This window comes from Triticum urartu, chromosome 4A (genome assembly GCF_056163025.1).
Source record: "Triticum urartu cultivar PI428250 chromosome 4A, HENAU_Tu73, whole genome shotgun sequence".
NCBI classification, from domain to species: Eukaryota; Viridiplantae; Streptophyta; class Magnoliopsida; order Poales; family Poaceae; genus Triticum; species Triticum urartu.
In genome coordinates this window covers 64,140,782-64,212,870 of record NC_141876.1, presented here as the reverse complement: position 1 = coordinate 64,212,870, position 72,089 = coordinate 64,140,782, and positions in this window count along the sequence as shown.

Below are 72,089 nucleotides of genomic sequence, written 5' to 3'. Positions count from 1 at the left end.
GAGAGATTAACTCTCCCCAAGTCACCCATCACGTTGCCGTGGTAGAGGGACAGTGCGACGACCCTTCATCTATCTTAAGGACTCACTACGTTCGGATTCCCGATCCCTCCAAGCCGGATACCCGTGGAGGGGAGGATATCACTCAAGACCTGAACTTAGAGTCAGGCGACGGGCTGGATTCATTGGACAACATCCAGGAATCCAAATTTTCGAGTTCGGAAATTCCTCGGCCTCTGAGCCTCAGATGGGGTGAGGCTTCGGATTTAATTCCACCCACCCACCCCAACATAAGCGATCTATCCAAAATCAGGCAAGAGCCCGATGAAACAGTACATCATTACTGGGCCAGATTCCTCCTGGTTAAGAACAGGCTAAGGGACTGCCGCGAGGAAGATGCAATCTCAATCTTCTGCAATAATTGCACGGACAAGGGAATACTCAACACCATAAGTTGTCGTGATATTACACACTTCGCTGACTTGGCGTCCATTGTACGAAAGTACTGTGCGATGGAAAGCGCCTGGAAAACCAAAATCAAATTTTGGGACAATCCGGCCCTGAATACAAACCCAGTCTGAAATAAAAGGGGGCATCATCACCAGACACCCGGGTCAAGCACTAAAAAGCAAAAACCCTCTATAGGGCATGGAACCGTACTGGAAGGATGGCTCAATGGACCCTGTAAAATTCACAGTACAGAGGACGCCACACTAACTCACAGCCTCAGAGCATGTTGGATACTCCGGCAGGTGGCCAAAATTGGCGAAAATCTCCTAATTCCGGAGGCCACAGAAAGCCACTCCAGAGACACCAATACGGTATTAAAAGTCTTCGAGACTTTCGCATCAAATAATATGCGAAAAAGGACATTCCGCAGCCTTGCCGAAGTCTACCAAGTAGCAACAATAAACCCATGGAGTGACACGGCTATTACCTTTAACGCCAGTGATGAACCTAAATTCCGAACAGCCCGAGCACCAGCCGCATTGGTCCTCAGTCCAATAGTGGACGGCTTTCGTCTTACCAAGGTACTCATGGACGGCGGCAGCGGATTGAACCTCATTTATGAGGAAACCCTTCAAAAAATGGAAATAGACTGGAACCGCATTGAGCGAAGCAGCACAACCTTTAGAGGAATAATCCCCAGTCGGGAAGCGCGCTGTACAGGAAAAATCACACTAGATGTGGTGTTCGACACGCCGGATAATTACAGGTCCGAAAAGGTCACGTTCCATGTGGCTCCGTTCAGCAGCGGTTATCACGCTCTGCTAGGGCGGGAAGCGTTTACAATCTTCCAAGCAATACCCCATTACGGGTACATGAAGCTCAAGATGCCCGGGCCTAACGGGATCATCACTCTCGCTAGTGATCCGGACATAGCACTCCGCGCCGAAAACAAGACAGCCGCACTGGCCCTCGAGGCACTATCCGAAGCCCTAGCGGCTGAGGAACTGACTGCGCTGCGCTCTACGGTGAATAGGGACGACGTGGTACTCGACAAAAGATCCAAGTCCACCTCCTTTAAACCGGCGGATGAAATAGTCAAATTCCAAGTCCATCCAACGGACCCCAATAAAACAACTTCCATCGGGGCACAGTTAAACCCTGATGTAGACGCCGCACTGCGAGAGTTCCTACGAGAGAACTGGGACATTTTCGCCTGGCACCCTTCAGACATGCCAGGAAATCCCACGCAGGCTGGCCGAGCACAGCTTAAATATCCAAACAGGATTCAAACCTGTCAAACAGGCTCTTCGGCGTTTTTCCAAACCTAAGAGACAGGCCATGGGAGAGGAGCTAGCAAAGCTATTGGAGGCCGGATTCATCAGAGATATAAAACATCCGGACTGGCTAGCAAACCTGGTGATGGTACCAAAGAAGGACAAATCCTGGCGCCTGTGTGTTGATTTTAAAGACCTTAACAAGGCTTGCCCAAAGGATCCCTTCCCCCTCCCCCGCATCGATCAAATTATCGATGCTACCGCAGGACACGATTCGTTGTGTTTCCTCGACGCATATTCTGGCTACCATCAAATCAAGATGGCAGAACCAGACCAAGCCGCAACGGCATTTATCACACCATATGGCCCATTCTGCTTCAACACGATGCCCTTTGGGCTCAAAAACGCCGGCGCAACATATCAGCGCATGATTCAGACATGTCTGGCAAGCCAGATCGGCAAAACAGTGGAGGCATATGTAGATGATGTGGTCGTCAAAACAAGACATGTTGAATCTCTAGTAGACGACTTGAGGCTCACATTTGATAACCTCCAAACATACGACATCAAGCTCAACCCGGAAAAATGCGTTTTCGGCGTTCCAGCAGGAAAGCTCTTGGGATTCATTGTATCCGGTAGAGGAATTGAAGCAAATCCAGCCAAGATCCGAGCTCTGTCGCAACTAGATATCCCAAAGGACCTCAATCAAATACAAAAGTTAACCGGATGCATGGCGGCTCTAAGCCGCTTTATCTCCCGCTTGGGAGAAAAGGCCCTACCCCTTTACCGCCTCCTTCGGCGCACCGAACACTTCAAATGGACGGATGCAGCCACGGCCGGACTCGATGAAATAAAAGCCATACTGGCAACAAACCCAGTCCTGGCTGCGCCAAACATTGGCGAACCAATGCTATTATACATTGCAGCAACACATCAGGTTGTAAGCGCAGTGCTCGTCGTCGAATGAGAAGCGGACGGACACAAATTCCCCCTTCAAAAGCCGGTCTATTATGTGTCCACTGTCCTCACTCCCTGCAAATCACGGTACCCGCATTATCAAAAGATTGCGTACGCGGTATTCATGGCATCCCGGAAGCTACGACACTACTTTCAAGAGTGTTCAATAATAGTAGCCTCGGAAGTACCACTTAACGATATTATAAACAACCGTGACGCAACAGGCTGGATTGCAAAATGGGCCATTGAGCTCCTCCCGTTTGACATAACTTATAAGCTACGGCGAGCCATCAAGTCGCAAGTCTTGGCCGACTTCGTCGCAGAATGGACGGAGGCCGAACTCCCTAAAGAGTATGGCACATATTCAAATTGGATCATGCATTTCGACGGCTCCAAGATGTTGGACGGACTAGGGGCCGACGTCGTTTTGACTTCCCCCACAGGAGACACAGTTCAATACGTACTCCAGATTATGTACACGGACTCCAACAATGCAGCCGAATATGAGGCCCTTTTACATGGTCTCCGGATGGCAGTATCCATGGGCATTCAACGCCTAGAGGTGCGCGGGGACTCGAACCTCGCAATATCCCAAATAAATGGAGACTTCGATGCCAAGGATCCAAAAATGGTAGCTTACCGCAACACCGTCCTAAAAATGTCAGCTTGGTTCGAGGGGCTTGAATTTCACCATATAGCCCGGGAAAATAATCAGGCGGCAGATGTCCTGGCACGCATCGGCGCAAAACGCGATGTAGTCCCCCCAACATCTTCTTGGAAAGGCTGTTCAAGCCATCCGTAGTATGGGAAGGGGAGCCAAACAATAACAGCCTGGACCCAACCGCACTGCCCGACACCGAACATCCTGACACAATCGGAGGCTCTGCCAATGAAATAACACCTTCAGCCCACGTAATAATGGCCTTCATCGCCCTGTGGACAGAACCATTCCTCCCCTACCTTACTAGGCAGGAACTCCCCGAGGACCAAAATGTGGCACGCTGCATAGTGCGGTGATCCAAAGCCTACAGAGTCCACGAGGGAGAGCTTTATAAGAAAAGCACTACCGGAGTCCTTCAAAGGTGCATCTCCGAAGAGGAGGGGCGGAACCTCCTGGCTGGAATTCATGCCGGACTCGGCGGTCATCACGCTGCAGCTCGGTCCCTTGCAAGCAAGGCCTTCCGTACGGGCTTTTATTGGCTGACGGCCCGGGCAGACGCTCAGGACTTAGTCCAACGATGCACCGGTTGCCAGCTCTTTGCAAACCAAAGCCATATGCCACCCACCGCCCTCCAAACTATCCCCATTACTTGGCCCTTCACGGTCTGGGGGCTTGACATGGTTGGACCCCTTAAAGGCGGAACCCACAAGCAAAAATACTTACTGGTCATGGTGGATAAGTTCACCAAATGGATAGAAGCCAAGCCTGTTAAGACGGCCGAATCCGGACCGGTGATAGACTTTATATCCGGGGTTGTACACTGTTACGGCGTCCCCCACAACATCATAACTGATAACGGCACGAACTTCACAGCCGACGAGGTAAAACTCTGGTGCAAAAACATGGGCATCAAGTGTAACGCCCTCGATGCGGCTATAGCTCCCACGTGTCGAGGCACGACTTAGAGACATAACCGCATTGAAAGCAATGTCGCAAGTCAGGCAATCATTACAACATCCCATGTAATACATAATAAAAGGGGAAGATAACATAGTTGGCTTACACTCGCCACGTCACATCAGAGTACATAAATAACATCCATCAAACAAACACTCATGGCCCGACTACGGCGCCAAAATGGAAAAGAACCCAACATGCGACAAGGCCCTGAATCGAACCCCAACTAGGCACCACTACTGATCATCGGGAAAGGAAACATAATAACGCTGAGAGTCCTCGTCAAACTCCCACTTGAGCTCGTACTCATCACCTGGAGCGGAATCACCTGGACCTGCATCTGGAATTATAGTATTTGTGAGCCACAAGGACTCAGCAATCTCGCACCCACGCGATCAAGACTATTTAAGCTTATAGGACAGGATAAGACAAGTATATGTGGAGCTGCAGCAAGCGACTAGCATATATGGTGGCTAACTTATTCGCAAAGGAGAGCGAGAAGAGGAAGCACGAGCGAGAAACTAGAAGGAACAACCTGCGCAAGCATTACTCCAACACCGTGTCCACTTCCCGGACTCCGCCGAAAAGAGGCCATCACGGTAACACACTCAGTTGATTCATTTTAATTAATTAAGGTTTACATTGTCTACAACCGGATATTAACAAATTCCCATCTGCCCATAACCGCGGGCACGGCTTTCGAAAGTTCAATCCCTGCAGGGGAGTCCCAACTTAGCCCATGACAAGCTCTCACGGTCAACGAAGGAATAGACCTCCACCCGAGACACACCGATCAGACTCGGTAACCCGGTACAACAAGACAATTCGACAGGTTAAAACAAGTCCAGCAACACCGCCCGAATGTGCCGACAAATCCCGATAGGAGCTGCACATATCTCTTTCTCAGGGCACACTCAGATGAGACTAGCTACGAGTAAAACCAACCCTCAAGTTTCCCCGAGGTGGCCCCGCAGGCAGCTCAGTTCGGACCAACACTCAGAGGGAGCACTGGCCCGTGGGGGGCTAAAATACGATGACCCTTGGGTCTGCAGAACCCAAGGGAAAGAAAAGGGTAGGTGGCAAATGGTAAAACCAAGGTTGGGCATTGCTGGAAAAGCTTTAATTGAGGCGAAATATCAAGGGGTTCCCATTATAACCCAACCGCGTAAGGAACGCAAAATCCGGGAACATAACACCGATATGACGGAAACTAGGGCGGCAAGAGTGGAACAAAACACTAGGCGAGAGGCCGAGCCTTCCACCCTTTACCAAGTATATAGATGCATTAAGATAACATAGCAATATAATGATATCCCAACAAGTAAATAAATGTTCCAACAAGGAACGGCTCCAATCTTCACCTGCAACTAACAACGCTATAAGAGGGGCTGAGCAAAGCGGTAACATAGCCAATCAACGGTTTGCTAGGACAATGGTGGGTTAGAGGTTTGACATGGCAATTGGGAGGCTGACAAGCAAAAGGTAGGCATCGTAGCATTGGCAAAGCAAGAGCGAGCAAACTAGCATAGCAAAGATAGTAGTGATTTCGAGGGTATGATCATCTTGCCTGCACAGTTGTCAAAGTTGACTGGATCCTCACAAGCAAACTCAACGGGCTCCTCGGTAGCGAACTCGTCTCCCGGCTCTACCCAACAAGACAAACAAGCAACAAGGATACAATCAACCACGTGCAAGACCAAGCAATATGATGAAATGATGACATGCTATGCGGGATGCGATGCGGGATGCAAAATGCAAGATATGACAGGAAATGCATGAACCTGGCCTCAACTTGGAATTCCAAGGGTGCCACTGGATAGAGGGGATTAAATCGCTTGAAAACGATATAAAGATCATTGGAATCGGAGCTACGGTTTGGAAATGGCAAGCGTTTTAAGATATGACACCGGTCTGCGATTTACAGCAAGTAGGCATCTAAATGCAACGAAATGAACATGGTACAGCCACCAAACATGAAAACAAAATACATGGCAGTGATGTACACAAGATGGTTAACAAATCACTAGCACTGAGCCATAGGCAAATTCATCCATTAAGAGGTTCAAACAAGCATGGCAAAAATGAATATGCAAAACAGATTCCAGACTTAGTGAAATTAACACTAGCCTGAAATTTCAGATCACGATGCTCTCTTCGGAGCAGCAAAACAACATGATAAATGACCTGAACATGACAAGTAAGAACATGGCATGGAGCTACTCCACAAGCTTAACAAAACACCCAAAGTGACCTGGGGCCAAAAGGGTTCACAAAATACTCTACCGAGCTCACGAACATAGCTCGAACACAATCAGTTTTCAGACTTAGTGAAAACTGAGACATGCAGAAATTTAACTCACGAAGGCATGTAAACGAGCTCGATGCACTCACCATGGTGCAAGTCATAGCAAGGCAAGCATATAATCAGCAAGAAGGCACAATATGCTAGCTACACATGGAAAGAACAAAGGCATAGCATGCATGGAACACTAACGGTAGCATCGGCAAAATCGCAAACAAGTTGACGATCTACCCAGATTAACAACGAAGCAAAAGTTGAGCTCGATTGAGTCAACCTAGAGCACTCCACATATGCAAACAAAGACATGGATGGATAGAGCATAACATAAATATCAAAACTCCCTTACTGATCATCCTCAAAAGAGGCACGGATCACTAGGAAACAATCTGGACATATAGCATCATGAACTAAAATATCCCAGACTTAGTGAAAATCACGAAGTCCCTGAAATCAGCAATCTCAGGTACCTCTCTTCGCAAGCTTGCACAAGACAACACACACATCCTAAAAATGCATGGGTGGCACCTCTGGAAAGAAGACAAAATTCTTAACAATTCATCCCAAAGGGGCACAGGCATATCATGCACGGATTAAACATGGCAAAAATGACAAAAGTGCATGATGAACTAACGGATCTGCAATTTAACTCACGAAGCCTCCTTCTAACAGCATTTTGGGCATCAAGATGACCTCAAATGCAAATGATGCAATGGAATGAAATGATGTACATGTCGAGGCGAAGATTTTGATATATCATACGCCCAAAACGAAGCTACAGTTGCGGAGATACGAGCAGTCAAAGATAGCACGAAAAAAAATAAGGGGGAGAGGGAAAGTCAACCGGATCTAGGGTTTCCAGATCTGGCGGTTACTGTAGCAGCACTGTAGCACCCGCGCGAGTTCGCCGGAGACGGCACGCCGGAGCCGGTGGAGGCGGCCGGAGCAGCGGGGAGAGGCCGGGGCGGCGCCGGGAAGGTCGGGGGAGGCCGGTGGCGGCGCCCGGCGGCGGCGGTGGCGGCCCGCGCGCCGGCGAGGAGGTGCGGGCGGCGGCCGGCCTCGGGTTCGCCGGAGATGACCCGCGGCGGCGACGGCGGCTCCGGTCGCCGGAGCCCGAAGAGGCGGCGGCGCGCGTGGAGGAAGGAGGCGGCGGGGCGCGCGTGGAGGAGCCGGGTCGCGGGGGCCGGATCCGGGCCTCCCGGCCCGCGGCGGCGGCGGCGGCGGTGCCACGTGGCACGCGGTGGTTGGGCGAGGGCGCGGCGGCGGACGCGTCCGGCTGGGGCGGACGTGTCCGTCGGTGCGGGGAGATGTTCTGGGTTTTTTTTTCGAGGAGGACGGGGAGGAAGACGAGATCCGAAATGGGGGGTGTTTAAATAGGCATAGAGGGAGCTAGGAGAGTCCAAATGAGGTGCGGTTTTCGCCCACGCGATCATGATCGAACGATCTAGGACATGGAGCAGAGTTTGGTGGGTTTTGGACCAAATTGGAGGGGTGTTGGGCTGCAACACACACGAGGCCTTTTCGGTCCCTCGGTTAACCGTAGGAGTATCAAACGAAGTCCAAATGACCCGAAACTTGACAGGCGGTCTACCTGTAGTAAACCAAGGCCGCATGACAAGTCTCGGTCCAATCCGAAAATGTTTAATCCCCACACACGAAAGAAAGCTAGAAATGGCCACCGGAGGAGAACGAAGCGCCGGAATGCAAAACGGACAACGGGGAAAATGCTCGAATGCATGAGATGAACATGTATGCAAATGCAATGCACGTGATGACATGATAAGAGATGCACGAAAAAGAAAACAACACACAGAGACAAAGACCCGAACCTGAGAAATAAATATGACTTAACACCAGAAACGACAAGAGTTGGATACAAATATGGAAAGTTACATCCGGGGTGTTACAACACTCCACCACTACGAAAAGATCTCGTCCCGAGATCTAGGACTGAAAGAACTCCGGGTACTCAGAACGGAGGTGATCCTCGCGTTCCCAGGTAGCTTCACGGTCGGAATGGTGAGACCACTTGACTTTGAGAAATTTGATTGACTTGTTGCGAGTCTTGCGTTCAGTCTCTTCAAGAATAGCAACTGGGTGCTCACGATAAGAGAGATCTTCTTGGAGCTCAATGTCCTAGAAGTTGACGGTGCGGTCAGGAGTCTTGAAGCACTTTCGAAGCCGAGAGACATGGAACACATCTTGAACATTTGCAAAGTTTGAAGGAAGCTCGAGCTGATAGGCGAGGTCGCCTCTCTTGCTAGCAATCTTGAAAGGTCCCACGTATCTTGGGGCAAGCTTCCCTTTGATACCGAAGTGACGAGTACCTTTCATAGGAGAGACGCGGAGGTAAACATGATCTCCGATCTCGAAAGCCAAATCACGGTGCTTACTATCATAGTAGCTCTTCTGGCGGGATTGGGCTGCTTTGAGGTTATCACGAATGACTTTGCACATTTCTTCTGCTTCTGTGATCAGGTCATTACCCAGCAGCTGACGTTCACCGGTTTCAGACCAGTTGAGAGGGGTACGACACTTCCTGCCATATAGAATTTCAAAAGGGGCCTTGCCCGAACTTGCTTGAAAACTGTTGTTATAGGAGAATTCAGCATAAGGAAGACAATCCTCCCACTTCATGCCGAAGGAGATCACACAAGCCCTGAGCATATCTTCAAGAATCTGGTTGACACGCTCGACTTGACCGCTTGTTTGAGGATGGAAAGCTGTGCTGAAGCGAATGTTGGTACCCATGGCCTTCTGAAAAGAATCCCAAAACTTGGAGGTAAAGATGCTGCCACGGTCTGAAGAGATCACTTGAGGAATACCGTGCAGAGAGACAATGCGAGAGGTATAGAGTTCCGCCAATTGAGCTGCAGTGATCGACTCTTTGATAGGCAGAAAATGAGCCACTTTGGTGAGCTTGTCGATGACAACAAATATAGCATCATTGCCACGCTTGGACTTTGGAAACCCAGTCACGAAGTCCATTTCAATGTGGTCAAACTTCCATTCTGGAATGGCAAGAGGTTGGAGGAGACCAGCTGGCCTTTGGTGTTCTGCCTTCACTCTTCTGCAGACATCACACTCGTTCACGAATTGAGCGATCTCGCGCTTCATTCGAGTCCACCAATAAGCTTGCTTGAGATCCTGATACATCTTCGTACTACCAGGGTGGATGGAGAGGAGAGAGTTGTGAGCCTCGTTCATGATCACTTTACGAAGTTCACCTTTGGGCACAACAATTCGATCCTCGAAGAAGAGAGTGTCCTTGTCATCAAGTCGGTAACACTTGTACTTGGACTGACTCTTGGCAATCCCAATATTCACCTTTTTCACCATCGCATCAAGAAGTTGGGCTTGGCGAATCTGGTCTTCTAAGGTAGGAGAGACTTGAAGGTTGGCGAGGAAACCTTGAGGAACAACTTGCAGATTAAGTTTGCGGAAAGCTTCACAAAGCTCGGGTTGATAGGGCTTGAGAATCAGACTGTTGCAGTAGGCCTTTCTGCTCAAAGCATCAGCAATGACATTGGCCTTGCCTGGAGTATACTCAATACTCGGATTATACTCTTGAATCATTTCGACCCATCGAGTTTGCCTTAGGTTGAGATTAGGCTGAGTGAAGATGTACTTGAGACTCTTGTGATCAGTGAAAATGTCCACTTTTCTTCCCAATAGAAGATGTCTCCAAGTCAACAAAGCGTGCACAACTGCCGCCAACTCGAGATCATGAGTGGGGTAGTTCTTCTCATTAGGCTTCAACTGGCGAGATGTATAAGCGACAACTTTCTTCTCTTGCATCAATACTGCGCCAAGACCTTGGAGAGAGGCATCACAAAAGACCTCGTACGGCTTGGATTCATCAGGCGGAGTAAGAACTGGAGCAGTGATCAACTTCTCTTTCAAAGTGTTGAAAGCAATATCACACTCCGGAGACCAAACGTACTTGACATGCTTCTGAAGAAGATTTGAGAGAGGCTTCGCGATCTTAGAAAAGTTTTCAACGAATCTTCGACAATAGCTTGCGAGACCGAGGAAACTGCGGAGTTTCTTCACGTTCTGAGGAGGTTCCCAATTCACAATTGCAGACACCTTCTCAGGATTCACGGAAATGCCCTTGGCAGAGATGATATGGCCAAGATAAAGAACCTCATCGAGCCAAAATTCACACTTGGAGAACTTGGCATAGAACTGATGTTCCCTGAGCTTATCGAGAACCAAACGCAAGTGCTTGGCATGATCTTCCTTGTTCTTGGAGAAAACCAGAATGTCATCGAGATAGACCAAAACGAAGTCATTGGTGTAGGCGTTGAAGATGAAGTTCATCATGCGAGAGAACGTCGGAGGAGCGTTGGCGAGGCCAAAAGACATGACAGTGTATTCATATGAACCAAAGCTTGTTCTGAATGCTGTCTTGGGAATATCTTCTTCACGAACGCGAATCTGGTGATAACCCATACGAAGATCAATCTTGGAGAATACTTGAGCACCCTTGAGTTGTTCGAACAGCTCATTGATGTTGGGAAGTGGGTATTTGTTCTTGATGGTCTTCTTGTTCACTGGACGGTAATCAACACAAAGTCGACTCGATCCATCCTTCTTCTTCACAAAAAGAACACCACAACCCCACGGAGAAGTACTAGGCCGGATGAGACCCAATCTTTCTTGCTCATCGAGTTGTTTCTTCAACTCCTTCAACTCTTCGGGGCCGAGATTGTAGGGACGTTTGCACACAGGTTCCGTACCGGGCTCAAGTTCAATAACAAATTCAACCGGCCGGTTTGGAGGCATCCCCGGGAGTTCTTCTGGAAAAACGTCTTGATGTTCGCAAACGACTGGAATTTGCGAGATAGCATCCAGTTCACCCTTCTCATTGAGAGAAAACAGACGGATGGTATTATCCCGAGCGGCAAAGACAATTACTTCCTCAGATGAATGAGTCAATTGAATCTGCCTGGCTGCACAATCAAGCTGAGCCTTGTGCTTAGAAAGCCAATCCATTCCGAGAATAAGATCAATATCAGAGTTACCAAGAACCATTGGAGAAGCAAGAAACTTGAAATCACCCATCAAGATAGAAATATCCGGCACCTCCATACTACAACTCAGTCGCTTAGCTGGAGAGACGACTTGCATAGCTCTAGGTAATGCCTTAGTGCTAAAATTGTTCTCCGATGCAAATGGAAATGACATGAAGGAATGCGATGCACCAGAGTCAAAAAGAACTTTTGCAGGAATATCATTAACAGGAAGGTTACCCATGATCACATCTGACGAGTCCTCTGCCTGAGCTGCATTCATCAAATTGACCTTGGCGTGCTTGGGATTATGCTTGACCACAGCTGTACTTGCCGATCTGACAGGAGGAGGAGGAGGAAGACGCCTCTGGTTGAAACACTTGTTGGCATAGTGACCCTTCTGTTGGCACTTGTTGCACGTGACCTCTGAAAGCGGACGGTGATACGGAGCACTCGATCTTGGATCTTGAGACGAAGTCTTGTTCTGAAAGCCTGGGTTGGGTGGGTGGGAAGAACCACTGCCACCTTTGCTCTTCTGCTGATACGGCTGACGGAACGGAGGAGGAGGAAGCCAAAACTTCTGCTGCTTGGCCACTTGAGTAGAGGAAGACGGAGTAACATCTCTGACTCGCTTCCTGGAAGCATCACACCTCAACTGAGCAGCCTCTTGCTTCAGTGCCATGTTGTAGAACTCATCGTATCTCAAAGGCTCGAAGAGAACAAGAGCGAGCTGAATATCTTCTCTGAGACCACCCCTGAACTGATATATCATGCTCTTCTCATCAGGCACGTCCTGCTTGGCAAAGCGGGCAAGTTTCTGGAACAATTTGTTGTAGTCATAGACAGACAAAGAGCCTTGCTTCAGATTGCGGAATTCCTCATGCTTGCTTTCAACCACGCTCTGCGGAATGTGATGAGCTCGGAAATCTCGACGGAAATCATCCCAAGTGATAACACGTCCACCTCTGGAATCCTTGTACTGCTGGAACCACTCTGCAGCCTGATCTTTGAGTTGGAAGGAAGCGAACTTGACAAAGTCCTCAGGCCTGACGTTACTGCACTCGAAATGCTTACACAGATCCACAAGCCAATCGTCAGCATCGGTTGCCTCAACACAATTGCTGAAAGTCTTTGGCCCATTAGCAAGGAACTGGTTGAGTGTAGCAAAGTGACTCTGATTGCTGCCTTGATTCCCTTGACTGCCTTGATTACGCTCTTGGATAATTTGCATGATCAGCTGAGTGTTTGCATTGGTTGCGGCCATCACAGCTTGCCATGCCTCTGGAGGAGGTGGAGGCGGTGGCGGATCTTGATTCTGGTTCTGACTGGTGCTCTTAGCGGGAGCCATCCTGAAGAGGTTGACCACCGTTAGCACATAGACAGATAAATATTGAAGCTGAATCCAACGGAATGATAATTGCAACATAAAGTCTTCACATCCGAACAAAATGAACGAATGTATTTCTCTTGAAGTGGTCACATATTCCTAAATTGCGAAGCCACGAAGAATCATGTAGAAGGGGTACAACAACGAGGGATGGAATCAACATATGACGTCGAAGCAAAACGAATGCCACAACTCGAAATAAAACCAAGGGTTGGCTTGCGGAATAAGCCGGAACAAATACATGATAGAAATTTCGTCCGAAGTTTTCGTGGTGGGACCTACACGGGCTCGATCGTACAGCACCATCATGTACAAGGCAGTGCACATGACATACGAAGCGTCCCCGAGTCAGCATAGCCAAGGACTCTTTAAGACACAACGAGACCACTGTAAAATCGACCGTGAATAGGCGAACCACTAGACGTCGAACCCCAATTTCATATCAAACATCTGTGGAAAGATATCCTAAGTCTACTTGAATTCCCACCTATGAAATTCCTGAACCTTTCCGGTTATGCAATCAGGTGTTGGGGATACAGGGGAAGCATAATATCTCACCCAAACTAGCAAATCCTACATCCAGCTGTATCCATCCTTCAACACATAACCAAGAAAACTTCGGAAACCATCTACCTCAACCTTCGAAAAGCATCCGTTATACAAGTTATGGCGATACTCCCGAACTCCCGCCCCAGTACTGGGTGGCGTCGAGGTTATCTCACCAACGAACTGCATAAAAGAGATTTTCGATGTCGCGCACATATCTCAAGTATACCAGAATTGCAACGATAAAATTGTGACGACAACACCTCGGAGCTCAACTCCCCGGGACACTGCCACAACCCCTAAAGACAGGAGGCACCAAGAACAATGTTCTCGTCACAAAACCATCGGAACAAAACCAAGATACTCGCGTGATCCTAAATTTTTTTTTAGTGAAATTTGAGAAGAGAAGAGTCAAAACTCTACATCAGGATGCCTTACCAGAGCGATGAGGAGGCTGGAAAGTAAAAAGAATTCCTAAGCTCTCCGATATATAATTCCTAAGGACTCAAAACATTTTTCTAGACACAACTCGGCTGCTAAAAACGATCAAGCAATGGGGGCTCCTAAGGTCGGGGAAGGCTCTGATTACCAACTTGTCACGCCCTCGATGCGGCTATAGCTCCCACGTGTCGAGGCACGACTTAGAGACATAACCGCATTGAAAGCAATGTCGCAAGTCAGGCAATCATTACAACATCCCATGTAATACATAATAAAAGGGGGAGATAACATAGTTGGCTTACACTCGCCACGTCACATCAGAGTACATAAATAACATCCATCAAACAAACACTCATGGCCCGACTACGGCGCCAAAATGGAAAAGAACCCAACATGCGACAAGGCCCTGAATCGAACCCCAACTAGGCACCACTACTAATCATCGGGAAAGGAAACATAATAACGCTGAGAGTCCTCGTCGAACTCCCACTTGAGCTCGTACTCGTCACCTGGAGCGGAATCACCTGGACCTGCATCTGGAATTATAGTATTTGTGAGCCACAAGGACTCAGCAATCTCGCACCCACGCGATCAAGACTATTTAAGCTTATAGGACAGGATAAGACAAGTATATGTGGAGCTGCAGCAAGCGACTAGCATATATGGTGGCTAACTTATTCGCAAAGGAGAGCGAGAAGAGGAGGCAAAGCACGAGCGAGAAACTAGAAGGAACAACCTGCGCAAGCATTACTCCAACACCGTGTCCACTTCCCGGACTCCGCCGAAAAGAGGCCATCACGGTAACACACTCAGTTGATTCATTTTAATTAATTAAGGTTTACGTTGTCTACAACCGGATATTAACAAATTCCCATCTGCCCATAACCGCGGGCATGGCTTTCGAAAGTTCAATCCCTGCAGGGGAGTCCCAACTTAGCCCATGACAAGCTCTCACGGTCAACGAAGGAATAGACCTCCACCCGAGACACACCGATCAGACTCGGTAACCCGGTACAACAAGACAATTCGACAGGTTAAAACAAGTCCAGCAACACCGCCCGAATGTGCCGACAAATCCCGATAGGAGCTGCACATATCTCTTTCTCAGGGCACACTCAGATGAGACTAGCTACGAGTAAAACCAACCCTCAAGTTTCCCCGAGGTGGCCCCGCAGGCAGCTCAGTTCGGACCAACACTCAGAGGGAGCACTGGCCCGTGGGGGGCTAAAATACGATGACCCTTGGGTCTGCAGAACCCAAGGGAAAGAAAAGGGTAGGTGGAAAATGGTAAAACCAAGGTTGGGCATTGCTGGAAAAGCTTTAATCGAGGCGAAATATCAAGGGGTTCCCATTATAACCCAACCGCGTAAGGAACGCAAAATCCGGGAACATAACACCGATATGACGGAAACTAGGGAGGCAAGAGTGGAACAAAACACTAGGCGAGAGGCCGAGCCTTCCACCCTTTACCAAGTATATAGATGCATTAAGATAACATAGCAATATAATGATATCCCAACAAGTAAATAAATGTTCCAACAAGGAACGGCTCCAATCTTCACCTGCAACTAACAACGCTATAAGAGGGGCTGAGCAAAGCGGTAACATAGCCAATCAACGGTTTGCTAGGACAATGGTGGGTTAGAGTTTTGACATGGCAATTGGGAGGCTGACAAGAAAAAGGTAGGCATCGTAGCATTGGCAAAGCAAGAGCGAGCAAACTAGCATAGCAAAGATAGTAGTGATTTCGAGGGTATGATCATCTTGCCTGCACAGTTGTCAAAGTTGACTGGATCCTCACAAGCAAACTCAACGGGCTCCTCGGTAGCGAACTCGTCTCCCGGCTCTACCCAACAAGACAAACAAGCAACAAGGATACAATCAACCACGTGCAAGACCAAGCAATATGATGAAATGATGACATGCTATGCGGGATGCGATGCGGGATGCAAAATGCAAGATATGACAGGAAATGCATGAACCTGGCCTCAACTTGGAATTCCAAGGGTTCCACTGGATAGAGGGGATTAAATCGCTTGAAAACGATATAAAGATCATTGGAATCGGAGCTACGGTTTGGAAATGGCAAGCGTTTTAAGATATGACACCGGTCTGCGATTTACAGCAAGTAGGCATCTAAATGCAACGAAATGAACATGGTACAGCCACCAAACATGAAAACAAAATACATGGCAGTGATGTACACAAGATGGTTAACAAATCACTAGCACTGAGCCATAGGCAAATTCATCCATTAAGAGGTTCAAACAAGCATGGCAAAAATGAATATGCAAAACAGATTCCAGACTTAGTGAAATTAACACTAGCCTGAAATTTCAGATCACGATGCTCTCTTCGGAGCAGCAAAACAACATGATAAATGACCTGAACATGACAAGTAAGAACATGGCATGGAGCTACTCCACAAGCTTAACAAAACACCCAAAGTGACCTGGGGCCAAAAGGGTTCACAAAATACTCTACCGAGCTCACGAACATAGCTCGAACACAATCAGTTTTCAGACTTAGTGAAAACTGAGACATGCAGAAATTTAACTCACGAAGGCATGTAAACGAGCTCGATGCACTCACCATGGTGCAAGTCATAGCAAGGCAAGCATATAACCAGCAAGAAGGCACAATATGCTAGCTACACATGGCAAGAACAAAGGCATAGCATGCATGGAACACTAACGGTAGCATCGGCAAAATCACTAAGTCCCTGAAATCAGCAATCTGAAGTACCTCTCTTCGCAAGCTTGCACAAGACAACACACACATCCTAAAAATGCATGGGTGGCACCTATGGAAAGAAGACAAAATGCTTAACAATTCATCCCAAAGGGGCACAGGCATATCATGCACGGATTAAACATGGCAAAAATGACAAAAGTGCATGATGAACTAACGGATCTGCAATTTAACTCACGAAGCCTCCTTCTAATAGCATTTTGGGCATCAAGATGACCTCAAATGCAAATGATGCAATGGAATGAAATGATGTACATGTCGAGGCGAAGATTTTGATATATCATACGCCCAAAACGGAGCTACGGTTGCGGAGATACGAGCAGTCAAAGATAGCACGAAAAAAATAAGGGGGAGAGGGAAAGTCAACCGGATCTAGGGTTTCCAGATCTGGCGGTTACTGTAGCAGCACTGTAGCACCCGCGCGAGTTCGCCGGAGACGGCACGCCGGAGCCGGTGGAGGCGGCCGGAGCAGCGGGGAGAGGCCGGGGCGGCGCCGGGAAGGTCGGGGGAGGCCGGTGGCGGCGCCCGGCGGCGGCGGTGGCGGCCCGCGCGCCGGCGAGGAGGTGCGGGCGGCGGCCGGCCTCGGGTTCGCCGGAGATGACCCGCGGTGGCGACGGCGGCTCCGGTCGCCGGAGCCCGAAGAGGCGGCGGCGCGCGTGGAGGAAGGAGGCGGCGGGGCGCGCGTGGAGGAGCCGGGTCGCGGGGGCCGGATCCGGGCCTCCCGGCCCGCGGCGGCGGCGGCGGCGGTGCCACGTGGCACGCGGTGGTTGAGCGAGGGCGCGGCGGCGGACGCGTCCGGCTGGGGCGGACGTGTCCGTTGGTGCGGGGAGATGTTCTGGGTTTTTTTTTCGAGGAGGACGGGGAGGAAGACGAGATCCGAAATGGGGGGTGTTTAAATAGGCATAGAGGGAGCTAGGAGAGTCCAAATGAGGTGCGGTTTTCGCCCACGCGATCATGATCGAACGATCTAGGACATGGAGCAGAATTTGGTGGGTTTTGGACCAAATTGGAGGGGTGTTGGGCTGCAACACACACGAGGCCTTTTCGGTCCCTCGGTTAACCGTAGGAGTATCAAACGAAGTCCAAATGACCCGAAACTTGACAGGCGGTCTACCGGTAGTAAACCAAGGCCGCATGACAAGTCTCGGTCCAATCCGGAAATGTTTAATCCCCACACACGAAAGAAAGCTAGAAATGGCCACCGAAGGAGAACGAAGCGCCGGAATGCAAAACGGACAACGGAGAAAATGCTCGAATGCATGAGATGAACATGTATGCAAATGCAATGCACGTGATGACATGATAAGAGATGCATGAAAAAGAAAACAACACACAGAGACAAAGACCCGAACCCGAGAAATAAATATGACTTAACACCGGAAACGGCATGAGTTGGATACAAATATGGAAAGTTACATTCGGGGTGTTACAACAAGCTCGATTATGCTTCCGTCTATCACCCACAAACTAACGGCCAGGTCGAACGTGCAAATGGTCTTATCACGAGCGGCATCAAACCCAGATTAGTGCGGTCCCTCAAGGAATCTAACACGCACTGGGTAGAGGAGCTCGACTCCGTACTCTGGGGGCTGCGGACCACACCGAATCGCACCACCGGATACACACCATTCTTTATGGTGTACGGCGCAGAGGCAGTTTTGCCTTGCGACATAATTCATGACTCACCTCGAGTGTGCATGTACGAAGAAAGAGAAGCCGAGCTCGATCAGCAGGACAGCTTGGACGCATTGGAGGAGGAGCGTGACGTGGCAAAAGCCCGTTCCGCATTCTATCAACAGCAGGCTCGAAGATACCAAAGCAGAGAAGTACGGGCCAAAAATTACAACATTGGCGAATTAGTTCTATGACTACCGGACATGAAAAAGGACAAACTCAAGCCCAAGTGGGAAGGTCCCTTCATAATTGACCAAGTCCTGACTGGTGGAGCGTACCGCTTGCGGGATGCATTGGATAACTGACTCGAGCCGAACCCATGGAACGCAGTCCGTCTCCGAAGATTCTATGCCTAGCGCCGGACTCTGTGTTCGTCTCCTTCCTCTGTCCATTTTTTATATATTTTCTGTCTTACATTTCTCTTCTTCTCTCTCTCTCTTATAGCCTTTAAAGGCTCATAAATTGACGCGCTATCCGCGCTCATTAAACCTGGGGGCTTCTTTAAACAGAAGCTTATTCATACGGGCTTCATGCCCAACACATGTGTCACACTTCCGCATGTACCTTTTATTCACCATTATATGAATCGATATGACTTAAGTTTTGGCCAAGCTGGGTTGCCTGGCTCCTGTGCTTACCCCTACGTTCCCGATTGTTCGGCTAGGTGGTAAAGGGAGCACCTCTGCGATTGTTACTGCCGGGTCAGCCGGACGTGTACCTCTGACTAGGTGAAGCCGAAAGCTAGCGTTCTTAAGGGAATATTCGGTCGGTGAACTAAATATGATCTTTTTTATTTTTATCTATACGCCCCCAGATGTTTTTCCTGCGTTTCTTTTCGCAGCATGGACATGCACCTTAGGGCATGCCTCCCAGGGAAAGGAACCCCTAACGGAACTATTCTCCCTGAAAGATGTTTCTTACTAACCATGTAATATAACATAACTAGTCGGGCACTTGTCTGTTCACGCACTAATGACCCCTACGCCTGGTCTCCATGCATTCCCCGGTTCCTATATAACCGCATGGGAATTCGGACACACTCCGGACCGTCAGGTCCCGAGGCTGAAGCGAAAAGGTCGGCCATGACAAATGATCTACAATCCGGCTAGAAGGCATTATAAATGTCAATTAAATTACATAGTCATTTTGACTGATTGTATTCCTCTTCAATACCATCTAACAGGCTGTCTAATTTACAGTCCTGCTGGGAATACTTTGCGGCCAACTCTACTTGGCCGTATACTAAGCTTACAGGGATCTCCTTCCCATCGGGCCCTACAGGACCGACCTCGGCCATGTGGTTGGGGTCAGCCTTTGCATACCGCGTCTTCACCATGGCCCAGGCCTCCCTAGCACCTTGACGGTAGGCCGATATCTTCCACAACCAGAAGCGCCGCCGTGCTCCCTTTAGCTTCTCCGCAAGCTCTCCAGGACCTTCGGGCATGGAGACGGATGGCCATAGGGCCTGAGCGACGCCTTGCATCGCCTGCCGAACTCGATCGAGCAGTTGTGAGAGCTCGGGAAGAAGGTCACCCGTAGAATCGGGCATCTCCTCTGCAGGATGACCTGTTAGCACACCTACAGACATTGCTCTCTTAGTCGACTTCCCCGCCGAACTTTCTTTCAAAGGTTCGTTCAAGCACTTACTAAATATGTCATGCGGAAGCTGCTGATTCTCCTTCACGGAGTCTGACAGCTGGGCACGAACATCTTTCAGCTTGACGCCCAGCTTAGTGTTGGCATCTTGGAGATCGTTCTTCTCCCGCCTCACCTTTGTCAGCACCTTCTCACCAGCCTTTAGCTGGCGTAGGAGGTGTTGCCTTTCCGGATTCAATCCGGCGCCATCTGCAATTTTATTTGTCAGATTCGCACCCATGCCGTGCTTCGCAAAATACTTATCTTTCGAAGTGTATATTACCAGAGGGGGTCTCCTTGGGCTCCCCTGCCGCGGCTAGTGCGGCCTCAAGTTGGGCTTTGCACTCTTCCAGCTCCTTGGACAGTAGGGAATTCTTTTCTGTAAGAACCAACATAAACAAATGATCCTTAAATTAGTTATTCTAACTGTTTCAAGTCTCGGGGGCTACTCGTATATATATATAATTACCAAAATTTTCTTACCCGTATGTCTTTTACATATTGCTCCGTGGCTCTGGCTAGACCATTTTGAGCGGCACGGAGGTACGCATCTCCCGAGTTGAAGGCATCTAACGCCCCTTGGGAGAAACAAGCGTCGCGAAGAATTGTCCGGCGACACCTGTGGTTCATGGCACTCTCCACCTCAGAGTTGGTGGCAGACAACCCGTCCACATCCTCCGTCGGAGGAGCGTCTGGCGCGCGCCTTGCGTTCGCCTCCGCCTCCGCACCAGGCTTTGGAGCCTGGCTGGTGGAGGCGCGATTGGCAGCCTCTCCGGATATAGTTCGGCGAGGTCTCTTTGTCCTGAAGAGAGCACGAGTGTCAATGTGCCTCGAAGGTATAACACCTGGGATAAGGGGGCGCGCCATACCTTTGCGCTGACGCCTCGGTCCGGACTACACTTCTTTTCTGCCCACGGGGCCCTGCGGCCCTTCGTTGGCTTGTCGCCGCAGGTTCGGCCTTCCGCCTTAAAAACCTCCCCTGCAAAGTTCGGTTGTAATCAGGAAACTGAAAACACGAGAGGGCGGACACCTATTCGGGGTACTGGGACTTTGATCTCAGTTACCTGGGAGGCCAGGATTAGCCCTGGGTAATCGGCCGTAATGGCCACCAAGGCGTTGTCCTTGCTCAATTGATGGAACACTCCATCAATCAGCTCCACAGATATGTCCGGATCCTCTTGAGAGGCCAGGTCGAGGGACCATCCTGGGTCCTCGGGTTGTGGAGGAGGGCTGCTTATTTCCTTAATAGCCTGGCGCAGTTCCTGCGTTGAAGTCGTCAGACTGAATATTTAACAATGGGAATACAAAATGGATGGGCAAGTAAATACGACTTCTTACCCAGCTTGGGGGATTGTGCATAGAGAATCCACCCTGTGGGTTGGCACGGAGAAATTCCTCCTCTTCTCCCTTATACAAAGTGGACAAGATCTTTAGTAGAGCGGCAGCTGAATCCGGCCCCTTACGGCCGTAGCGGGTGGCGTCGTCCTCCCCGTTGAAGTCCCACATGGGGTGGCTTCTATACTGAAGCGGTTGCACCCCCCGCATAATGCATTCGTCCATAACCCCGATCATGGTTAGTCCGAAATGGGCTAACAATCTTATTCGGCCCATCAGGTAAATGATGTCCCTGTTACTTTCCCTTTGAGGGCTCCATGGACACCAGCTTAGGCGCTTCTTTAAGGGAGCACTGTCGAATTCAGGGAGGCCGATCCGGACAGGATCCGGCAGCGGGACGTCTTCTATATAAAACCATTCCGAGGGCCAGTCTTTGGACGCCTTCTTTGGGGTTCCGGACAGATATCCGGTCCCGGCGATGCGCCACACTTTGGCTCCGCCCACTTGACATATTGACCCCTCCTTAGAGCGGGGCACAAGGCAGAATAGCCTTTTCCATAGCCCGAAATGAGCCTCGATACCCAAAAACAGCTCGCAGAGGGTTACGAAGCCCGCAATATGCAATACGGAGGCAGGCGTGAGATTGTGTAGCTGGAGGCCATAGAACTCCAGGAGCCCCCGGAGAAATGGATGGATTGGAAATCTGAGCCCCCTTATTAAATAAGGGACGAGGCACACCCGCTCTCCTTTGGAGGGATTAGGGGCACTCTCCGCTTGCTCTCCGCCATTATAGATGGCAAGGCCGGCTCGAACCGGGACCATATAGGCCGGGGGGAGAAATCCCTTGGTCTGGAGCATCACTAACTCGCTATGCGGGATGGAGCATCTCTCCCAATATCCAGGCTGAGGGCTGGAAGGGCGAGAGGAGGAGTCGCGACGGTTGGCCATGGTGGAATGGACCTTTGTCGGCTGCACTCTGATGAACACTCGCGAAGGGGAGAAGATGTGGTTTGGATCTAAATCCTCGTCCTCTTAAATAGGTCAGCTCATTTGCGCGGCTAGGGGTGTGAATGTAAAAACACTTAGACTTTTCATATTCGTTTGCCACGTGGGAAGCGGCCATTATTGGGCATAGAAGCCAAGGAGCGCAACATCTATAAGAAACCGGACTTTATTCAACAGGTACACGGAATTTGGAGGAGAACCCGCCTTGCAATGCCGAAGACAAATATGCACGCCGGACTCATCGCCATTGAAGCCTGGTTCGGGGGCTACTGAGGGAGTCCTGGATTAGGGGGTGTCCGGATGGCCGGACTATACCTTCAGCCGGACTCCTGGACTATGAAGATACAAGATTGAAGACTCCGTCCCGTGTCCGGAAGGGACTTTCCTTGGTGTGGAAGGCAAGCTTGGCGATACGGATATGTAGATCTCCTACCATTGTAACCGACTGTGTAACCCTAACCCTCTCTGGTGTCTATATAAACTGGAGGGTTTTAGTCTATAGAACAACATACACAACAACAATCATACCATAGGCTAGCTTCTAGGGTTTAGCCTCTTCGATCTCATGGTAGATCTACTCTTGTACTACCCATATCATCAATATTAATCAAGCAGGACGTAGGGTTTTACCTCCATCGAGAGGGCCCGAACCTGGGTAAAACTTCGTGTCCCTTGCCTCCTGTTACCATCCGGCCTAGACGCACAGTTCGGGACCCCCTACCCGAGATCCGCCGGTTTTCACACCGACACCTTCCTTTGTAGATCCCTCCATTAGAATGATTAAATCAATTCTTTCTTTCTCGGAGATGGATCCCCAAGGCGCAACAAATGCTGTGCCCGACACACTGCCAGAGGAGGCAAGGTCTCCTCAACTCAAGGCACTCTTAGCCGAGGAACTGTATGTGGTCCCGACCAAGGAGCAGAGGCGACTGAAAGGGAGGGGTGGCCTGCGCATCCGAGATCATTCGGAGGCCAGGTCCGAAGACATCCACGCCTCCTCCACCCACGAGGGGGAATAGGAGAAGGATGAGGAGGAGGAGGATGCGGGGGAATGAGTGCCTTCCCCAAAGAGGAAGATGGCAATGTCCGAGGATGCAGCGGAATAGGGGCACCTTCGAGCCCGTAGAAAACTGTGCAAGGCCTCGGCTGACCCAGCTGGCCAGCAGGCCGCACCCACCCAGGTCACACTCTCTGACTCCTGGAGGACATCCTCTCGTAGCCGTGCAAGACCAAGTCAGCATCAAGGAGGTATTCTTGTCCGAACACATTTAGTTCTCCTTTATGTATGCATCCCTCGATGTGTGACTCCATATTTATCTTTTTAGCCCACAATGTGCCTTCATCGATGATAAGGCCTCGGATGGTGGGCTTCATCCACCTTTTATGGTGGAAAGCAGAACCGCCGAGCACCTTGCTCCTACCCCGCCCTTTATGAGATGGGGGAGGCGACATCACGCCTGACCCCCTCTATCGACAACACGGGGACCGATATCAGAGCTCCCTCGACCGAGGTCCAAACCTCGACTGCTAAGGACCAAGGGGAAGAAGTCCCCTTGGTAAAAGAAGGCGTGATGGGCTGACATGAGGCCTCGGCCCAGGCAACTCCGGCGCCACCAAAGCAGTCAGAGACCTCCATCCCCACCTCTATAGTGGGTGGATCCGAGGTGACTCTACCCACCCCTCTTGCCCCAGAGCAGGTCTACCAGGGGTGGCCCGAAGAGATGGAGGTGGCCTTAAGAAGCTCCTCCATCATGGAAGAGCACCGTGCCCTCATCGGCACGGCGTTGAGAAGCTTTCGGCCAGCGGAGACCGGAATGCGTGAGGTGTTCAAAGGCCTCTTCAATGGTTTTGAGGTACGTCTTGTGCTCCCTTGTTTGCCGCTTTCTCTTTATGGTATGTAGGTTCTTAGTTGCACACTTGGCCTACCCAGTAGCCCTTGATGGACATAGCTCATAAAAGGTTTGTTCGAAGACTTTGTGAAAGAAGTGAATTTTACATACACATAGGAGCATAATAACTAGTAGCCCCCGAGCCGTGGGTCAGTTTTTAATAAACTGACGTGGGGGCCATTTTATTACATAATAATTTCGACGAACGAATATGCAGGAGCCCCCGAGAATCTAGTTGGATGGATAAATCCAATCGAAGGATCAAAATCTACTTCGGGACTAATGTAGTTTGCATGTTCTGCAGGCTTCTGTTCCAGCTCCGAGCTCCAACTCCAATGAGTTAGTGGAGATGAACTGAAAACTGGAGCGGTCCAAGGAGAATCTTGATCTCATGAAGAAAGAGATCGAGCATGCCCAAGGTTAGAAAAGCGTATTTCTGGGCCCAAAATATTAGTGGTGAATCAGTGGACTAATCTACACTGATATTTATGTTATGCTAGCTAGCACTACGCAACTTGAGGCCCTCAAGGCCGAGGTTAAGAAAGCTCAGCAGGAAGCCGAACAACAAAGGGTTGTAGCGGTGAAGGCCAGCAATGAGCTGGCCGAGGAGAGGGTGGCTCGAGGCAAAGACCAAGCTCGAGTCATCGAGGTTGAAGAGGATCAGAAGGTATTGTACACAGAACGCGACAACCTTTAGGCGAAACAGAAGCAGAAAGCCGCCTAGCTCGAGAACCTGAGCTCGACGTGTGCTGAGGCCCGGACCTAGGCATGGGCTGATCGCGAGGAGCTTCAACAAGTGAGGCAAATCGCAGCCGGTAAGCCTTATTTGCTTCAATGCATTTTCGGTCGTAATAGGTGTGCCCAGCTTAATCAAATCTGGTGTGCCTCAGACACCTTCGCGGACATGCCAAAGAGTTCCTCAGACACCGACCGCTACCTTAGTGCCCTAGAGGGTCACGCTGAGCAAAAGGCCTTTTGGGGTCTGATATGCCTCCAACGTATCTATAATTTTTTATTGTTCCATGCTATATTATATTCTGTTTTGGACATTATTGGGATTTATTATACACTTTTATATTATTTTTGGGACTAACCTGTTAACCGGAGGCCCAACCCAGAATTGCTGTTTTTTTGCCTATTCCAGAGTTTCGCAGAAAAAGAATATCAAACGGAGTCCAAACGGAATGAAACCTTCGGGAACGTGATTTTTGGAAGGAACGTGATCTAGAGGACTTGGACCCTACGTCAAGAAAGCTACTAGGAAGGCACGAGGTAGGGGGGCGCGCCTACCCCCCCAGGCGCGCCCTCCACCATCGTGGGGCCCACCTTGCTCCACCGACGTACTTCTTCCTCCTATATATACCTACGTACCCCCAAACTACCAGATACGGAGCCAAAAACCTAATTCCACCGCCGCAACCTTCTGTACCCGTGAGATCCCATCTTGGGGCCTTTTCCGGAGCTCCGCCGGAGGGGGCATCGATCACGGATGACTTCTACATCAACACTATAGCCTCTCCGATGATGTGTGAGTAGTTTACCTCAGACCTTCGGGTCCATAGTTATTAGCTAGATGGCTTCTTCTCTCTCTTTGGATCTCAATACAAAGTTCTCCACGATTCTCGTGGAGATCTATTCGATGTAATCTTCTTTTGCGGTGTGTTTGTTGAGACCGATGAATTGTGGGTTTATGATCAAGTTTATCTATGAACAATATTTGAATCTTCTCTGAATTCTTTTATGTATGATTGGTTATCTTTGCAAGTCTCTTCGAATTATCAGTTTGGTTTGGCCTACTAGATTGATCTTTCTTGCAATGGGAGAAGTGCTTAGCTTTGGGTTCAATCTTGCGGTGTCCTTTCCCAGTGACAGTAGGGGCAGCAAGGCACGTATTGTATTGTTGCCATCGAGGATAACAAGATGGGGTTTATATCATATATCATGAGTTTATCCCTCTACATCATGTCATCTTACTTAAAGCGTTACTCTGTTCCTTTGAACTTAATACTCAAGATGCATGCTGGATAGCGGTCGATGTGTGGAGTAATAGTAGTAGATGCAGGCAGGGGTCGGTCTACTTGTCTCGGACGTGATGCCTATATACATGATCATACCTAGATATTCTCACAACTATGCTCAATTCTGTCAATTGCTCAACAGTAATTTGTTTACCCACCGTAATACTTATGCTCTCGAGAGAAGCCACTAGTGAAACCTATGGCCCCTGGGTCTATTTTCCATCATATTATTCTTGCATCAACAAGCTATTTCTGGTGCCATTTTTATTTCGCTTTATTAACTTTGCATCTGTATCATAAAAATACCAAAAATATTATCTTATCATATCTATCAGATCTCACTTTCGTTAGTGACTGTGAAGGGATTGACAACCCCTTTATTGCGTTGGTTGCGAGGATTTTATTTGTTTGTGTAGGTGCGAGGGACTCATGCGTGGCCTCCTACTGGATTGATACCTTGGTTCTCAAAAACTAAGGGAAATACTTACGCTACTTTGCTGCATCACCGTTTCCTCTTCAAGGGAAAACCAACGCAATGCTCAAGAGGTAGCAACAAGGATTTCTGGCGCCGTTGCCGGAGAGTCTACGCAAAAGTCAACATACCAAGTACCCATCACAAACCCTTATTTCCTGCATTACATTATTTGCCATTTGCCTCTCGTTTTCCTCTCCCCCACTTCACCCTTGACGTTTTATTCGCCCTCTCTTTTCCGTTCGCCTCTTTTTCGTGTGCTTCTTGTTTGCTCGTGTGTTGGATCGCTTGCTTTTTATTATGGCTAGTCCCATATCTTCTCCATTGTCTCCCGAAAATGAAGTTCTTAATTTTAAGAAAAGGGAAGGAGAAAATCTAAAAGACGCTTGGTATAGAATTTGCAATGCTCAAAATAGATCTACCAGGAAGCAATCTACTTCCGTTCTTCTCCGCAATTTTTATGTAGGCACTACTCCTTGGTACAGATATATCCTTGATACCATTACCAGAGGGAATTTCTTGGGTAGCCATACTTTTGATTCTTATAATGCTATGATAGATTTGTTTGGCTCACCCCCTCTTTTGGTTAATGGAACTATGTTAACTTTGGAGCATGTAATGCAAAGACTTGAAATTATTGAAAATAAAGTTGCTACCGTAGAGTTAATTGAGAATTTGGATAAAAATATCCACAACCAAATTACCCAATATGGATCTAAAGTAGGAGTCACTTTGAAAAATATTAAGGAGAAGGAACCCATAGTTAATGAAAGAATAAATCAAGATTCCACTAGAATCGATAAACTTGAGGGTATCATTACCAACTTGGGAACCGCTTTTTATTCCGTAAAGAATACTCCAAGTCCTCCAACTAAAATTGCCAAGCTTATGTATGTTCCTAAAAATAAGGGTGAATCCTCTAGCAAGGAAATTGCGGATCTCAAATCTATAAGTATTCATCCCAATCTTTTTGCTATCATTAAGGAACCATTTGCTTCAAATGAATTTTTTGATATTGTGCCTAGAAGTTTGATAATTAATAAAAAGAAAGAAAATCCTGAGGGTGATAGAAGTCTCATTAAAGAAATGCCAACCAAAGATGGCAATACCTAGATCTATCCTTGCCATTATGCCTAGCTAGGTGCGTTAAACGATAGAGCTTGTTGGGAGGCAACCCAATTTTATTTTTATTCCTTGCTTTTTGCTCCTGTTTAGTAATAAATAATTTATCTATCCTATGTTTTGGTTGTGTTTTTTGTGTTTAATTAGTGTTTGTGCCAAGTAGAACCGTTGGGAAGACTTGGGGAAAGTCTTTTTAATCTTGCTGTAAAAAACAGAAACTTTAGCGTTCACGAGAATTGATGCCATTTTTATTTGGAAAGTGATATTTAGTTAATTATTTTTAAAAATTATTAATAGATAAATTCCTCACGTCCAGCAATTTATTTTAGAATTTTTGGGGTTCCAGAAGTTTGCGTTAGCTACAGATTACTACAGACTGTTCTGTTTTTGACAGATTCTGTTTTTCGTGTGTTGTTTGCTTATTTTGATGAGTCTATGGCTAGTAAAATAGTTTATAAACCATAGAGAAGTTGGAATACAGTAGGTTTAACACCAATATAAATCAAGAATGAGTTCATTACAGTACCTTGAAGTGGTGTTTTTTTTCTTTCGCTAACGGAGCTCACGAGATTTTCTATTTTGAGTTTTGTGTTGTGAAGTTTTCAAGTTTTGGATTAAGTTTTGATGGATTATGGAACAAGGAGTGGCAAGAGCCTAAGCTTGGGTATGCCCATGGCACCCCAAGGTAAAATTCAAGTACACCCAAAAGCCTAAGCTTGGGGATGCCATGAAAGGCATCCCCTCTTTCGTCTTCGTCTATCGGTAACTTTACTTGGAGCTATATTTTTATTCACCACATGATATGTGTTTTGCTTGGAGCGTCTTGTATTATTTGAGTCTTTATTTGTTAGTTTTCCACAATCATCCTTGCTGTACACACCTTTTGAGAGAGACTCACATGATTTGAAAATTATTAGAATACTCTATGTGCTTCACTTATATCTTTTGAGCTATATAGTTTTTGCTCTTGTGCTTCACTTATATCTTTTAGAGCATGGTGGTGGATTTGTTTTATAGAAATAATCGATCTCTCATGCTTCACTTAGATTATTTTGAGAGTCCTACAAAACAGCGTGGTAATTTGCTTTAATTATGATAGGCATTCAAGATTAGTAAAAAAATAAAAAAAATTATTATGAGTGTGTTGAATACTATGAGAAGTTTGATACTTGATAATTGTTTTGAGATATGGAGATGGTGATATGAGAGTCATGCTTGTTGAGTAGTTGTGAATTTGAGAAATAATTGTGTTGAGGTTTGTGATTCCCATAGCATGCACGTATGGTGAACCGTTATGTGATGAAGTCGGAGCATGATTTATTTATTGATTGTCTTCCTTATGAGTGACGGTCGGGGACGAGCGATGGTCTTTTCCTACCAATCTATCCCCCTAGGAGCATGCGCGTAATACTTTGCTTTGATAAGAAATAGATTTTTTCAATAAGTATGTGAGTTCTTTATGACTAATGTTAAGTCCATGGATTATACGCACTCTCACCCTTCCACCATTGCTAGCCTCTCTAGTATCGCACAACTTTCGACGGTACCATAAACCTACCAAATACCTTCCTCAAAACAGCCACCATACCTACCTATTATGGCATTTCCATAGCCATTCCGAGATATATTGCCATGCAAATTTCCACCGTTCCGTTATTATGACACGCTTCATCATTGTCATATTGCTTGCATGATCATGTAGTTGACATCGTATTTGTGGCAAAGCCACCGTTCATAATTCTTTCATACATGTCACTCATGCATCATTGCACATCCCGGTACACCGCCGGAGGCATTCACATAGAGTCATATTTTGCTCTAAGTATTGAGTTGTAAGTAAATAAAGTGTGATGATCATCATTATTAGAGCGTTGTCCCAGTGAGGAAAGGATGATGGAGACTATGATTCCCCCACAAGTCAGGATGAGAATCCGGATGAAAAATAAAAATAAAAAGAAAAAAGAGGACAAAAGAAGAAAAAAAAGAAAGAAGGCCCAAATAAAAAAATGAGAGAAAAAGAGAGAAGGGACAATGTTACTATCCTTTTTCCACACTTGTGCTTCAAAGTAGCACCATGTTCTTCATATAGAGAGTCTCCTATGATATCACTTTCATATACTAGTGGGAATTTTTTTCATTATAGAACTTGGCTTGTATATTCCAATGAAGGGCTTCCTCAAAATGCCCTAGGTCTTCGTGAGCAAGCAAGTTGGATGCACACCCACTTAGTTTGTTTTGTTGAGCTTTCATATACTTATATCTCTAGTGCATCTGTTGCATGGCAATCCCTACTCACTCACGTTGATATCTATTAAAGGGCATCTCCATAGCCCGTTGATATGCCTAGTTGATGTGAGACTATCTTCTCCTTTTTTTTCTTCTCCACAACCACCCTTCTATTCCACATATAGTGCTATGTCCATGGCTCACGCTCATGTATTGCGTGAAGATTGAAAAAGTTTGAGAACACCAAAAGTATGAAACAATTGCTTGGCTTGTCATCGGGGTTGTGCATGATTTAAATACTTTGTGTGGTGAAGATAGAGCATAGCCAGACTATATGATTTTGTAGGGATAACTTTCTTTGGCCATGTTATTTTGAGAAGACATAATTGCTTAGTTAGTATGCTTGAAGTATTATTATTTTTATTTCAATATTAAACTTTTGTCTTGAATCTTTCGGATCTGAATATTCATACCACAATTAAGAGAATTACATTGAAATTATGCCAAGTAGCATTCCACATCAAAAAATTTGTTTTTATCATTTACCTATTCGAGGACGAGCAGGAATTAAGCTTGGGGATGCTTGATACGTCTCCAACGTATCTATAATTTTTTATTGTTCCATGCTATATTATATTCTGTTTTGGACATTATTGGGCTTTATTATACACTTTTATATTATTTTTGGGACTAACCAATTAATCGGAGGCCCAACCCAGAATTGCTGTTTTTTGCCTATTTCAGAGTTTCGCAGAAAAAGAATATCAAACGGAGTCCAAACGGAATGAAACCTTCGGGAACGTGATTTTTGGAAGGAACGTGATCTAGAGGACTTGGACCCTACGTCAAGAAAGCTACTAGGAAGGCACGAGGTAGGGGGGCGCGCCTACCCCCCCAGGCGCGCCCTCCACCATCGTGGGGCCCACATTGCTCCACCGACGTACTTCTTCCTCCTATATATACCTACGTACCCCCAAACTACCAGATACGGAGCCAAAAACCTAATTCCACCGCCGCAACCTTCTGTACCCGTGAGATCCCATCTTGGGGCCTTTTTCGGAGCTCCGCCGGAGGGGGCATCGATCACGGATGACTTCTACATCAACACTATAGCCTCTCCGATGATGTGTGAGTAGTTTACCTCAGACCTTCGGGTCCATAGTTATTAGCTAGATGGCTTCTCCTCTCTCTTTGGATCTCAATACAAAGTTCTCCACGATTCTCGTGGAGATCTATTCGATGTAATCTTCTTTTGCGGTGTGTTTGTTGAGACCGATGAATTGTGGGTTTATGATCAAGTTTATCTATGAACAATATTTGAATCTTCTCTGAATTCTTTTATGTATGATTGGTTATCTTTGCAAGTCTCTTCGAATTATCAGTTTGGTTTGGCCTACTAGATTGATCTTTCTTGCAATGGGAGAAGTGCTTAGCTTTGAGTTCAATCTTGCGGTGTCCTTTCGCAGTGACAGTAGGGGCAGCAAGGCACGTATTGTATTGTTGCCATCGAGGATAACAAGATGGGGTTTATATCATATATCATGAGTTTATCCCTCTACATCATGTCATCTTACTTAAAGCGTTACTTTGTTCCTTTGAACTTAATACTCAAGATGCATGCTGGATAGCGGTCGATGTGTGGAGTAATAGTAGTAGATGCAGGCAGGGGTCGGTCTACTTGTCTCAGACGTGATGCCTATATACATGATCATACCTAGATATTCTCATAACTATGCTCAATTCTGTCAATTGCTCAACAGTAATTTGTTTACCCACCGTAATACTTATGCTCTCGAGAGAAGCCACTGGTGAAACCTATGGCCCCCGGGTCTATTTTTCATCATATTAATCTCCCGCCAACAAGCTATTTCCGGTGCCGTTTTTATTTCGCTTTATTTACTTTGCATCTTTATCATAAAAATGCAAAAATATTATCTTATCATATCTATCAGATCTCACTTTCATAAGTGACCGTGAAGGGATTGACAACCCCTTTATTGCGTTGCGAGGATTTTATTTGTTTGTGTAGGTGCGAGGGACTCGTGTGTGGCCTCCTATTGGATTGATACCTTGGTTCTCAAAAACTGAGGGAAATACTTACGCTACTTTGCTGCATCACCCTTTCCACTTCAAGGGAAAACCAACGCAGTGCTCAAGAGGTAGCAGAGTCAATTCCAGGTGCCATCGCATCCGCCACTGCTCAACGACTAGATGATGCAGTTGATGGAGATTTATCGCGCGATGAAGACGGCCATGAAATACCTCTGCATCAACCTCTGGCCCTGCGGAGCCCATGCCAAGCAGATTCTTCGGCTAGGTAGCTCGGCTCCAAGGTGACAACCTCGAGGTGCTTCGCTGGAAGCGGTCTGCCTACATGGAGGGTGGCCAGCGTACATATGCTTGCATGAAAACGCACTACTTGCGCATCGACGCAACAGAAGTGACCTCGGGACCTCCTGCCGGGAAGGATCGTGCTCCTGAGAAGTATGTGGCAGAGTTTGCTCATATCATCGAGGCCCTATGTAACAATGATAACTTGTTTTATTAGTTTTTACTTCAGAATGCGAAAGTTACAATGATATAAAAAAACTTTCAATGTTGCTATATTTCTCTTTAATATCCCACTTGCTTTCCTTTTATTTTGACTCATGTGCGACCGTTGATACTGAAAGCAGCTAGTCGTCAGCTTCCACCCTCTTATACAGGATACAAGGGGTGTTTCTACAAAAACTAAACCCTTAGCCGATGTGTCGGTGCCCGGAGGCAGAGTTGTTGGTACAAACCCAGGAAATCCGACTATCTCGGCTTGAGAACTTTCACTTAGTCATAGGAGCTTTAAGTGTGGGGGCTAGTTTGAAGTGTTCGGCCTGGACGAGGTTGATCCAGTTAATCACTTCGGCTCTTTAACAGGAGCCCTTCATTTAACACGGGTGAACTCTATGGATCTTTTGTTTGACACAGTCATCGGATTGCCGACCAGTTTGCACCTATCATGAGAGTCAGTTTTCGGCTTTCTCCACTAAGGCACCTAATCATTCAAGATGGAAGTGCAATTGCAGTGGTTCTCCCTTTACACCCTTAGCCGAACAATGCGGAAACGTAAGGGGTAAGCACAGGAGCCGGGCAACCCAACTATTGACCACAGACATGATTTCGAAACCAATGCATATAATGCAACACCCGAGATACCGAATACTTTTATACTTGGCGAGGAGTAAATCTGAGCCCCCGGTCTAGGACGGGTGAAGTGACAGGTGAATTGTATCGATGTGGTTATCTTTGGCTCAGAGGCAAGAGAAAAAAGAAATAACACAAATATATGCTTAGGGACCGTAAAGGGCCTGTTTTCTTTGATTAATAAGGCCGGACCGTACATACTGAGATTTATCAAAGAAATTCTAAAAAGATACACAAGAATAAGGCGGTTCAATACATGATGGTTTGAACTTGGATTTAAACATCCATTTGTGGACCTGTCGCACATCTGCGCCTCCGTGCTGTCTAGCAATGCTTACCTTGTCCAATCCGAGGTTCAACAACTTCACACGCTACACAACCATTGATATGCAGGACGCCTTCGACTGGAAGGGCATTTGAAGAGATTGCATCAAGTAGCTGTGCTTAGACAACGTGATGCTGTTTGCAGAAATCCGTCCTGGTGGGCTTGTTATAGTGCCTTGATAATAACCAGGATGGATATGGGTCACTGTTCGGTTAAGCCGAGAAGTGTGCTTGTTTGTAATGCTCTACGGTCCCCATGGAATTTTGAGTGCAAAGTTATGAACTCGAGGTACGTAGTCCTTGGTTAGCAAAGGAGGACTGTGGAGCACGTACCCCTATATGAGGGTACGACCTGGCCGTTGGGAGGTTGAAGAGACACCTCGAATGCGCTTTGATGAGCACTTATCCTGCAATCTAGTGAGGGCCACTGATGCCTCATCGGTTGTGAAAGTCGTGGTTTGCTCCTCCGCATGGAGGGATTGTTCGGTGTTACCATTAACTGTAATAACACCGTTGGGTCTCGGCATTTTGAGCTTTTAGGTATGCGTAATGCAGGCGAAAGATGTTCGTCCGAGCAGTGCGTGATAGCCACAACGGAAGGGGACTATGTTGGAAATATGTCCTAGAGGCAATTCTATTGTATTATTATATTTTTGTTATTCATAATTAAGAATTTATATTTCATGCTATAACTGCTATGACCCTGGAATATGCGATTGAGTGGAAAACTCATATGCGCGTGTGAAATGATAAACGGTAAACAATAGGTTCCCTGTCTTGTCTCTAAGACTGGCTCAATTGTTGTTAGTGATCATGTTTTTGGATCTTAGGATATCGTTAAGTGTAACAATATTCCTAAAACAACATTGAGGATGTGACGTTAGAAGAACGATCATATTGAATCGAACCAATTCTTGTCTGCTATACTATGTGATTAAATCGTATGAAATCATCTGTTATAACACAGAGTGTTAGCATGTGTTTTAGTTCCCCAGACCATGAGATTGTCTCAGTTCACTTCCTACCGGACGGTGGGCTTTGGGGTTGCTCAAGCGTCATCTGTAAAAAGGTGATCATAACGACAACTTTCGGGCACACCGGGAAGTTTGACAAGTGACCGGACGACTTGAGAGTGGGATTTGCTCCTCCGACGATGAGAGATATTCTTAGGGCCCTCTCGGTGTGACGGCACCTATCAACGTCTGGGCAGACACAGGTGACTACGTCACAGGGATATCGGAAGCATCAACGAGAAAGAAGAACAATAGCGGTAACGGGAGCAACGATATAGTGAGCATGGTGATGACTCAGGAGGATACCGGTGCATGATACGTCTCCAACGTATCTATAATTTTTGATTGTTCAATGCTATTATATTACCAACCTAGGATGTTTTATATGCCTTTATATGCTATTTTATATGATTTTTGGGACTAACCTATTAACCTAGAGCCCAGTGCCAGTTTCTGTTTTTTCCTTGTTTTAGAGTATCGCAGAAAAGGAAAATCAAACGGAGTCCAATTAACCTGAAACTTCACGGAACTTATTTTTGGAAGGAAAGCAACCCGGGAGACTTGGAGTCCAAGTAAGGGAAGCAACGAGGAAGCCACGAGGCAGGGCTGGGCGCGCCCTCCACCCTATATATCTCCATATACCCTAAAACGATCGGGGAGCACAATAGATCGGGAGTTCCGCCGCCAGAAGCCTCCTTAGCCACCGAAAACCAATCTAGACCCGTTCCGGCACCCTGCCGGAGGGGGCAATCCCTCTCCGGTGGCCATCTTCATCATCCCGGTGCTCTCCATGACGAGGAGGGAGTAGTTCTCCCTCGGGGCTGAGGGTATGTACCAGTAGCTATGTGTTTGATCTCTCTCTCTCTCTCTCTCTCGTGTTCTTGAGGTGATACGATCTTGATGTATCGCGAGCTTTGCTATTATATTTGGATCCTATGATGTTTCTCCTCCCCCTCTACGCTCTTGTAATGGATTGAGTTTCCCCTTTGAAGTTATCTTATCGGATTGAGTCTTTAAAGATTTGAGAACACTTGATGTATGTCTTGTCGTCTGTATCTGTGGTGACAATGGGATACCACGTAATTCACTTGATGTATGTTTTGGTGATCAACTTGCGGGTTCCGCCCATGAACCTATGCATAGGGGTTGGCACACGTTTTCGTCGTGATTCTCCGGTAGGAACTTTGGGGCACTCTTTGAGGTTCTATGTGTTGGCTGAATAGATGAATATGAGATTGTGTGATGCATATCTTATAATCATACCCACAGATACTTGAGGTGACATTGGAGTATCTAGGTGACATTAGGGTTTTGGTTGATTTGTGTCTTAAGGTGTTATTCTAGTACGAACTCTAGGGCTGTTTGTGACACTTATAGGAATAGCCCAACATATTGATTGGGAAGAATAACTTTGAGGTGGTTTCGTACCCTACCATAATCTCTTCGTTTGTTCTCCGCTATTAGTGACTTTGGAGTGACTCTTTGTTGCATGTTGAGGGATAGTTATGTGATCCAATTATGTTATTATTGTTGAGGGAACTTGCACTAGCGAAAGTATGAACCCTAGGCCTTGTTTCAACACATTGCAATACCGTTTACGCTCAATTTTATCATTAGTTACCTTGCTGTTTTTATATTTTCAGATTACAAAAACATATATCTACTATCCATATACCACTTGTATCACCATCTCTTCGCCGAACTAGTGCACCTATACAATTTACCATTGTATTGGGTGTGTTGGGGACACAAGAGACTCTTTGTTATTTGGTTGCAGGGTTGCTTGAGAGAGACCATCTTCATCCTACGCCTCCTACGGATTGATAAACCTTAGGTCATCCACTTGAGGGAAATTTGCTACTGTCCTACAAACCTCTGCACTTGGAGGCCCAACAACGTCTACAAGAAGAAGGTTGTGTTGTAGACATCAATGCACACCGGGTTTGTAAAGTATCACGAAGCAAAGGGAACATCACATGATAACCAAAGGTTCACTTGAATATCATTCGTGTAACCATAGGGACACATATATGGATGTCCACGGTTCCGCTATCGGTCATTGAACGAAGGGGTTTCGTTCATGTCTGTGGTTTACTGAACCTATGGGGTCACAAGCTTAAGGTAATCATGATCTGTTGAGTGTTAGTGGGACGAGAGTGATGAGAATATATTTGTGTAATTGTTTCATTAATATCTGGAATAGTTCTGAGAGGTTCCGTAAGCGTTTCGGGGTCACCGGAAGGGTTTCAGTGAGTATCGGGTAATACCGGGTATTATCGATTAATTATATATATGTGGAAAATGGTTCCAGGGATGTTAAATTATACATATGATGCTCTAAAAACATTTAGAGCATTTTATATTTAATTTAAATATTAATGGGCCTTAAAAGGCCAAGAGGTGGAAGGCAACTTGGGCCATAAGGGCCCAAGTAGGAAGGCGCCCCCCTTTCCTTATGTGGGGGATTGGACTAGGGGAGGGAGTCCTACTCCCTCTCTCTAGGCCGGCACCCCAAGGGGGACTCCCCCCCTTGGTGGCTCCCCTCTCCCTCCCTCTAACCTATATATACTAGAGTATTTCCCCCCTATGCTAATACAAGTTTTGGAGCCTCGTCTAGTTGGTCTAGTGTATGTTCTAGTTGGTCCTAGTTGACTAATTAGAGCTATCCCTAGCCACCTCTAATCCCGAAAATTAGAAGCCTATTGTGGTTCTATACTCCTGCCTCTAATTCTTCGGCGACGATTAGCTCTGGACGACGAAGTGCTGCCGGATCATGAAGACCGTACGCTTGCAACCAAGTAGAGAGGTCGTGCTTTCGGTCTTCCATCCGAGGGCCGTTTGCGGGATCGTCATCAACGTTTGAGGGACTCCAACTATGATCTACACCAACTCGTCTACTTTCGCTGCACTCCCGGAGTTGGTATCGATTGTTTACCTCAACCCATTATGCATCTTCATATTGTTCCTGGGTGATCGTAGGGCGATTTTTTCTACTACGTTTCCCAACAGTGGCATCAAAGAGGTTCTATGAGTAGATGCAGGTTGTGATCTAGATCACATGTGGATGTGAGGGTGATGTTCTTGCTATGCTTCCCTCGAGTGTTGCTTCGGTTTAGTTCATTGATGGCATGGTGTCGCTTTCTACAAGGTTTTGGGAATCGCTCGGCTCTAGCTGTCGACGATCTGCTAATAGTTCCTTGGGCTTCACCATCGTCAAGAATAGTGAACCATCACGTACACAAGGGGGCAATGAAGATGGATCATCTTCTAGGGGGTCATGCGTGTTAGACGAAGTTTAGTGTGGGGGAACGAGTTTTTTAATTAAGTCTCTTCTTTCACACACCCCGAAAGTTAATCTAGCAACAATGATTATCACTTTATGGTGTGCACGTAGGTAGCTAGGTTTATCCGGAAACCCTAGAAGCCATGTAATTAAAATTTGTCAAACCGATTAGAGCATGTCTAACTTGGTTTTGCAGGGTTGCATATGATGTGGTATAGCCTTCGTCATGATAATGAGTTTATGTATGAGATGGTTATATGTTGTAATGTTAAGTGGCCTGCGTGTCACGACATGATGGCTGGAGCCACGAGATTGCCGCCTTAATGTAAATATCATAGAGATAGGTTACAGGTGATGGTGGCAAGACGTACACAAAAGACCCTGACGAGGAGAAGGTGTACCAAGGCGCGTACGAGGAGCTATAATTTTGTGCCACAGTGGAATTTCAGATTTTGGTGCCCCGGCAACATTTTCTGAGATTGCCGCCACAACAACGTTTTTGAAACGGTTGCCACGACAACGAAATATTGGTCGTCACGTCGCTTCAACTAGAGATTGAAGGCGATCATGGAGAACTCCCGACGCCCAACGCTATACCATGTCATGATATTATGAATTGCCTGAGATGTTTGTCCCTTTGTTGTTTGCACCCTTTGATTACGTAGTAGTCAATTATTAGGGTGATCTCTCATAGTAAATATCAAGTTAAAAGGTGCTCTTCCCAGTGTTGCAACTGTCTATAACACATAGTGTTCCGGAGTGCATCATGCCCACATGAGTACAAACGGGATGTGAGGTGTAAGACGGGGATGGTCAGACCATGTATGCAGATAGCACTCAATTGTCTTGAAGTTCTAGCAGAATCATTCTGAGCTCGAAGCACAACACATCAAAAGATGAACAAGGTTCATATGGAGATATGATTGATAAAAGTTTGCCCACCGGTCAAAATTCTCGTCATCAGTGATGTCCACATCAATGGCTGAGAACTAGACTTGGATCTTGAATCACTCACTATTAATTATGAGAGATATTAACTTGAGTGGGAGTGCGCTTTAAAATTAAAATTTGTTTTAATGACTAGTGCATAATTAATTACGAATTATGTCTAAAATTGTTTGTGTTTATCATTGTAGATTAAATGGCTCGCAATATGTTCAACTTAGCACCTATGCTTGAGAAAGAAAAGTTGGCTGCAAATGGTGGAAACTATGCAGATTGGATCCGGAACCTGAGATTTGCTCTCAGGAGTGCTAATAAGGAGTACATGATGGATCAGCCCCTAGGTGATGCTCCCTCAAAGGATGCACCACCAGAAGAAGTTGCTTATACTGCTCGTAGTGATGACCATGAGGCAGTCCAGTGTCTCATGTTAACTTGCATGGATCCTGAACTACATAAACGTTTTGAATGACCTACCACTCAATTTATAATTGGGTCATTAGAAGTTCTGTACAAGAAACAGGCAAGTACTGAACGGTTTGAATTAACCAAGGCCCTGACCGAATGCAAGATAAAAGAGGGTTCCTCGATGAGTGGGCATATAGTGAAGCTTGGTGGCTATGTTGATGGACTTGCTTCACGGGAATTTCAAATTCCACCAACACTCGGTACAGATATTGTGCTAGCTTCACTCCCCCATCTTATGATGGTTTTATCATGAATTACAACATGAACGGGATGGAGAAAAATGCAAACGAGTTCTTTGCTATGCTCAAAACTGCGGAAGCTGGAATGCAGAAGAACAAAGAAGTGTTGATGGTCGATAAGACTACCAGTTTCAAAAAGAAGGGCAAGTCCAAGTAGAAATCTACTGGTGCCAGTAAGACTGTCTCTCAGAAGAAGAACAAGGACGGAGCCTCTAAGGAGACTGAATGTTTCTACTACAAACAGAAGGGTCACTGGAAGCGGAACTACAAGAAATATCTGGTAGATAAGAAGAATGGTTCTTCTGGTAAAGGTATAAAATTTATACAAAGTTAATGTTATTTCTCTTGTTTGTGTAAGTCACAAGTATCTGATATTGGTCGATTGCTCTCGTTTGTAATCTGATGCAGGGGCTATAGAAAGCTCACAAGTTGGAAAGAAATAAAGACGTGATGTAAGTCAAGGATGGTGATGGATCACTACTCAGGACCGATGGAATCATGGCTTTAGTTTATCTTCAAGATTCATCTTAGGATCAAAGAATAGTTATTATGTTCCGGAGTTGTATAAGACATTATGTTTTGGATTTACCTAAGATTTTTTATGGTTTATTCATGAATCTTGATTTGAAATTTTAACATTAATGCTAAACGTCTTGAGAAGACTGATAAGATCCACTTAAATGTGTCATTGCTTGGCTATATCGGGAAATAATCTTCATATAGATGAGGTATTGAATTCTCTTAATTGAGAAACCAGATAAAAGAATACATACTGATGTATGAAGTCTGATGAATGATTCAGGGCTCGGTGGATAATAATGCTCCATTAAAGATTACGTAAAAATGATTTACTTATAAATAAAAACTGAAATATTTGAATAGTTCAAAGGAATTTCAGAATGTATTTGAAGAGTTCAAATACTTTATTATGAAGATAAGGATCATTTTGACAAAAGATGAAGTGATTCTTCAAGATTGAAGAAAATTATCTAAGTCATAAGTTTAGCAAAAAAAACGTTCGAATAATTATGGAATTATTTATTACCGATCTGCTTTTATACTTTGGGATATAAATTGAAACGACAAGATATACACTAAACAGAGCATCACAAATTATTCTGGTTAATGAAACCATAAGAGTTATGGAAATTATTAACCAAATAAATGTTGTAGGATATCTCAAATAATATGATTTGGTTCCTTCATTGAAATGTTCAAAAGGACAACAAAATGATGCAGAAGGACACTTTTTCATGAAAAGGTTTTCTTGTCAAAGAAATAAGTGGGAGGATATTACAACTTAGAAAGGATTATTGAATATCTGACGATAATAAGCAGAATTAACAAACCGGAATTGTTCTGATAGTTTGTGTGCAAAATAAACCGCAAATTACTACATTGGATGTAGAAATTCTAAAGCTTGTAACAGGTTTATACAAATTAGGAATATTGTTGAATTTTTGAAATTCTACAATGAGATATTCATCTTTGAAAGAAGATGAACTAGCATTCATCTTGGAAACGAGATGAACTAGCACACTACAAGGAAGCAATGGCGGCACCCAGCTCAAAGGAATGGCTCATAGCCATGCACACAGGGATGAAAAATTCATGTACAATTAAGTTTAGAACTTAATTGTAGAAACAAGTATGGAACTTGGTTGACACTTCAAAGAGTTTTTAAGAAAATGGATAAAACTAGTTTCCTAAAAGGAAAGGATGTATGAATGATACAATCAGAAATTTTTTAAAATCCTCATGACATCAGATAAAAGTGCAAACTTCAGAAGAGTTTTCGAAGATTATAACAAGTGAGCTGATATTGAGATTTTGATCTGATCAAAAGAACTTTGTGTATACATATAACTCAGTGGGAGCTATATAGTATTTCTGGTCTCATATGTTTATGACATATTATGAAATGGAAATAATATAGCTTTTTACCGTAAAATAAAATGGTCTTGAAACATGTTTTCATCAAATAGCAACGCACAATATTGGGCATAAAAGAATCTATGAAGATAGATCAATATGTCTGATTGAGCTAAAAGGTATATATATATATTACAAAGGTGTAAAATGTTAGAGAATTTTTTCTCTCAATGTGATATAACTAGATGCTTATGAGATTCAGTTAATAAGCATGAGTAGATGAAATAAGTTCAACTTGATAGTTAGAATATATATGAAAGGGCCAAGAATTTTACTAAGTGTTAGTTACAGATATCAAGGATATCAAAAGAATAAATGTATTATTTTGAGAATATGAAGTTAAATTCATTATTAAGAATATATGAATATCAACTTCATGATTGATATAATTAGGGCTATGATAAAAATAAATTATTTTATCAACAATATTGTTGATTCTATAACGATAATTTGTGTTTTGAAAACATTAGATGTTTCTATGTTACCTGAATGAAGAAGAGTCTTGATATGAATGTGTAGATCCAATAATCAAGAAATATCTTGATAAAATTGGATGTTACAAAAGTTGTAAGAAACCCATTAACATTATATGATGAATATGGCCAATCAAGAAGAGTCTTGATATGAATGGGTAGATCCAGTAATCAAGAAATGTCTTGATATAATTGGATATTACAAAATTTGTAAGAAACCCATAAGCATTATATTATGAATATGCCCAGTCAAGAAGAATCTTGATATGAATGGGTGAATCTGGAATATGATTACTATATATAGTCAAGAAGAGTCTTAATATAGTTGATGTGATTCTAAGTGCAATGAGTCTAAATGATATTTTATTTTGAATAAAATGTTATAGCTAACAGCAAGATGGATTGAGATCCTGAAAATAGACAAGACTGACACAAATATTGCTAAGTTTTGAATATGTCAAAACAAATGACAAAAGCTCTACCACAAGCAAAGCATGAGCAACACCAGACTGTTGAAAATATGCCCTAGAGGCAATAATATTGTATTATTATATTTCCATTGTTCATAATTAAGAGTTTATATTTCATGCTATAACTGCTATGATCCTGGAATATGTGATTCAGTGGAAAACTCATATGCATGTGTTAAATGATAAGCGGTGAACAATAGGTTCCCGGTCTCGCCTCTAAGACCATATCAAGTGTTGTTGGTGATCATGTTTTTCGGATCTTAGGATATCGTTAAGTGTAATGATAGTCCTAAAACAACGTTGAGGATGCCACATTAGAAGAACGATCACATCGAATTGACCCAATTCTTGTCTGTTATACTATGCGATTAAATCGTTTGAAATCATCTGTTATAACATGGAGTGTTTCCATGTGTTTTAGTTCCTCAGACCATGAGAGTGTCTCAGGTCACTTCCTACCGGACGATGGGCTTTGTGGTTACTCAAACGTCATCCGTAACAAGGTGATCATAACGACAACTTTCAGGCACACCGGAAAGTTTAACAAGTGAACGGACAACTGGAGAGTGGGATTTGGTCCTCCGACAATAGAGATATATTCTTAGGGCCCTCTCGGTGTGATGGCATCCATCATCATCTGGCCAGATACAGGTGACTACGTGATTGCTTGTATCTACGTTGGTGTTTCCCTGAAGAGGAAGGGATGATGTAGCACAACAAAGGTATGTATTTCCCTCAGTTATGAAACCAAGGTTATCAATCCAGTAGGAGAACCAAGCAACAATATGTAAATAGCACCTGCACACAAACAACATATACTTGCAACCCTATGCGTAAGAGGGGTTGTCAATCCCTCCACGGTATTGAGATAGATTAAATTGTATGAGATTTGATAAATAGATCTAACTAAAACAAAAAATAAAATAAATAAAGGAAAATTGCAGTAAGGTATTTTTGGTTTTAATATGATAGGAAATAGACCCGAGGGTCGTAGTTTTCACTAGAGGCTTCTCTCAAGAAAATAGCATACGATGGCTAAATAAATTACCGTTGGGCAATTGAGAGAAAAGCAAATAATTATGACTATATCCAAGGTAATGATCATGTATATAGGCATCATGTCCAAGATTAGTGGACCGAAACGATTCTGCATCTACTAATATTACTCCACACATCGACCGCTATCCAGCATCCATCTAGTGTATTAAGTTCATGGAAAAATGGAGTAATGCATTAAGAACGATGACATGATGTAGACAAGATAAGCTCACGTATGAATAAACCCATCTTGTTACCCTTAATAGCGACGATATGTGCATGTTATGTCTCTTTCTGTCAAGGTTGTCGGAATCGCGATTTTGAATCGGATCGAGCTCCGATGGTAGGATCGCAAATCGTAGAATCTTCACTATTAGGATTGTAGAGACGTAGATTCTATGAACTAAAATCATAGAATCATAGGGGTTAGTTTGGATCGTAAAGTCATAGAATCGTATAACAGGATCGCAATTCTGACAACCTTGCTTTCTGTCACTGAGATTGAGCACCGCAAGATCGAATCCATCACAAAGCACCTCTTCCTATGGCAAGATAAATCAATCTAGATGGCCAAACCAAACCAATAAATCGGAGAACAAATACGAGGCTATAACGATCATGCATAAAAGAGTTCCAAGAAGACTCAATTTATATTCATGGATAGAACTGATCATAAACTCACAGTTCATTGGAAACCAACAAACACACCGCAAAAAAAGAGTTACATCAAATAGATCTCCAAGAACATCGAGGAGAACATTGTATTGAAGATCAAAAATAGAAAATAAGCCATCTAGATGCTAACTACGGACATGTAGGTCTGGTAAACTACTCACGCATCATTGGAGGGGCAGCAAGGATGATGAAGAACCCCTCCATGATCGTTTCTCCCTCCGGCAGAGTGCCGGAAAAGGCCTATAGATTGGATCTCATGGTTCTGGAACTTGCGGCGGTGGAAAAGGTATTTCGTCGACTCCCCTAGGGTTCCTGGGATTTTAGTGTTTTTATAGAGTTGGGGGCGGGTTAAGGCGGTTCCCGTGGGCCCCATAGGCCTCCTCTCGTGGCCTCCATAAGCTTCCAGGGTCTCTTATCACCAGAAAAAAAATCTCCAAGAAGTTTTGTGGCATTTGGACTTCGTTTGATATTCATATTCTGCAAAGTAAAAAAACAAGCAAAAAACAGCAACTGACACTTGGCACTATGTCAATAGGTTAGTCCCCAAAAATGATATAAAGTTGCTAGTAAATGTACATAAAACATCCAAGATTGATACTTTAATAGCATGGAACAATAAAAAATTATAGATATGCTGGAGACCTATCAAGCATCCCCAAGCTTAATTCCTGCCCGTCCTCGAGTAGGTAAACGATAAAAATAGAATTTTTGATGCGGAATGCTACCTATCATATTCATCACATATTCTTTCTTTTGTAGCATGGACATTTGGACTTTAAGTGATTCAAAGCAACAATCTATAATTTGACATGAAGATATTGATACGTCTCCAACGTATCTATAATTTTTTATTGCTCCATGCTATTATATTATCTGTTTTGGATGTTAATGGGCTTTATTTTACACTTTTATATCATTTTTGAGACTAACCTATTAACTGGAGGCCTAGCCCAAATTGCTGTTTTTTTTGCCTATTTCAGTGTTTCACAGAAAAGGAATATCAAACGAAGTCCAAACGGAATGAAACCTTCGGGAATGTGATTTTCTGAACAAACGTGATCCAGGAGACCTAGAGTGGTCGTCAAGAAACAATCGAGGAGTCCACGAGGCAGGGGGGCGCGCCCTCCACCCTCGTGGGCCCCTCGTTGCTCCACCGGCCTACTTCTTCCTCCTATATAAGTCCACGTACCCCGCAAACATCCAGGAGCACCACGAAAACCTAATTCCACCGCCGCAACCTTCTGTACCCGAGAGATCCCATCTTGGGGCCTTTTCTAGAGCTCCGCCGGAGGGGGCATTGATCACGAAGGGCCTCTACATCAACTCCATGGCCTCTCCGGTGATGTGTGAGTAGTTTACTTCGGACCTTCGGGTCCATAGTTATTAGCTAGATGGCTTCTTCTCTCTCTCTTTGAATCTCAATACAAAGTTCTCCTTGATTCTCTTGGAGATCTATTCGATGTAATCTTCTTTTGCGGTGTTTTTATCGAGATACGATGAATTATGGGTTTATGATCCAGATTATCTATGAACAATATTTGATCTTCTTTGAATTCTTTTATGTATGATTGGTTTATCTTTGCAAGTCTCTTCGAATTATCAGTTTGGTTTGGCCTACTAGATTGATGTTTCTTGCAATGGGAGAAGTGCTTAGCTTTAGGTTCAATATTGCGGTGTCCTTTCCCAGTGACAGCAGGGGCAGCAAGGCACGTATTGTATTGTTTCCCTCGAGTATAAAAAGATGGGGTTTATATCATATTGAATGAGTTTATCCCTCTACATCATGTCATCTTACTTAAAGCATTACTCTGTTCTTATGAACTTAATACTCTAGATGCATGCTGGATAGAGGTCGATGTGTGGACTAATAGTAGTAGACGCAGAATCGTTTTGGTCTACTTGTCATGGATGTGATGCCTATATACATGATCATACCTAGATATTCTCATAAATATGCTCAATTCTATCAATTGCTCGACAGTAATTCGTTTACCCACCCTAATACTTATGCTCTCGAGAGAAGCCACTGGTGAAACCTATGGCCCCCGGGTCTATCTTCCATCATATTAATCTTCCAACACTTAGCTATTTCTACTGCCGTTTATTTTATTTTGCATCTTTATTTCTCTTTATCATAAAAATACCAAAAATATTTTCTTATCATATCTATCAGATCTCTCTCTCGTAAGTGACCGTGAAGGGATTGACAACCCCTTTATCGCGTTGGTTGCGAGGTTCTTATTTGTTTGTGTAGGTGCGTGGGACTCGAGCGTGATCTCCTACTGGATTGATACCTTGGTTCTCAAAAACTAAGGGAAATACTTACGCTAATTTACTGCATCACCCTTTCCTCTTCAAGGGAAAACCAACGTAGTGCTCAAGAGGTAGCAAGAAGGACTTCTGGCGCCGTTGCCGGGGAGATTCGCGCCAAGTCAAGTCAAGATTTGACTCCTGACAATGAGCCATTTCTAGCGCTGTTGCCGGGGAGTCTACGCACAAGTCAAGACATACCAAGTACCCATCACAAACTCTTATCCCTCACATTACATTATTTGCCATTTGCCTCTTGTTTTCCTCTCCCCCACTTCACCCTTGCCGTTTTATTCGCCCTCTCTTTTTCCGTTTGCCTCTTTTTCGCTTGCTTCTTGTTTGCTCGTGTGTTGGATTGCTTGCTTATCATGATAGCTCAAGACAATAGTAAATTGTGTGACTTTACCAATACCAACAACAATGATTTTCTTAGCACTCCGATTGCTCCTCTTACCAATCCTGTATCTTGTGAAACTAATGCTGCTTTATTGAATCTTGTCATGAAAGATCAATTCGCCGGCCTTCCTAGTGAAGATGCCGCTACCCATCTAAACAACTTTGTTGATTTATGTGATATGCAAAATAAGAAAGATGTGGACAATGATATTGTTAAATTGAAGCTATTTCCTTTTTCCCTTAGAGATCGTGCTAAATCTTGGTTTTCGTCTTTGCCTAAAAATAGTATTGATTCATGGAATAAGTGCAAAGATGCTTTTATCTCTAAGTATTTTCCTCCTGCTAAGATCATCTCTCTTAGAAACGATATTATGAATTTTAAGCAACTTGATTATGAACATGTTGCACAAGCTTGGGTGAGGATGAAATTAATGATACGTAATTGCCCTACACATGGTTTGAATCTTTGGGTGATTATACAAATTTTTTATGCCAGATTGAATTTTGCTTCTAGAAATCTTTTAGATTCGGCCGCCGGAGGAACTTTTATGGAAATCACTTTAGGAGAAGCTACTAAACTCCTAGATAATATTATGGTTAATTATTCTCAATGGCACACCGAAAGATCTACTAATAAAAAAGTGCATGCGATGGAAGAAATTAATGTTTTGAGTGGAAAGATGGATGAACTTATGAAATTGTTTGCTAATAAGAGTGCTCCTACCGATCCTAATGATATGCCTTTGTCTACTTTGATTGAGAATAATAATGAATCTATGGATGTGAATTTTGTTGGTAGGAACAATTTTGGCAATAACGCGTATAGAGGTAATTTTCCTAGGCCATTTCCTAGTAATTCCTCTAATAAGTATGGTAATTCCTACAACAATTCTTATGGAAATTATAATAAGATGACCTCTGATTTTGAATCTAATATTAAAGAATTTATTAGTTCGCAAAAGAATTCCAATGCTTTGATTGAAGAAAAATTGCTTAAGATTGATGAGTTGGCTAGGAACGTGGATATAATTTCTCTTGATGTTGATTCTTTGAAACTTAGATCTATTCCACCTAAGCATGATATCAATTAGTCTCTCAAATCCATGAGAATTTCCATTGATGAGTGCAAAGAAAGAACTGCTAGGATGCGTGCTAAGAAAGATTGCTTTGTGAAAGCGTGTTGTTCTAGTTTTCATGATAATAATGATGAAGATCTAAAAGTTATTGATGTGTCCCCTATTAAATCTTTGTTTTGCAATATGAATCTTTATAATGATGGGACTGGAGATTAGTCACCTTTACCTAGAAGGCGTTCGAAAAATTCGGAGTTTTTAGATCTTGATGCAAAAATTGATAAAAGTGGGATTGAAGAAGTTAAAACTTTAGATATCCATGAACCCGCTATCTTGGATTTCAAGGAATTTAATTATGATAATTTCTCTTTGATAGATTGTGTTTCCTTGTTGCAGTCCATGCTAAATTCTCCTCATGCTTATAGTCAACATAAAGCTTTTACTAAACATATCGTTGATGCTTTGATGCAATCTTATGAAGAAAAACTTGAGTTGGAAGTTTATATCCCTAGAAAACTTTATGATGAGTGGGAACCTACAATAAAAATTAAAATTAAAGATCATGAGTGTTATGCTTTGTGTGATTTGGGTGCTAGTGTTTCCACGATTCCAAAATCTTTGTGTGATTTGCTAGGTTTCCGTGATTTTGATGATTGTTCTTTAAACTTGCATCTTGCGGATTCCACCATTAAGAAATCTATGGGAAGAATTAATGATATTCTCATTGTTGCAAATAGAAACTATGTGCCCATATATTTCATTATTCTTGATATAGATTGCAATCCTTCATGTCCTATTATTCTTGATAGACCTTTCCTTAGAACGATTTGTGCAATTATTGATATGAAGGAAGGGAATATTAAATTCCAATTTCCATTAAGGAAAGGCATGGAACACTTTCCTAGAAATAAAATTAAATTACCATATGAATCTATTATGAGAGCCACTTATGGATTGCCTACCAAACATGGCAATACTTAGATCTATCCTTGCTTTTATGCCTAGCTAGGGGCATTAAATGATAGCGCTTGTTGGGAGGCAACCCAATTTTATTTTTATTCCTTGCTTTTTGCTCCTGTTTAGTAATAAATAATTTATCTAGCCTCTGTTTTGGTTGTGTTTTTTGTGTTCAATTAGTGTTTGTGCCAAGTAGAACCGTTGGGAAGACTTGGGGAAAGTCTTTTTGATCTTGCTGTAAAAAACAGAAACTTTAGCGCTCACGAGAATTGCTGCCATTTTTATTTGGAGAGTGATATGTAGTTAATTCTTTTTGCAGATGATTAATAGATAAATTCCTGACGACCAGAAATTTATTTTAGAATTTTTGGGGTTCCAGAAGTTTGGGTTAGCTACAGATTACTACATACTTCTCTGTTTTTGACAGATTCTGTTTTTCGTGTGTTGTTTGCTTATTTTGATGAATCTATGGCTAGTAAAAGAGTTTATAAACCATAGAGAAGTTGGAATACATTAGGTTTAACACCAATATAAATCAATAATGAGTTCATTACAGTACCTTGAAGTGGTGTTTTGTTTTCTTTCGCTAACAGAGCTCACGAGATTTTCTATTTTGAGTTTTGTGTTGTGAAGTTTTCAAGTTTTGGGTAGAGACTCGATGGATTATGGAACAAGGAGTGGCAAGAGCCTAAGCTTGGGGATGCCTATATCACCCCAAGGTAATCTAAGGACACCAAAAAGCCAAATCTTGGGGATGCCCCGGAAGGCATCCCCTCTTTTGTCTTCGTCCATCTGTAACTTTACTTGGAGCTATATTTTTATTCACCACATGATATGTGTTTTGCTTGGAGTGTCTTGCATGCTTTGAGTCTTTGCCTTTTAGTTTACCACAATCATCCTTGCTGTACACACCTTTTGAGAGAGACACACATGATTTGGAATTTATTAGAATACTCTATGTTCTTCACTTATATCTTTTTGAGCAATATAGTTTTTGCTCTAGTGCTTCACTTATATCTTTTAGATTACGTTGTGGATTTGTTTTATAGAAACTATTGTTCTCTCATGCTTCACTTATATTATTTTGAGAGTCCTTTAGAACAACATGGCAATTGCTTTTAGGAATATTAAAAATTATCATATAAGTGCATTGAATACTATGAGAAGTTTGATACTTGATAATTGTTTTGAGATATGGAGATGGTGATATTAGAGTCATGCTAGTTAAGTAGTTGTGAATTTGAGAAATACATGTGTTAAAGTTTGTGATTCCCATAGCATGCACGTATGGTGAACCGTTATGTGTTGAAGTCGGAGCATGATTTATTTATTGATTGTCTTCCTTATGAGTGGCGGTCGGGGACGAGCGATGGTCTTCTCCTACCAATCTATCCCCCTAGTAGCATGCGCGTAATACTTTGTTTCGATAACTAATAGATTTTTGCAACAAGTATATGATTTCTTTATGACTAATGTTGAGTCCATGGATTATACGCACTCTCACCCTTCCACCATTGCTAGCCTCTCTAGTATCACGCAACTTTCGCCGGTACCATAAACTCACCATATACCTTCCTCAAAACAGCCACCATACCTACCTATTATGGCATTTCCATAGCCATTCCGAGATATATTGCCATGCAACTTTCCACCGTTCCGTTATTATGACACGCTTCATCATTGTCATATTGCTTGCATGATCATGTAGCTGACATTGTATTTGTGGCAAAGCCACCGTTCATAATTCTTCATGCATGTCACTCATGAATCATTGCACATCCCGGTACACCGCCGGAGGCATTCACATAGAGTCATATTTTGTTCTAAGTATTGAGTTGTAATCCTTGAGTTGTAAGTAAATTAAAGTGTGATGATCATCATTATTAGAGCATTGTCCCATTGAGGAAAGGATGATGGAGACTATGATTCCCCCACAAGTCGGGATGAGACTCCGGACGAAAAAAGAGGCCAAAAAAAAAGAAAAAAGAAAGAAGTACCAAACAAATAAAAAAATGAGAGAAAAACGAGAGAAGGGACAATGCTACTATCCTTTTTCCACACTTGTGCTTCAAAGTAGCACCATGATCTTCATGATAGAGAGTCCCCTATGTTATCACTTTTATATACTAGTGGGAATTTTACATTATAGAACTTGGCTTGTATATTCCAATGATGGGCTTCCTCAAATTGCCCTAGGTCTTCATGAGCAAGAAAGTTGGATGCACACCCACTTAGTTCTTTTGTTGAGCTTTCATACACTTATAGCTCCAGTGCATCTGTTGCATGGCAATCCCTAGTCACTCACATTGATATCTATTAATGGGCATCTCCATAGCCCGTTGATACGCCTAGTTGATGTGATACTATCTTCTCCTTTTTGTCTTCTCCACAACCACCATTCTATTCCACATATATAGTGCTATATCCATGGCTCACGCTCATGTATTGCGTGAAGATTGAAAAAGTTTGAGAACACCAAAAGTATGAAACAATTGCTTGGCTTGTCATAGGGGTTGTGCATGATTTAAATATTTTGTGTGGTGAAGATAGAGCGTAGCCAGACTATATGATTTTGTAGGGATAACTTTCTTTGGCCATGTTATTTTGAGAAGACATGATTGCTTAGTTAGTATGCTTGAAGTATTATTATTTTTATGTCAATATTAAACTTTTATCTTGAATCTTTCGGATCTGAACATTCATGCCGCAATAAAGAAAAATTACATTGGGAAATATGTTAGAAAGCTAGCATTCCACATCAAATATTCTTTTTTATCATTTACCTACTCGAGGACGAGCATGAATTAAGCTTGGGGATGCTTGATACGTCTCCACCATATCTATAATTATTGATTGCTCCATGCTATTATATTATCTGTTTTGGATGTTAATGGGCTTTATTTTACACTTATATCATTTTTGGGACTAACTTATTAACCGGAGGCACAACCCAAATTGCTATTTTTTTTGCCTATTTCAGTGTTTCGCAGAAAAGGAATATCAAACGAAGTCCAAACAGAATGAAACCTTCGGGAACGTGATTTTCTCAACAAACGTGATCCAGGAGACTTCGAGTGGGCGTTAAGAAACAATCGAGGAGGCCACGAGGCAGGGGGCGCGCCTACCCCCCTAGGCGCGCCCTCCACCCTCGTGGGCCCCTCGTTGCTCCACCGACCTACTTCCTCCTATATAAGTCCACGTACCCCGCAAACATCCAGGAGCACCACGAAAACCTAATTCCACCACCGCAACCTTCTGTACCCGAGAGATCCCATCTTGGGGCCTTTTCCGGAGCTCTGCCAGAGGGGGCATTGATCACGGAGGGCCTCTACATCAATTCCATGGCCTCTCCGGTGATGTGTGAGTAGTTTACTTCAGACCTTCGGGTCCATAGTTATTAGCTAGATGGCTTCTTCTCTCTCTTTGAATCTCAATACAAAGTTCTCCTCAATTCTCTTGGAGATCTATTCGATATAATCTTCTTTTGCGGCGTGTTTGTCGAGATCCGATGAATTGTGGGTTTATGATCCAGATTATCTATGAACAATATTTGATTCTTATCTGAATTCTTTTATGTATGATTGGTTTATCTTTGCAAGTCTCTTCGAATTATCAGTTTGGTTTGGCCTACTAGATTGATCTTTCTTGCAATGGGAGAAGTGCTTAGCTTTGGGTTCAATCTTGCGGTGTCCTTTCCCAGTGACAGCAGGGGCAGCAAGACACATATTGTATTGTTGTCATCGAGGATAAAAAGATGGGGTTTATATCATATTGCATGAGTTTATCCCTCTACATCATGTCATCTTACTTAAAGCATTACTCTGTTCTTATGAACTTTATACTCTAGATGCATGCTGGATAGCGGTCGATGTGTGGAGTAATAGTAGTAGATGCAGAATCGTTTCGGTCTACTTGTCGCGGACGTGATGCCTATATACATGATCATACCTAGATATTCTCATAACTATGCTCAATTCCATCAACTGCTCGACAGTAATTCGTTTACCCACCGTAATACTTATGCTCTCGAGAGAAGCCACTAGTGAAACCTATGGCCCCGGGGTCTACCTTCCATCATATTAATCTTCCAGCACTTAGCTATTTCTATTTCCGTTTATTTTACTTTGCATCTTTATTTCTCTTTATCATAAAAATACCAAAAATATTATCTTATCATATCTATCAGATCTCACTCTCGTAAGTGACCGTGAAGGGATTGACAACCCCTTTATCGCGTTGGTTGCGAGGTTCTTATTTGTTTGTGTAGGTGCGTGGGACTCAAGCGTGATCTCCTACTGGATTGATACCTTGGTTCTCAAAAACCGAGGGAAATACTTAAGCTACTTTACTGCATCACCCTTTCCTCTTCAAGGGAAAACCAACTCAGTGCTCAAGAGGTAGCAGACATTAATAGTCAAGCATATTAGCAAGCAACCATGTCTTTCAAAATATCAACATTAAAGAAAGCTATCCCTAGCCCATTATGCTCAATCATTGATCCATTCAGAAAACACACTCAAATATTAGCTACATCCAATGCACAAGTATGACAATAGTGTTCCCTAGTTGGTGCTTTATAAGAGAAGATGGAGACTCAATAAATATAAAAATTGCATAAAATTAAATAGAAAGGCCCTTGGCGGAGGGAAGCAGATATTTGTAGAGGTGCCCGAGCTCAAAGCTTAAATTGAGAGATAAAATAGTTTTCAGAGGCATGCTTTTCCTGTCAACGAAAATGACCAAGAATTCCCAATTTCTTCCATGCTAGATAAATCATAGGCGGTTCCCAAACATAAAATAAAGTTTATTTAATTTTCCACCATTCTTTAACAATCCATGGCTAGCCGTATCCATGGGTGCCTTCCATACCAACACTTTCTGTCGGTGTACTAAAGTAGGGGTACCCTTAGTACCCCGAACTTGTGCACGGGCAGTTGCAGCGTCCCGCGGCCAGGCCTGCCAGGTGACCGCCAAGACCCTCCGTGGTCCCTTTGAAGACCATTCAAGAACAAAATACTCAAGACAAGACCCCGGCAAGAGAGGCTTGCCGGGAAGAAGGCAAGACCCCGGCAAGAGGAGCTTGCCGGGAAGGCCATCAGAAGCGTCCAAGGCCCCGACAAGAGGCGCTTGCCGGGAAGGCCGTCCGAAGCATTCCAAGGAACTTGCCGCGGCGCGCTACGCGCCCCAACAAGGCCCGATGAGCGACAAGCTCCCGGAAGCGACAAGTCGACGGCCGCGGCAAGGCGCTTGCCGCGGCAAGCCCCAACTCCACGCCCGTGCTCCAGCACATCCACCCACGTGTCGCTCCGGGGCCCCTCCCGAGCGCACGTGGCAGGAGGCTGTGCAGCTAGGGGCGTGCGGTGGCACGCAGGCGCTGACAAGACAACCATCGTGGCAAGACGGTGGCGTCCCTAGCGGTCCCTTTCGGTGCTGTCTAGGCGACACAGACGGGCATTTAATGCCCTTGTCCCCTGCCGTCATGGTTAGGTATGATAACACTGTAGCCGCTAGCTGTGCCTACTACAGCACCTAGCTGTGCCTACCCACGGCACCCTTTTCCACTTTTGCCCTCCGTTGTCCTATGTCGGTAACCCCTTGAGCATATAAAAGGAGGCCCGGGGCAACGTAGAGAGGGGTTCGGTTCGGTTCGGTTCAGCAATTCCACACACTCACGCTCGATCTCGCTCCCGAGCTAGAAATCAATACCAATCCACAAAGCAGGAGTAGGGTTTTACGCATCCGTGCGGCCCGAACCTGGGTAAATCGCTCGCGTGCTTCGCCTCGATTTACTCCTCGCACGACCAAACCGCTCGCGTGCTTCGCCTCGATCTGCTCTTTGCGCGACCTCCGCCCACCGCCGAACCAAAAGGGATCCGGTCCGCCGGTCCCATAGGTGCCCGTGGATCAGAAACCCCGGCATCTCTGGCGCGCCAGGTAGGGGGCGTCGAAGTTGTGTGAATCAGATCCGGCGTTCTTGCGAGCTAGATCTTCATCCTCTTCATCAACATGCCGCCGAAGAAGAAGGTTTCGGAGGCAGTTGCTCCGCCCGCGCTGAGCCACCCACCGCCGGAGCAAACGGATGGTGGGGCAGGCGCCGGCGGGAGGGCGCGCATCGATGAGGAAACTCTCGGTGCTGCCAGGTCCCAGGGCAAGGCTGCGCTGCCCATCGGCGGCGTGGCCGGCTCCCACAACGATCGGGCGCCCTCCAAGACCTCGGCGTCCGTGCATGCACCGCGCCCATCTCAGGAGGCGCGGGACCGGCAGCGTCATGATACTCACGGTACCATGCGCTCGCTGGATCAAGATCGAGCTGGTGGATCTCGGAGCGCCCAAGGCCACCATGCACGCCAACACACCCAGAACAGATAAGTTGCCAAAGCCTGAGCAACCAGATCTCTAATTTTTGAGTTATCTCCCCTGGATCGGCTCACTTTGTATGAGAAGCCTGTGCGCGGAGGAGCCAACTCGTAGCTGGCTGCGCGCTTGCGTTGTTTCGAGCTCGCTCAACAACATTAGGTGAGCCGCGGCCAGTTGCTACACTGGCCGCGCCCTTGCATTGTTTCGAGCCTGCTCAACAACGTAAGTTAGCTGCGGCTAGTTGCTACACTAGCCGCGCCCTTACTTTGCTTCGAGCCCCGCTCAGCAACTTAAGTGAGCTGCAGCTAGCTGCGACAAGGTTTCTTGCCGGTAGCGGCACCGCCGGTTCCGCGCTCAGCGCTCGCGGTCCGGATGCCTGCACCGGCAAGTTCCCTAAAAGCGTAGGGTAAAAACATGCAAAGTTGACACCGAAGTGGGAAGGCCCTTACCGGGTGAAACGAGTCACAAGGCCTGGCGCTGTCCACCTTGAGACCGAAGATGGCATTCCAGTGAGCAACTCCTGGAACGTCGAGCATCTTCGTAAGTTTTACCCATGAGGCGCGGTTGTCGGAACCCGTTCCGGCAACCACCTCTTGTACAAAGTCTTGCCGCTGTTGCATATAATCCTTTGTACGAGGCCGGGCGCAGATCCCGTGCGCAGCAGAGCTTGCGTGCTCCGCACATTTTGTCGATTTTATGCTTTCTATTTTTCTGGCATATATGATCTGACATTTGTGCAGCACCAACCCCACGGCAAGCGTTGACGAGCTGCTAGGCTCTATATCTTTATTTTCTCTTCTTTCTTTTCTTCCTTCTTCCAAGGAAAGAAAGGATCCCTCGCCCACAAGTTTGCCGGGGGGGAAAGGGAGAAGAGAAGGGTATGGACCAGGCGTCGTTCAAGAATTTCGTCTTGCCGGGAAGCAAACGACAGAAAAGCTAAGTTGCCAAAGTCTGAGCAGCCAAATTTTTTAAATTCCAAGTTATCTCCCTTGAACGACTGCACTTTGTATGGAAAACCTGTGCGCGGAGGAGCCAACTCGTAGCTGGCTGCGCACTTGCGTTGTTTCGAGCTCGCTCAACAACATTAGGTGAGCCGCGGCTAGTTGCTACACTAGCCGCGCCCTTGCATTGTTTTGAGCCTGCTCAACAACGTAAGTTAGCTGCGGCTAGTTGCTACACTAACCGCGCCCTTACTTTGCTTCGAGCCTCGCTCAGCAACTTAAGTGAGCTGCAGCTAGCTGCGACAAGGTTTCTTGCCGGTAGCGGCACCGCCAGTTCCGCGCTCAGCGCTCGCGGTCTGCATGCCTGCACCGACAAGTTCCCTAAAAGCGTAGGGCAAAAACATACAAAGGGAGGAGTCAAGTAAAGGGAATAACGTTGCAATGGCTACCCAGAAGAAAGTTATATTACAAAATAGCTTGTCGCAGCTCTAATAAATGTCTTCTATGACATAGCCAGCAGCGACAAGGAAAGAAGGAAGCCGGCGGCCTAGTCGACGCGGTCGCCCTCGACCCTCTTGATCCTGCTCACCTTGTCCACAATGGGTGCGACAAGGGCCTTGAGCTCTTCCTGATCGATATCAGGCAGCAAGGATCTGAGGACGTTGTGGAGGCGGAGGCCCGGATTGCGGAAGGCCACCTTCATCAACACCTTCTGAAGGGCTCCCGCACAGATCTCGTGCGACTCGTCGGCCAGCCGCTTCGGGATCTCATCCCGGAGCCGCTGGAGCGCCGTCGCCACGCCTTGGAAGAACATAGTGAGCTTGGCGCTAGGTTGGAGGTTCTCGTCGGAGGAGTACCCGAAGTCCTCCACCCCCAGCTGCGCCAGCTCCTTGTCGATGTCCCCAGCAGCGTTCACGAGGCTCTCCGTCCAGTGCTCCACCGTATCCCTAAAGGCGTTTTGGGTGGTGGCAGCACTCTCCAGCAACGCCTTGTCGGCATCGATCTCCTTCTTCAGGGCCGCCTCCCGCTCCTTGGCGCCGTCCAGCGCCTTGGTCAAAGCGACCAACCTCGACTCGAGGGCGGCGTTGGAGTCCTTGACGGCACTGAGCTCTTCGCCATATGCTTTGCGGTCAGCCTCCAGCTGCACCACCTTCATCTCCAGCACCTTTTTGGCGGCCTCGGCAGCGGCGGCAGCGTCCTCCGCTTGCTTGAGGGCTCCGCCAAGCTTCTCCTCACGCGCGGCAAGTTCCTCCTCGTGAGCGTCAAGGTTGACCTTCCGCTGCGCCTGCTCACCCTCTTCCGCGGCTAGCTTCACGGCGGCCAGCCGCTGCAGCTCTTCGGCTTCGGCCTTCTCGAGGAGAAAGGCCTTCTTCGCCTCAGCGAGCTGCTCCCGCTCCTCCGCCAGGGATCGGAGAGCTTCCCGGTGGAAACCCCCGAGCTCGTCTGCGCGCTTCTCAATGTCTGCTCCCGCCTTCGCGACAAGCGCCTCGCGGGATTCCAGCTTGGCTTGTCACACGCGGTAGAGCGACATCAACCTGCGCAGAAGCCGCTCCTCTCGGGCTCGTCGCTGCTGCTGCTTGGCGCGTCGACCAGCTTCAACCCCGCGGAGGCAAGCACTTCTCTGTCAAAGATCTCCCCCTCGACCGGCGCCCTGGGGCTCGAAGCCCAGGGGAGGTTGATAAAGACGCCTTCGCCGGCCTTCAAGTAAGCACTCGGCTGGGGCTCCTCGGTGCTTGGTGTCGCGGCTTCGGCGGATGGGTCGGCGGTCGGCGCAGCGCCTGGCGCTCCTGCGGCCCCAGGGCCGTCAGTACGATCGCCAGATTCCTCGCCAGTTGCTGCGACACCAGCCTTGGCGGCCTCGGCGCCGGCGGCGTCTCCAGCACCGGCAGCTTCGTCGACGGCGGCCTCTGTCTCCATCTGCTCCCCAGCGGATGGATCTGACGGCCGGCAAAGGGGAGAAGAGTCAAGCAAAATCCAGCAAAAACTCAAGAAGATCAGAAGAAGAGCCCAAGGGAAATTTCGAAGCAAGAAGATTACCTGCGCTGGGCTCGGTGGCCATGGTCTCTGCCGCTGGGGGGATGCTGGTGCCGTCCCTTGGCGGAGAGCTTCCCCTTGCCGGAGAGCCACCCCCTGCCGGAGAATCTCTTGCCGGAGAATTTTCCCTGGGCGGTGTAGTTGAAGCAGATGGCATGCCGGGGGCTGTCTCCGGACGCTCCTGGTGAGGCCGCTCTGCTCCTACGCAAGTCGACAAACAGATATCAGCAAAGACAAGTACCCATGCGCGCCTCACCACGGCAAATAGTTCACACACTTACGCTGGGGGCTGCCATGGAGGAAAGTCGCCAGGTCCGGCAAGGTTGTCTCGGACGCGCCACCTGTTGTTGCAATGGGCACGTCCTCGACGATGACCGCCGGGGCCTTAGCTCTCTTTGCCGCTCTCTGGGCCAGAGTCCTAAAAAGGAGCAGGTTCAGGGAAAAGCAATTGAGAAACAAGAACAACAGCAAAAACCGAAGAAATGCGAGTGCAGCAAGAGAAGCTTACTCTTCTTCATCCTCCTCGTCGGAGCTCAGCGCAGAGAAGTCAAAGCCCGGCGCGCTCCCAGAGCGAGGAGGCAGAGGAGAAGCTTCCCTTGGCCGCTTAGCGGGAGCAGTGGTGGTGGCCTGAGAAGACCCCGCCCCGGCTGTCGGCGCGGCACGGGAAGCGGCAGGGACCGAAGCGGAGGTCCGGCTGGACCCCGCTCCAGTCGCCGTCGTAGCACAAGGCGCTCCCGCGGCAACGGTGTTTGCCGTGGTCGAGCGCGTCACGCGGCGTGGTGACTGTTGACCCACTTGTCGCTCCACCGCGTCGCCAACCTTGCGGAGACGCCTTCGGAGCGGCGTTGGGGGCTCTGCTTCTGGTGGGCTGTCCGGAGGCAAGGAGGAAGAAGAGTCGATTTGCCGCGAGCTGCCCGTATCCTTGGCAGGCTCGCCCGGATCGGCGTCTTGCCCGGCAAGCCCCTCCTTGCCGGCAGGCTCCCCTTGCTCGCCACAGCTCGCCACTTCTGCCGCGTCTGCTTCCGCGGTGGTGAACCCAAACTCGCCTGCGGCCGCGGCTTCCGCCGCCTCCTCCAGCCTGGTGGCGATGCGCGCCATCTCCGCGTCGATGGTGTCGCGGGTAAGGCCGTCCTTCTCGTCAGGGCGGACTTCCACTTCCACCAAGTTGTCGAAGAAGTGCTGCACGACCTCGTTGGCAGGCTCCTGCCAAGTTGGCACAATCCCATGCGAGTCGCATTCCGGCATCATTGCACGGATGCGGTCGAGCGCGGAGTTGTTGCACAAAGGCACGACGCCCCCCGGCAACCTGAACACCTCGAGATGCTGGGGGTCATATCTGAACAGCTCCTTCTCGTCAGGGCGGACTGCCACTTCCACCAAGTTGTCGAAGAAGTGCTGCACGACCTCGTCGGCAGGCTCCTGCCAAGTTGGCACAATCCCATGCGAGTCGCATTCCGGCATCATTGCACGGATGCGGTCGAGCGCGGAGTTGTTGCACAAAGGCACGACGCCCCCCGGCAACCTAAACACCTCGGGATGCTGGGGGTCATATCTGAACAGCTCCTGCAGCATCGCATGGAGCTCCAGAACTGTGAAGTTGAAGTTGAGGCCCGGCCGTAGCCTCATAATGTCTGCCGCGTTCTTGAACTCCCAAGTTGGCCTCCCTCGCTCTTGCAGGGGGGCGATGCGGCGGCGGAGGAAGTCTGCGCCAACCGTGCCGACAGTGAGCCCGGCATTTCGAAGGCGCAGGATCCTGGTGGCGGCGATCCCCAGCCTGTCGTCCTCCGGGGCCAGGTTGCTCCAGTCGTCGCCGCGCGCCACCGGGGTTTGGCGCCGGGCAGTGAAAGGCTGCGGACTCTCCTCGACAATCCAGCACCAATCAGCCCTCCACTCCTCCCACTTGCCGCGGAACTCTCCCTCCAGATATGTCTCCTTCTTGCCAGTCCTCGAGATCCAGGCGATTCCGCCGGATAGAGGCTCTCCCCTCTCTACTCGAGGAGTGAAGAAATGGCGGAAGAGGGCTACGTTGGGAAGAACTCCGACAAAGTTTTCGCACAGATGCGCAAAAACTGCCATTGTCAGAACAGCATTGGGGGTGAAGTCGAGGAGGTGGAATCCATAGGTGTTCATGACATCGCAGAAGAAATCAGAGAAAGGCGGGCAGAGCCCGCAGTGGAAGAACAATGCGAAGAAGGCGTATCCAGTCGGAGCCTCCTCGCAAGCGGCGGCGGGGAGTACCTTTGTGCGCGGATGCGCGCGCGTCTCCGCCGACCAGAACAAAGAGTAGTCCTCCCACAGCTCCTTTGCGCCGAGCCTGGGGGGGAAAACGGCCCGCATCTTCCGCAGCGCCGCGAGCCGATGCGCCTCGGTCGTCTTCACGGTCTTCCCCCTGTCGGCTTTCGGAGCCATGGTGGAAGCAGTGGAGGAGGTTGACGGCGTTGGTGGTGCTGGCGGCGGAGGAGGGCGAAGCGCTGCTCTCTCTCTCAGCTTTGGGGAGGCGAGGGAGCGGCGGAGATTTCTGAGATTGGGAACGGCAACGGGCGAATGGCCCGACTGCCCCTGTTTCCCCTGCTTATAAGGGGGGAGGGAGGCGGACGTTCCACATTTCGAGAAAAGGAACCCCCACGACCTCTCCCACGACGCCGCATTCAACACGTGCCGTTCGGGGGGAGGGCGCGGGGAAAGCGGAGGAAGATTCGGCGTAACCTAGGCCGCGCGTGCCCGTGCACTGTTTTGGGCCTGGCCCAACAGCGCTCGGCACCGTGTCTGGCCCAGGCCCGGGGGCTCCTGTCGGTGTACTAAAGTAGGGGTACCCTTAGTACCCCGAACTTGTGCACGGGCAGTTGCAGCGTCCCGCGGCCAGGCCTGCCAGGTGACCGCCAAGACCCTCCGTGGTCCCTTTGAAGACCATTCAAGAACAAAATACTCAAGACAAGACCCCGGCAAGAGAGGCTTGCCGGGAAGAAGGCAAGACCCCGGCAAGAGGAGCTTGCCGGGAAGGCCATCAGAAGCGTCCCAAGGCCCCGGAAAGAGGCGCTTGCCGGGAAGGCCGTCCGAGGCATTCCAAGGAACTTGCCGCGGCGCGCTACGCGCCCCGACAAGGCCCGGTGAGCGACAAGCTCCCGGAAGCGACAAGTCGACGGCCGCGGCAAGGCGCTTGCCGCGGCAAGCCCCCACTCCACGCCCACGCTCCAGCACATCCACCCACGTGTCGCTCCGGGGCCCCTCCCGAGCGCACGTGGCAGGAGGCTGTGCAGCTAGGGGCGTGCGGTGGCACGTAGGCGCTGACAAGACAACCATCGTGGCAAGACGGTGGCGTCCCTAGCGGTCCCTTTCGGTGCTGTCTAGGCGACACAGACGGGCATTTAATGCCCTTGTCCCCTGCCGTCACGGTTAGGTATGATAACACTGTAGCCGCTAGCTGTGCCTACCCACGGCACCCTTTTCCACTTTTGCCCTCCGTTGTCCTATGTCGGTAACCCCTTGAGCATATAAAAGGAGGCCCGGGGCAACGTAGAGAGGGGTTCGGTTCGGTTCAGCAATTCCACACACTCACGCTCGATCTCGCTCCCGAGCTAGAAATCAATACCAATCCACAAAGCAGGAGTAGGGTTTTACGCATCCGTGCGGCCCGAACCTGGGTAAATCGCTCGCGTGCTTCGCCTCGATTTACTCCTCGCACGACCAAACCGCTCGCGTGCTTTGCCTCGATCTGCTCATTGCGCGACCTCCGCCCCCCGCCGAACCAAAAGGGATCCGGTCCGCCGGTCCCATAGGTGCCCGTGGATCAGAAACCCCGGCACTTTCCAAGGAATTTATTATTAAACAACATATATAAAGTCTTTTCATTTCGGGACTGGGCATCCCTATTACCCGCCACACTCTCATTCAATGACAAGTGAATAAACACTCATCTTGAGAATAACCTACCTAGCATGCAAAATATTCGCCACCCCCTGCTGCTTCATGAGCAGTAGGGACACACAAAAAGGAAATTCATTTTGAATATTAGAGTTGGCACATACAAATTTACTTGGAACGACATGGAAATACCACATATGGCTAGGTATGGTGGACTCATTTGGCACAAGTTTGGGTTTAAGGAGTTGGATGCCCAAGCAGTATTCCCGCTTAGTACCAATGGAGGCTAGCAAATATATGGAGAAGCGACCAACCAAGAAACAAAAACGATCATAAACAAGCATTAAACATAACTAACACTGAATAATGCACCACAAGTAGGATGTAACTTGGTTGCATAACTATTGACTTTCGTGCTTGCATAGGGAATCACAAACATTAACACCTCACCAACATGACTCACATATTACGATCTCCATATCGCGAAACTATTGCAAGGAATCAAGTTTTAATATCCAATGATCTTCATGAAAGTTTTTATTATATCCCTCTTGAATACCCATCACTTTGGGACCAATTTCATATCTTAAGCAAATTACCATTGCAAATAACAAGCTCTCAAACAAATTTAAGTGAAGAACAACATTTCTTCAAAATTTTCATCTCTCAAAATTATATAAATGAAGCATGAGAGGTTATTTGTTTACAAAATTTCTAACTCTCAAAATGATCTAAGTGAAGCATGAGAGTATTTCTTCAAAAAAATCTAACTCTTAAAATGATCTAAGTGAAGCATGAGAGTATTTCTTCAAAATTAACCACCACCGTGCTCAAAAAGATATAAGTGAAGCACTAGAGCAATTCCATAGCTCAAAAAAATTTAACTGAAGTACATAGAGCAATTCTAACAAATTATAGCATCATTATGGCTCTCTCATATAGGTGTGTCCAGCAAGGATGATAGTGACAAACTAAAAAGCAAAAACAAGCAAAGACTCATATAATACAAGACGCTCCAAGCAAAACTCGTGATATGTGACGAATAAAAATATAGCTCCAAGTAAAAGTACCGATGGTCGTTAGAAGAAAGAGGGGATGCCTTTCAGGGCATCCCCAAGCTTACTTGCTTGGTAATCCTTGAATATTACCTTGGGGTGACATGGGCATCCCCAAGCTTAGGCTCTTTTCACTCCTTATTCCTTCAACCATCGTGATCTCACCCAAAACTAATCAAAAACCTTCGTGAGATCTGTTAGTATAAGAAAACCAATCACTACTTTAAGTACCGTTGCAAACCAATTCATATTTTCTTATTGCATTATACCTACTATATTCTAACTTTACCATGGCTTATACCCCCCGATACAATCCATAGATTCATCAAAATAAGCACACAATTCAACGAAAACAGAATCTGTCAAAAACAGAACAGTCTGTAGAAACTTGAATTTTGCTCATACTTCTATAACTTTAAAAATTCTAAAAAAATAGGAAGACTTGTGAAATTTGTATACCAATCATGTGTAAAAACTCAGAGAAAAAACATGTTTCTTTGAATTTACAAAATTCCAGAACTGGCTGTAAAAGTTTCTGTTTTTCAACAGGATCAAGTCAACTATCACCCAACATAATCCTAAAGGCTTTACTTGGAACAGACACTAAAACACAATCATAACAGTATCATAATTGTGCAAACACACAAGAACATAAATAGAAAGTGAAAATTTTATTTTATTCATTGGGTTGCCTCCCAACAAGTGCTATTGTTTTATGCCCCTAGCTAGGCATAATGCATATACTCAAGTATTGCCATCTTTCTTCATATTTTCCATAGATGTGTTTTTATCAGGATGTTTTTCAAATATAACATTAAACACACCATCCATTGAAATTCTAGCATTATCAAGTTGTCCATCTGCATATCGCCTTTGATTACCGGCTACAATCCAAGAATATTGTTGATTAACACCATTGAAAACTTGTTGGATCATATCCAAAACTGGTATCCTTTTTAAGGTTCTCATCAAATGTGCGATCATTGCCAAGAAAATGTCTTAATAAAGAATCACCATTGTAAAGGATCTCATCTATTACCGTTTCTCACGGTTCATACCATAAAAATCAAAGGTCTCCCTAGCTTCCCGCACTATATGATCAAACTCATTCATAAGGACAAGGGTAGCTATTTTCTAAGATTTAGGATCCTTTATAACAGGTAACTCATAAAACAATCTTTGCAAGGTAGGATGTGTATGAATAAATCTTTTCTCAAGTTTAAGAACAAGTGCTGAAATAGCTTCTGCATAAGTTTTAGTTTTCTTGAGTATAGGAGCATAATCACAAGTCAAAGTTCCAACAAAATTAAAGAATTCTTGGATGGCACCTTCTCCTATAACATTCCCTTGTCCCACAACAAAAGTTATAGCATCCATATTAGCAGAACATCCAATTTTAGGAGTTCTACCATCATCTGTTTCTACCATACCCAAATCACTCATGATGATAGGTTCAAAAGAGGCAAGCAAGAAAAAGGCAAACAGAAAATATTTTTGTATTTTTTTGTAAAATCTTTTTAGATGGGGGAGATGAAAACGAGAGGCAAATGGCAAAAAAGTAAATTGCAAGGAGATGAAAGTTTATGCGTACGTACTTGATAGGTGTTGATGATGTCTCCCCAGCAACGGCGCTAGAAATTCTTCTTGATGGCTTTTATCTCCGTTGGTATTTCCCCGAAGAGGAAGGGATGATGCAGTAGAAAAAAGGTAAGTATCTCCCTCAGTTATGAAACCAAGGTTATCAATCCAGTAGGAGAACCAAGCAACACTATGTAAACAACACCTGCGCACAAACAACAAATACGTGCAACCCAACGCGTAAAGGGGTTGTCAATCCCTCAATGGTATTGAGATAGATTAAATTGTATGAGATTTGATAAATAGATCTAACTAAAACACAAAATAAAATAAATAAAGGAAAATTGCAGCAAGGTATTTTTGGTTTAAATATGATAGGAAATAGATCCGGGGCCATAGTTTTCACTAGAGGATTCTCTCGAGAAAATAGCATATGGTGGGTAAACAAATTACTGTTGGCCAATTGATAAAAAGCAAATAATTATGATGATATCCAAGGCAATGATGATGTATATAGGCATCACGTACAAGATTAGTAGACCGAAATGATTTTGCATCTACTACTATTACTCCACACATCGACTGCTATCCAGCATGCATCTAGTGTATTAAGTTCATGGAAAAACAGAGTAATGCATTAAGAACTATGACATGATGTAGAAAAGATAAACTCACATATGAATAACCCCATCTTGTTACCCTTAATAGCAATGATACATGTGCGTCATGTCTCTTTCTGTCACTGAGATTGAGCATCGCAAGATCGAACCCATCACAAAGCACCTCTTCCCATGGCAAGATAAATCAATCTAGTTGGCCAAACCAAGCCAATAAATCGAAGAAGAAATATGAGGCTATAAAGATCATGCATAAAAGAGTTCAAAGAAGACTCAATTAATATTCATGGATAGAACTGATTATAAACTCACAATTCATCGGATCCCAACAAACACACCGCAAAAAAGAGTTACATCAAATAGATCTCCAAGAACATCGAGGATAACATTGTATCGAAGATGAAAAAGAGAGAAGAAGCCATCTAGCTACTAACTATGGACCCATAGGTTTGTGGTAAACTACTCACGCATCATTGGAGGGGCAACAAGGATGATGAAGAACCCCTTCGTGATTGTTGCCCCCTCTGGTAGAGTGCCGAAAAAGGCCTCTAGATTGGATCTCGTGGTTCTGGAACTTGCGGCAGTGGAAAGGGTATTTTTTCGACTCCCCTAGGGTTTCTAAGATTTTAGAGTATGTATAGAGATGGGGATAGGTTAAGGAAGTTCCTGATAACGCAAAAGTATAGGAGACCACAATAGTTTTTGAGGGTAGAGTATTCAACCCAAATTTATTGATTCGACACAAGAGGAGCCAAAGAATATTTGCAAGTATTAGCAGTTGAGTTTTCAATTCAACAATACCTAGAGAACTAAATATCTGCAGTAGAGTGATCAGTAGCATAGTAGTATGATAATTTGATAACAGTGGTAACAGTAGCAATAGTAACAGTAACAACAACAGTAGCAATTGTAACAGTAGTAGTAATAGTAGTAACTTAGCAAGAACAATAAGCTTGTAGGCATTGGATCGGTGATTTCGTTGGGTGATATCCATTATATAACAGTCATAACCTAGGGTGACACAGAACTAGCTCCAATTCATCAATGTAATGTAGGCATGTATTCCGTATATAGTCATACATGCTTATGGAAAAGAACTTGCATGGCATCTTTTGTCTTACCCTCCCGTGGCAGCGGGGTCCATATGGAAACTAAGGGATATTAAGGCCTCCTTTTAATAAAGAACTAGAACAAAGCATCAACACATAGTGAATACATGAACTCCTCAAATTACGGTAATCACGAGAAAGAATCCCAATTGTTGTCACCTTGGGGTATGCGGATCATAACACGTAATAGGTGCATATAACTTGCATGGTAGGATCTAGAACACACATATATTTGTCAAAACATAAACGGTTCAGATATGAAATCATGGCACTCGGGCCCTAGTGACAATCTTTAAGCATAGCAAAGTCATAGCAACATCAATCTCAGAACATAGTGGATACTAGGGATCATGCCCTAACAAAACTAACTCAATTACATGATGAATCTCATCCAACCCATCACTGTCTAGCAAGCCTATGAAGATATTACTCACTCCCGGCATTGAGCATCATGAAAATGGTGATGGAGGATGGTTGGTGATGATGATGGCGGTGAATCCCCCCCTCTCCGGAGCCCAGAACAGACTCCAGATCTGGCCTCCCAATGAACACGAGGTGGCGGCAGCTCCGTATCGTGAAACATGATGAAACTTTGTCCTCTATTTTTTTCTCGAGGAAAATGAATTTATAGTATCCAAAATAGGGTTGGAGGAGCCTCGTGGGCCCCACTACCCAACAAGAGCAAAAGCGTTAGGAAAAGTAGATACGATGGAGACGCACTACTGTAGGATACTGCTAATGCGACACTACGATCAGAGACCCTTCGAGAAACTGTGTGTGATGCAATAATCGCAAAACAGTGGTATATGGCAACCGTCAAAAAGGTGCAAAACGTTTGCGGTGGAGGATGCATCAAACACAATTTAGATTTTAGTTGGGTGTGCGATGAAGGGCATACAGTTTAGTTCAATTAATTGTTTGCGATGAGGAGGAACAAAAGAAACCGGCAGCCAGATGAAGGCGTGTGCGATACACAGCATACAGTTCACTCGAATGAACTGTTTGTGATTAGGCAAAATAAAAGAAACATGCAGCCAGATGAAGGTGTGTGCGATATACAGCATACGGTTCACTCGGATGAACTGTTTGTGATTAGTCAACACAGAAGAAACGATCAGCCAGATCAAGGTGTGTGTGATATACGGCATGCAGTCCACTCAGATGAACTGTTTGCGTTGACACAACAGAACAAAAATGGTTCAACTTAACAAGACGTGTGTGTTATGCAACGAGATTGCATACAACACAACACACACACACACACACTTATAAGGACATGCTTGCATAACCAAATTGAACATCCACTTACATAAGTGGCTACTACAACCATGGCATTTGCACACACCAAAGTAAACTATTACATGCATAATTACATAGGTGGCTACTACACACATGACATTTCCACACACCAACAATAAAGTAAACTATATATTACATGCATGATTAACTAGCATAAACGATCATCTGATCATCATCTACTTCTTGTGATGCTTGCTCTGCTTGTGCCTCGATCCGGGCTTGTCGATTTTGGTAACGAGGCACTTCCTCATGTCAACGATCCGCCTATGCATCTCGTAGCATGTGTACACGCTCTTGGCCGCGAACCTGAGGTGAGGTTCATCCAGTTGCCGCATCCAGGCCCCGTGCCAGGATACGGGACTTATTCTCTGGGCATCCTGCTTCATCTTTTCGTAGTAGGGGTCGATGATGGCCGAGGCGAGTTCGACCAGGGAGTCCTTCTTCGTGCTACCCCAGACCCTGTAGTGGTCACGGATTTCGACAAGGTTCTTGCAGGCCAAACCCGTAACACTGAGCACTTTCACATCGTTGGTGGTATCCACCGTGGCGAACTTGTAGTCAGTGTTGTCGACAAACCTGTCGAAATGGTCACAAGGCTCTGTGGCCATGCGGTAGTGGTAGATGAGGACATGATGGCGCATGCACAACTGGGCGACGGCAACCTTCTGATCTATGCCGGGACGACCGGCGGTGTACTGGAGGTCGATGCCGACCACCTTGTACTTGTCTCCAGCAAGCAAATGCTCAACGCTATTAATGTAGTCGTCCACCATGGCTGGGTCAATGGTGTACACCACCGAGAGATCCATCTCCCTCACGTGGGTCTCCACTCTATGCTCGTCGAACTCCATTGGAGCGCCGCCGGACATCCCCTCTCTATATGTCATCGTGGGTGTGCTTGTTGTGTTGTGGGGCGCGATCAAAAGGTTGAGGAGACTAAGGTTATAATGGCCGTGGGAATTAAAGGGGAAGCCAGACGGCTAGGAATATCGGTAGGCCCTGATGGTAGTTCTAATTTGCAGCGCATAACTCCAACGTGCCGCACGTAATGGCATCGCGTGGCAACGCGCGCGGCACAACCGCATTCATATGGGCCCCCCGACGTGATCGTGTGCACGCCCAACCGCTGGCAGAGCGCGCACGGAGGGACGCTCCGCAGAGCGCTCCACATATAGTAGTTGAACACGCAAGGAAAAGCAGTCCACAAGCCGAGTGCGCCGATGGACGCGAGCAGAGCGCGCCAACGGACGCGAGCAGAGCGTGCCTCGGCGCCTAACGATGGGATAGACCTTCATTCAAGCCAATCAAAATAAGACTGGAACGGACATGTCTGTATTGAGCAAAGGAATCACACATGTTTGTATTGACTGGAATGAGAATGCAATAGCAAAATAAGAATTTAGGCCACGATGATGCGATCACAGTGGTGGTTACAGGAGGCGAGAAGAAAGATGTATCCATCAACGTACGACCTCCTCCTCCTCAACTCAGTGCGCCGGCTGGGCTACCGACTGGCGGCTAAGGAGCGGCGGCTTTTGTGGCAAGGTCAAGGTGCTTCTCAACAAAGGCATCCAAGGCTTCCAGCCGGCTGAAGAAGGCCAACGTTGTAGTGTCCTCACTGGCCTTGTAGATACCTATGTACACGATTCTCTCATACACATGGATGTGTACGTCGATGGTTTCTTGCAGGGCGAGGCGCCTCGCGGCGAGCGCGACCTCCAGGTGGACATTCTTCGTGGCGTCGGCGGGCAGTCGCAGGGCCACCAGTGCTTGAAAGAGGTTCCGACCATGGAGGCCGACTAGGGTGGCAGGCAATGAGGAGCCCGGGCACGCGGGCTAGAGGAGTACGGCGATGTCATGCGCGAGCTTCTTGACAACGGCGAACCTGTTGGTGGTGCGAATGATCATCTGGTCCAACTGAGAGTCGTAGCTGGCGTCGACAGCGGCCATCCACCAGCCGGTCGCCAACACCGTATGGAGACGATCCACAGTGCCATGCCACAGGCCGGCATCATGGACCATTTGGCACAGCCGATGTCTGCTCGCGCGCATCGCCGCCATGGGTCTGGAGTGGGCACTTTTGCGCTTATTAGTGTAGGTGCTTAGGCAAATGCTTAGGTGCGTACGATGTGGTAGATGCATTGGAATGGAGGGGCGCCTTTATATGAGTGCAAATTGCATTGCATTCACATCGTGATGCCTCTCTTTTCCCGGTCCTCCCATTACTTCCCTCATGCATTCACACGATGCTAATTGAAGGAGGATGCATCATTAGCCGTTCAACATTTCAGGAACATCTACCCTCTCCCTCGTCTGCATTAAAGCCATATCGGGAACTGTGCTGCCCACTGTCAAATCGAATAGTACTGCGCCGCCCGCTGCATGCCTGGCTGAATGCTACCTCTTGAGCACTGCATTGGTTTTCCCTTGAAGAGGAAAGGGTGATGCAGCAAAGTAGCGTAAGTATTTCCCTCAGTTTTTGAGAACCAAGGTATCAATCCAGTAGGAGGCCACATGCAAGTCCCTAGTACCTACACAAACAAATAAGAACCTCACAACCAACGCGATAAAGGGGTTGTCAATCCCTTCACGGTCACTTACGAGAGTGAGATCTGATAGAGATAATAATGATAAGATAAATATTTTTGGTATTTTTATGATATAGATTGAAAGTAAAGATTGCAAAGTATTAGATTCGAAACTTATATGATGGAAAATAGACCCGGGGGCCACAGGTTTCACTAGTGGCTTCTCTCAAGATAGCATAAGTATTACGGTGGGTGAACGAATTACTGTCGAGCAATTGATAGAAAAGAGACTAATTATGAGAATATCTAGGCATGATCATGTATATAGGCATCACGTCCGCGACAAGTAGACCGACTCCTGCCTGCATCTACTACTATTACTCCACACATCGACCGCTATCCAGCATGCATCTAGAGTATTAAGTTCATAAGAACAGAGTAACGCCTTAGGTAAGATGACAAGATGTAGAGGGATAAACTCAAGCAATATGATATAACCCCCATCTTTTTATCCTCGATGGTAACAATACAATACATGTCGTTTCCCTTTCTATCACTGGGATCGAGCACCGCAAGAGTTAACCCAAAGCTAAGCACTTCTCCCATTGCAAGAAAGATCAATCTAGTAGGCCAAACCAAAATAATAATTCGAAGAGACTTGCAAAGATAACCAATCATGCATATAAGATTTCAGAGAAGAATCAAATATTGTTCATAGATAGACTTGATCATAAACCCACAATTCATCGGATCTTGACAAACACACCTCAAAAAGAGTTACATCGAATAGATCTCCAAGAAGATCGAGGGGAACTTTGTATTGAGATCCAAAGAGAGAGAAGAAGCCATCTAACTACTAACAATGGACCCGAAGGTCTGAAGTAAACTACTGACACATCACCGGAGGGGCCATGGAGTTGATGTAGAGGCCCTCCGTGATCAATGCCCCCTCCGGCGGAGCTCCGAAAAAGGCCCCAAGATGGGATCTCTTGGGTACAGAAGGTTGCGGCGGCAAAAATAGGGTTTCGTGGTGCTCCTGGATGTTTTCGGGGTATGTGAACATATATAGGAGGAAGAAGTAGGTCGGTTGAGCCACGAGGGGGGAGGGCGCGCCCAGGGGGGTAGGCGCGCCCCCCTGCCTTGTGAACTCCTCGTCCGTTTCTTGACGTCCACTCCAAGTCCTCTGGATCAAGTTTGTTCCAAAAATCACGCGCCCGAAGTTTTCATTCCGTTTGGACTCCATTTGATATTCCTTTTCTGCGAAACACTGAAATAGGAAAAAAAACAATTTGCATTGGGCCTTGGGTTAATAGGTTAGTCCCAAAAATAATATAAAAGTGTAAAATAAAGCCCATTAACATCCAAAACAGATAATATAATAGCATGGAACAATAAAAAATTATAGATACATTGGAGACGTATCAAGCATCCCCAAGCTTAATTCATGCTCGTCCTCAAGTAGGTAAATGATAAAAACAGAATTTTTGATGTGGAATGCTTTCTAGCATGTTCTTCAATGTATTTTTCTCTATTGTGGCATGAATGTTCAGATCCGAAAGATTCAAGATAAAAGTTTATTGTTGACATAAAAATAGTAATACTTAAAGTATACTAATCAAGCAATTATGTCTTATCAAAATACCATAGCCAAAGTAAACTTATCCCTACAAAGTCATATAGTTTGGCCATGCTTCATTTTGGTCACACAAAATGCTCCCCTCATGCACAATCCCGACGACAAGCCAAGCAATTGTTTCATACTTAGCCTTTTCAAACTCTTTCAACTTTTACGCAATATATGAGCGCGATCCATGGACATAGCACTATGG